This window comes from Chenopodium album, chromosome 18, assembly GCF_948465745.1.
Source record: "Chenopodium album chromosome 18, dcCheAlbu1.1, whole genome shotgun sequence".
NCBI lineage: Eukaryota > Viridiplantae > Streptophyta > Magnoliopsida > Caryophyllales > Amaranthaceae > Chenopodium > Chenopodium album.
The window spans coordinates 43,947,090-44,019,178 of record NC_137851.1 but is presented as its reverse complement, the minus strand read 5'-3'; the positions used below and the strand labels follow the sequence as shown (position 1 = coordinate 44,019,178).

The 72,089-nt window shown below is 37.3% G+C and overlaps 1 protein-coding gene, 1 long non-coding RNA gene and 1 pseudogene across 3 annotated transcripts; all 3 read left to right on the top strand.

Moving 5' to 3' along the window:
• The first annotated feature begins 26,336 nt into the window (after window positions 1-26,336).
• LOC145592429 (uncharacterized) lies at window positions 26,337-35,660 on the top strand. Its single transcript, XM_081648880.1, has 5 exons — window positions 26,337-26,672; window positions 26,749-26,860; window positions 27,537-27,610; window positions 27,711-28,772; window positions 35,235-35,660. The coding sequence occupies exons 1-5, from the start codon at window positions 26,349-26,351 to the stop codon at window positions 35,349-35,351; spliced, it is 1,689 nt and encodes a 562-aa protein (XP_081505006.1). The 5' UTR covers window positions 26,337-26,348; the 3' UTR covers window positions 35,352-35,660.
• A 1,852-nt stretch (window positions 35,661-37,512) lies between these two features.
• On the top strand, window positions 37,513-55,132 carry LOC145590911 (flavanone 3-dioxygenase-like; annotated as a pseudogene). Its single transcript, XR_014102207.1, has 3 exons — window positions 37,513-37,880; window positions 41,221-41,649; window positions 54,812-55,132. The product of XR_014102207.1 is annotated as a flavanone 3-dioxygenase-like (transcript).
• LOC145591391 (uncharacterized) lies at window positions 46,779-47,565 on the top strand. Its single transcript, XR_014102303.1, has 3 exons — window positions 46,779-47,134; window positions 47,256-47,444; window positions 47,532-47,565. It is a non-coding gene; the product is annotated as an uncharacterized LOC145591391 (long non-coding RNA).
• Window positions 55,133-72,089: the final 16,957 nt, after the last annotated feature.

Below are 72,089 nucleotides of genomic sequence, written 5' to 3'. Positions count from 1 at the left end.
CAGCAGAGCAGAGCAGATTGAAGCAGAGCAGAGCAGATTTCAGCAGAATAGAGCAGAGTAGAGAAGATTTCAGCAGAGCAGAGCAGATTGAAGCAGAGCAGAGCAGAGCCGAGCAGAGCAGATTTCATTATTATTATTATTATTATTATTATTATTATTATTATTATTATTATTATTATTATTATTATTATTATTATTATATCTCAAAAACAAAAGTCATACGACCTACAATAAATTAGTAGGAAGCCGAGATACAATCTGGGCCCTCACTCCTCTAGCTATAGCAAAGCCTACCCTAGTAAATATATGAGCTTCATCACGTGCTCGAATGTCTTGCGTCGTCAAGAACCTCTGAACTCGCTTAACCAATGCAACAACCTCCTTCTCTAATTCCCCAAGCGAAGAAAAGGAGAAGGGAATGAAGCCATATCCAATCGCGTGACAACGAGCCTCATACTTAACCCACTTCCGATGAGCTGCATTAGCCACAACCCGTCCAGGAAAAAGTCAGATAGCCCTGACTGTGTCAGTCACAAATAATAATAATAATAATAATAAAAGTAGTAATAATAATAATAATAATAATAATAATAATAATAATAATAATAATAATAATAATAATAATAATAATAATAATAATAATAATAATAATAATAATAATTACTACTACTATTACTACTACTACTACTACTACTACTACTACTACTACTACTACTACTACTACTACTACTACTACTACTACTACTACTATTACTATTATTATTAATTATTATTATTAATTTTATAATTATTTAATATTAATTATTTATCATTATTATTATTATTAAATATTTATTATTATTATTATTATTATTATTATTATAATTCAATATTAATTATTATTATAACTATTATATATTAATTATTTATTATTATTATTAAATATTAATTTTAATAATAATATTATTATTATTAAATATTAATTATTTATTATTATTATTGTTATTAAATATTAATTTTTAATATTATTATTATTAAATATTAATTATTTATTATTATTATTAAATATTAATTATTATTATTATTAAATATTAATTATTTATTATTTTATTATTGTTAATTATTAGATATTTATTATTATTATTATTAAATTTTAATTATTATTATTATTATAATAATTCAATATTAATATTATTTTTAAGCAGAGCAGGGTAGAGCAGAGTAGAGCAGATTGAAGCGGAGCAGATCAGAGCAGAGCAGCTTACAGCAAAGCAAAGCAGAGTAGAGCAGCTCTAAAGAACGGGGCCTTACTATGGCTCGACGTCGTGGTTCCTGCTCACGTTCTCGTGGAGCTCACCGAGAGGACGAGCCCGTCAACGCAGGCGAAGGTACGTCTACCAGTCTTGGTGAGTTCCCTAAGTAGGACAGGCTTACTCTGTACTTCGAGCCCACTTTTCATATTTCGGAGTGTGTACGGCGTGGCATCTTCAACGATCTAGTTCGTTGCCATGGCTCAGGCAACAGTGACATTAAGCACCTGTACGATACCTAATTTCGCAACAACGTGGAGCTGTTCACGCTTTAGGAGTCATGCGGCTTGACTCCTCTGTTCCAGATTACGCAGGCGCTTTTCTCCTTGCGGTCGAGTCGTTTCTTAGTTCGGGATTTGGTGGAATTCTTTTAGGACACCACCAACACGTTCCACTTTCCTTGGGGTAAGATGACTATCACTCCCCTCGACTTCTCTGTTATCACCTGATTGGAGTTCCAGTCGACTGTTATTCCTCTTGGTAGGGACCTTAATCTTTTCTCACCAGAGGTGTACGAGCTACTGGGTCCTATCGTTATCCGAGCACGTGCTGTGTCTAAGTCGGTATAGATAAGCGGCCGATCCATCGCCGATCTCTGCTATTGGAGGCCTTCCGAGATGATGCGACCACCCTGAAGCAGCGGGTGCACATCTTTGTCCTGATTCTTTTGTCAGGGAGTTTCTCTGCTGACAAGGGTAGCCGAGCGTTGCTCTACTACCTTCGTGCTTTTAACGACCTTAGGCGGGTCAGGACTTTTGATTGGGCTAGCTTGGCCTATACTGACTTCCTGATTGGATTGCGACTCGCTTGTAATCATCGGAGCTATGATGAGGAGGTCACCCTTTCCAATTTCTGGAGAATTGTAGAGGTATACTCATATTTTGCTCAAATAGAGTTGGATGTTCCGTGCTAGCTTTTGCTTATTTCTCCCTATTATTACAGGTTTGGTTCTACGAGTACTTTTCGACCTTTTCTCCGGCCAGGTCTTTTCCTCAAAGGCTCCCCTTTGCTGCTAGTTAGGGAGGTTGTTATCCTGGCATGGTTGCTATCGGACTCGTGCAAGAGTCGCTTCTGGCGGTACAAATCATTATCATTATTTTTGTTTACTCTTCTTTATAGGACTCTGTCTTATGGATACCTCTTTTTACAGGATCCTAAGCCTCTTTTTCGTCCATGGGTCGAATTGGACGTTCATGTGCGGGCTGTTCAGTATACAGCTCAACAGCGCTATTTCCAAGGGATGTACGACGTTGTGGTGTATTTGGGCAAGAGAATTGTGATTCAGCACTCCTCCGTGTTTTTATCGTTCTGACTCGTCCTCCATCGCATATGATGGACCAGGCGACTCTTAGGACTCATATTGATTCGTCATCAGCTCGCATGGAATGACAGAGGTTTAGCCATCCGAACTGGTACTATGCTGAGAGACTCTTGCCACGGTTGGCTCCACTACCTTGTATATTGGAGGAGGTGGAGGTGTCTTTTTGCATCTTTTGATTTGTCTCTTGGTAGCCCCCAACAATTTTTAATTGTTAGAGCTTATTTTTGCAGGCTGCAGCGGAAGCTGCGAAGTTTGTACCTCGGACCATGTCCATCACCTATCAAGGGTCTTATGGGCTGGTTGAGGAGATAATACCCCCGGCTCCTGAGGAGTGGCGTCTAGTGGAGAGATCGATCCCTCGACGTCAGACCTGGGTGGGTTTATCTCCTGTTTCCGTCTGTATGTATATTTGATTCTTTCTAACCCTTTTATCTTGTAGTTTACTCGCGAGGTGATGACGAGGATGGCTAGAGCTATGGACGCCTCTTGTTATCAGCTAGTGAGATTGAGCCATCAGGCATCGTGCCGTCGGGAAGGTGATGTGACGGAGGTATGTCTCTTGTCTTGTATTGTGTTTGTATTTTCTCGTTTCTTTTATTTGACTTGGCTTACTATTTCATTTCAGCTTGTTCCTCCGACTCATACTAGCTCGAGGCCAGAGAGTAGGAGGGAGAGATTCGGATTGAGGCGCCGTCATACCTCGGTTGAGACCCATGACGGGCGAGAGGGGTCAGATCACACCGTTGTTTTAGACGAATCGGGCTCTTCTTCCGAGGGTATGGCGACGAGACCACCTGGTCAGGGTACGCCAATACTTGCTCCTTTCACGGCCAGTGGGAAGTACGAGGTGGGCATTTTGTCGCAGCAGCCGCAGCAATAGGAGCCTCATCAGGGTGAGCCAGGATGGGCTGGCCCTACTCTTTCGATTTCCACAACTAGAGAGGCTAACGCTGGATAGGAAGTGACTCCGCGGACTTTGTAGTTTTATGATACCTTTGGTATTCATCCTTCGGCGCCATAGTTGTACATGTGCTTATTTATTTATTGTAGGAATTTGCTTTTTATGTATATTATTGACTCTTATACGATGTATATATGTAGGGAATATTTCAAGCATTAACCCAAACTTGAATTCCACTGTTATCATACACTTAAGTATGGTGGCGTCCAAAGGGAAAGAAAAGAGAGCAAAAGAGTCGCCAACAAGTTTTAGGAACTTGTAAACTGTTCACAGGGTGAAGATTACACCCCTTAACGATCCTGGAGATTGTTTACTCCAAAAGGTCTAGAACCAAATAGGGTTCGGGGATGAAGGTACAAATCCAACCTAAAAGAGATTGAACCTGCCCTAAAAAGGCCTCTACTTCATTCTTCTCGTATTCATATGCGCTTTCTGACTAGCATACAACCATTAGATTAACCCTAAACCTCTTTATCTATGTTGGTTGAATATAATGCACAAGCAAAACTATGATTGGTGATCACTTGAATTATAATCATATTAGCCCTAAACAAGATTATTAATTATCTTATTAAACGTGATTACAAGTACAAATTCCCTTTAAACATGCATAAAAGGCGTGATCAAGCAATAACAATAACCATATATATCAAGCAACATAATAATCATCATAATAATTATAAAAATAATCATGTTAATAATAAAGCTTAAATATAATAGCAAGATCCTAGGCATGATATTAACAAGATTAATAACAAACCCTAGCATGTCACTAAGCAATATAGATCAAGGCTTTAGCCCTAGCATGATACTAACATGATATTGATATGATAATAGAAAAGAGCAAAAGACACCCTAAACATGATACTAGAAAGCAATAATAACATCCTAACATGATGCAAGGAATTAAACAAATTTAAACATGCTTTCTATAAGAATAGAACAATAAGATTACATACTTTGATGCCTTGTGACTCTTTCTAATAACAAAATACACGCGTTAGTAACTTCAAGGAAAATATAAAATCAAACAATTAAATCAAATAATTGAAATAGAGATTTGGGACCAAACCCTCAGAAATTATAACATTTCACGTCTAGGGCGAAGGCAAATTCGAACTTGGCTAGGTTTTTCTAGATCTCGTGTATGCGGAATTGTGTTTGTGAAAAACTAGAGAGATGAGAGCTTAGAGAGAATTGATGATAGATTGATTGTTGATGATAATTGATTGTAGATGAATAAAAACGGAGGTTCAGGACCCTATTTATAAGAAAACAGTCCAGAAATAGGTAGAATTTGATAAGGAATAAAACTCCACTCTGTCGCCGCAAAACCAAACTTTTCGCTTGGCGACAAGCTCTGTCGCGTGGCGACAACATCTGTCGCGTGGCGACAAGGCTTGTCGCGTAGCGACAGGCCTGTCGTTTGACAACAGCCTGGATTCCTACGCGCTTTCAAACACGGAGTCCATTTATCAATCAAAATTGACTTGTAAAGTCTGTATGAAAACTGAAATCGTATTTTTCATAAAATTATATTTTATTCCAAGTAAAACTTATCAAAATATAATTATTAATTCTAATTTTATTAGGATTTAAGAGAACCTTCTAGAGAATTCTAGAAGACTATAATTAATTCTAATAACTTTAGGAATAATAATTAACATTGGGCCCTCCCCTAGATCATTGGGCCGTATGTAAAGATCAAACCGGGCCCAGTTTATTATTTTGGCCATAACTTCCTCATTATTCATCAGAATTGGGTTTATAATATATCGTTGGAAAGCTCTTTGCAAGCCCCATCAAACTACACTATTATTGGACCCTTGTCGTGGACTAAACTAAACCGGATTGGCTGTTTTCATAAAATAGAGTTGTTTTCGAAAACAGAAAGAAAGAATTTTTAATAAAAACCAACCGCAACACTTGACTTTTCACACTTTCACTTCGTTCGATAATCATTCGACGCAAAAGGTATTCATCACTGGGTTTGGTTTTGGGGAGACACAAATGGGTGTCTACAGAAGCCCCCACTTTGACTGAGTTTGGAGAAACGCAAGTTTCGAAAACGAAAGTTAAAGTAGCGATAGGGACGGAGAATGATTTAGAACGTTCTGCGATCCCAAATAATTCTTGTAACGCCGATACCTGCAAAATAGCGTTAGTTAAACAGATAAGAGAGTTAAGAAACGCGTATCTTGCACAGTCGAGCACACGTCTCTGAAGGTAACCGATTTGTTGTGTTTTGTTTGCTGTTGTGACAACCTTCCACAATCTATGGAATGCCATCTCGCTGTTTTGAAGTTCACTCGTCTCTGAACAATAGAGCTTTTTTTTTATATGTTCACGCGCCTCTGAACAAAGAGCTTTTTTTTTTATATGTTCACGCGCCTCTGAACAAAGAGCTTTTTTTTTTATATGTTCACGCGCCTCTGAACAAAGAGCTTTTTAGTATGTCCACGCGTCTCTAAACAAAAGAGCTTTGATAGAAATGTCCACGCGTCTCTGAACAAAAGAGCTTGAAAGAAATGTCCATGCATCTCTGAACAAAAGAGCTTTGATAGAAATGTCTACGCATCTCTGAACAAAAGAGCTTTGATAGAAATGTCCACGCGTCTCTGAACAAAAGAGCTTGAAAGAAATGTCCACGCGTCTCTGAGCAAAAGAGCTTTGATAGAAATGTCCACGCGTCTCTGAACAAAAAAGCTTTGATAGAAATGTTCACGCATCTCTAAAAAAAAGAGCTTGAAAGAAATGTCCATGCGTCTTTGAGTAAAAGAGCTTTGAATAGGATGCCCACGGTGCCTCTGTTGTTTATGAACCAGTATGTCGGTGTCTTGCGATGAGCCAATGTTTAGGCGCTTTGAGCTAAGTGAGACGATCTTTCGTCAGGTCGATCACTTATGCGATTATAATCAAGCCGACTACTTAATCATGTCAAATTGCTTATAGGGGCTAACTAGCGTACCAAGGAACCCGAAATTGCTGATAGAGGTTGAAATAATTGCTCTAAGTGGTTGAGCATTCTGTCGCCGCTGCAATGCCTCTGGCGCCGTTATTTGGCTCTATTGCCAGACGCTGGGATCTAACACCAGGCGCTGAAATCTGTTGCCGGACGCTAGATGTTGTCGTATGGCGCTGGAGTAGGGTCTTCCCTATTCTACTCTTGCTGCCGCTGGGATGCACCTGTATTTATCTTTGACTGTAGGACTTTGCTAATTTCTTTAATTATTTTAGGGTTGACCTAAGGTTTAATGTCGCTTGACTCATTGACTTGACACGACCCAAGGTATAAACTTGACTCGCTGTGATTGACTCAAGGTTAACTCGACTCGAAGTGAAATGACACGTGTGACTCATGACGCGTGTGTGCATTGTATTGTGAAAAGCAAAAATTTTCCGTCATTTTTGTGGAGGGTACCGACTTTCTCCCGAAAAAGAAAGACACGAAAAAGAATCGAAGTGAAGTTTTTGTAGGTGCATGTTGAATGAGCTTAATCCGTTAATGTTGTCTCTCACAGTACAAGGATTGTAACATCTTAGACTATCCTAGTTGACTTGATAATGAATGTATTTAGGTAGCTTAGGTATGGAGGCTAAGTACTTCATACATTGTGATGTAATGATGATTGATCTTGATTTTGACATGACAAGGCATGCTTCAGCGTTGTGTTAAGATTTCATGACAAAGGGTTTCTAAGGGAAAGACTATTTGGTCATGTATCTGTGTAGTATGTGAAAGTAACACTAAAGTTAGGTTGCAAGGGCTAAGTGTGTGGAAAAATATATTGAAAAGAGTCAAATGGTGGTGACTCTTAGGCTGGGTAAGCTAATAATGTAAGGATCAAGCCCCCAAGTCTAGCTCTAAATGGAAAAGGATGAGCATTGGAGATCCTTTGATATAATCATGGTGTGAGTGTGTGAATGTGAATATGAATGCATGTTTTTTACGGCCGCACCTCGATGTGAGGTTGCCTACGTATCCGTTAGGAATCAGGCCAAACGTAGCTCTAGCCGAACCTCGCACAAGTGTGTATACCTCAAAAAGGTCTTTTAAGGGTTGTAACGTGGTTAGGCTAAAGGCTTGAAGAAGAAAGGGATAAAGGCTCAACACCCTAGGTAAGCCCCCAAGGTGTGCAACCTTGCTTTTGAATCTTTGTATTTTTATGCTTGAGTGTTTTAACTCTTTACATTTTGCTCTCTCTTTTTGCTTTATCATTTTTTTTAAATTCAAATCTCTTTTTTATAAGCATGGGCAATCCCGATCATGCGGTCTATCACTCACTTGGCATTCATGTTTCTCAGGCACGGTACCGAGCACTCAATAAGAGATGCAATCTGAGACGTGTTCATATCAAAGACATGTTCATGTCAATGACATTGGAACACTTGCCCTTTTGTACACTTTTATCATTTTTGCTTTTTGAATTTTTGAGTTTTATGTAAAATCACTCAAGCTTTCGTTTTTTGAAAATTGCATAAGTTGCACACCCTCCCATCCCAAGGTTAGGTAGATATGGGTTGAAAAATGACAGGTCTATCGTTAGACGAGGCTCAAAGTGGTTTATCAAAAAAGGATTGCATATTTGAAGGGTGAAAGATGATATGATGTGGCTACAAGGGGTGCCTCAAATCATTGGTATATCTTGTGCTTAGTTTGACATGGATTTTTTTATGCGTTGCAATGATCATATGCAAGAAAATAAATGCTCATTTTATTAAAAGGAAAAAATCCTACAAAATAAATCTAAGGAAAGTGAAAGGTGCCTATGCTAGACTTATTGGGGAAGGGTTTGAAAAAAGAAGAAGAAAGCATGAAATCTTGGTAAAAAGCTTGCCTTGTGCATTTGTTTCATCATTACCCTTTTTTGTTTGTCAATCACATGACTCAAACTCGACTCAACATGTATGGATGGGAAAAGAGTGTAATGAGGTGAATGATGTATGAAGGAAGCATGTGAGATGAAAGTGGTGCATGAATGTAGAAAGTGTGAAAGAATAAAAGTGTAAGATATATAATGTATGGAGAAGTGATGTGAAAGAATGTGAAAAGCTATAGAAATTTCTGGAATAGGACGGACCTCCAACTCAAATGACGGAAAGGACGACTCATGCATGAACCTAAGACATGGTCATGGTGACATATACAAAGTGTGTGCAAAGACTAGTGAGTGTATGTGACATGTTAAGACTCTTGTGTATGACCATGGGATTAAGTGCCTAGATTCAATTAAGGATCTAAATATGGCTAAAGCCATTAACAAATTGATTAAGCTGTTTAGCAGACTGTTTAATTAGACTCGTCGTGATGACTCGAGTAAGAATCTGGACTGTCGCTGGAACAACAGAACTGTCGCCACAGTTTGAAGCTTGTCGCCAAACGACAAATTTGTCGCCAGGCCAAAGCCCAAACTTCTGTGCCATTGCTGGAACATTAATCTGGGACTGTTTCTAGTAAGTTTACTCTAAAGGGACATGCCTATAGTTGTACTAAGTCAGATTAATTACTTTATTAGTCTTTAATTAGTCAAATTAATTAATTAATTAGTTAGAAAAAGTCTTTTTTAGTCATTAATTAGTTTATTTAGACTTAAACACAAGTCAAACAAACGTTTAGCACATATAGGGTATGCACAAGCAAAGAATGCACAAATAGTTCAAATAGTCACAATATGATGCAATGAGTTTGCAACCTAACCATGGCTCTAGTTCTCTAAAGTTCGAGGATATGGGTTAGTCAAAGAGGGTCCATGCTTATGAGTCCGGATGCGTTGCGCGGAATCCTTACCTTTGGAAGGGTTGGCGCGAGTGGATGGGACCCCGCGAGTTAAACTCGCTTCCGTGGTTTGGTGGATTCACAAACTCGGATGTACCCGTCGTTGCCAAGAGCGCTCGATTGGGTAGATGGAGCGTGAACCCCCAGAGGGTTATGTCCATATGTAGAACACATATGGGTTTCAGCAAAGTGAGAAAAACTCAATCAGGAAGTAGAATCGAGCCAACAGTGCTAGAAATGGTCAAAACAAGAAGGCAGAGTTCTGGCTCGGTATTGGAAGAACTTGGCACCAGACTACAGGGACTGTCGCCGAAAAAGTACCCCTGTCGCCAGGCGACAGAAGCACTTTACAGGAAACAAGCCCTGTTTTCTAGACGCTATTTCCTACATGCCTCAGCAGGTATCTACGTTCTTAGAATTTTCCAGATTTCGCAGCATTATTTCAATTCTAGTTATGAAAGATATTTCTCAAATTTCCTACGTGTAAAAAATCATATGTTTTTGACTCATTTAAGATGGTCTATCCAATGAGGACCTTTTTTATGCATATGACAATAATGCTAATCAAAATTACACACATGAAATACTTAGAACCTTTCGAGTCTCATCCGCTCATTCTAAATCATTGTTGAAATAAATTTCAGGAATTAAAATAGAAATCCTCCCCAATAGAGTCGCCACAAAACTGTAGGGAATATTTCAAGCATTAACCCAAACTTGAACCCCACTGTAATCATACACTTAAGTATGGTGGTGTCCACAGGGAAAGAAAAAAGAGAAAAAGAGTCGCCAACAAGTGAAGATTACACCCCTTAACGATCCAGGAGATCGTCAACTCCAAAAGGTCTTGAACCAAATAGGGTCCGGGGATGAAGGTACAAATCCAACCTAAAAGAGATTGAACCTGCCCTAAAAAGGCCTCTACTTCATTCTTCTCGTATTCATGTGCGCTCTCTGACTAGCATATAACCATTAGATTAACCCTAAACCTTATTATCTATGTTTGTTGAATATAATGCACAAGCAAAACTATTATTGGTGATCACTTGAATTATAATCATATTAGCCCTAAACAAGATTATTAATTATCTTATTAAGCGTGATTACAAGTACAAATTCCCTTTAAACATGCATAAAAGGCGTGATCAAGCAATAACAATAACCATATATATCAAGCAACATAATAATCATCCTAATAATTATAAAAATAATCATGTTAATAATAAAGCATAAATATAATAGCAAGATCCTAGGCATGATACTAACAAGATTAATAACAAACCCTAGCATTTCACTAAGCAATAAAGATCAAGGCTTTAGCCCTAGCATGATACTAACATGATATTGATATGATAATAGAAAAGAGCAAAAGACACCCTAAACATTATACTAGAAAGCAATAATAACATCCTAACATGATGCTAGGAATTAAACAAATTTAAACATGCTTTCTATAAGAATAGAGCAATAAGATTACATACTTTGATGCCTCGTGTCTCTTTCTAATAACAAAATACACGCGTTAGTAACTTCAAGGAAAATATAAAATCAAACAATTAAATCAAATAATTGAAATAGAGATTTGGGACCAAACCCTCAGAAATTATAACCTTTCACGTCTAGGGCGAAGGCAACTTCGAAATTGGCTAGGTTTTTCTAGATCTCGTGTATGCGGAATTGTGTTTGTGAAAAACTAGAGAGATGAGAGCTTAGAGAGAATTGATGATAGATTGAATGTTGATGATAATTGATTGTAGATGAATAAAAACGGAGGTTCAGGACCCTATTTATAAGAAAACAGTCCGGAAATAAGTAGAATTTGATAAGGAATAAAACTCCACTCTGTCGCCGCAAAACCAAACTTGTCGCGTGGCGACAGGCCTGCCGTTTGGCGACAGCCTGGATTCCTACACGCTTTCAAACACGGAGACCACTTATCAATCAAAATTGACTTGTAAAGTCCGTATGAAAACTGAAATCGTATTTTTCATAAAATAATATTTTAGGATTTTTTGACTTTATCACCAAAAAAAATCAAAAAAATGTTTTTTACCACCAAAACTTCTAAAACTTTTATTTTACCACCAAATAAAAAATTAAAAATTGTTTTTTACCACCTGTCGTCAAAAACCTAACGGAATTTTTTAAATTCTTCGATTTTCGTGTCAAACACATGCTCTTTAGGGGTTTTGGGGGCACTTTAGTCCTTTGGGTCCAATTTGAGGTTAGAATTGACAAAAAATGATCGGAAATTCCTCATTTTGCGTGTTTAAAAAAACCTCGATTTGCGTGAACACGCAAAACGAGGCATTTCCGATCATTTTTTGTCAATTTTGACCTCAAATTGGATCTATAGGGCCAAAGTGCCCCCCTAAACCCATGAAAAACATATTTTGCGCACGAAATTCGAAGGAAATTTTTTTAAGCCGTTAGATTTAACGGTTTTCTTGCCGTTTGGTGGTAAAAAACAATTTTTAGAAATTTTTTTGGTGGTAAAATAAAAGTTTTAGAAGTTTTGGTGGTAAAAAACAATTTTTTGATTTTTTTTGGTGGTAAAAGTCAAAATTTCCAATATTTTATTCCAAGTAAAACTTATCAAAATATGATTATTAATTCTAATTTTATTAGGATTTAAGAGAACCTTCTAGAGAATTCTAGAAGATTATAATTAATTCTAATAACTTTAGGAATAATAATTAACATTGGGCCTTCCCCTAGATCATTGGGCCGCATGTAAAGATCAAACCGGACCCGGTTTTGTATTTTGGCCATAACTTCCTCATTATTCATCGGAATTGGGTTTATAATATATCGTTGGAAAGCTCTTTGCAAGCCCCATCCAACTACACTATTATTGGACCCTTGTAGTGGACCAAACTAAACCGGATTGGCTGTTTTCATAAAATAGAGTTGTTTTCGAAAACAGAAAGAAAGAATTTTTAGTAAAAACCAACCGCGACACTTGACTTTTCACACTTTCACTTCGTTCGATAATCATTCGATGCCAGAGGTATTCATCACTGCATTTGGTTTTGGGGAGACACAAATGGGTGTCTACAATATACATACTAGTATTACTATGTGCATTTTATTTTTCATTTTATGTGCATATAAGTGTGTGAATAAATTGTGACAAATTTTTACGCAAAAATTTCCGTCATTATTTTTATTATCTTGGAGGGTATCCGACTTTCTCCCCCTAAAAGAAAAAATAAAAAAATAAAATTAAGTTTGACTAAAATAAGCTTAACTTAAAATAATCAATATGAGAAAAGTGTTTGAAAAAAATGCCAAAAATAAGATTGAATAAGGCTAAAGGGGTTAAGAAACCGTAAATCCAAAGTACAAACCTGAGTCAAAGTCGAAAAAATGTGGTCAACATAGCGCGTTTCTTTGTTGCTGAGGACATGGGCAGTCGCGACACGACAATTCTATTGCGACACGGCAATCTTGTCGTGCCGCAATAATCCTGAATTTTCCGAATTCAACTGGAATTCGATTTGCGTCAATTTCTGTTTATAAATAGCCCAAAAATCTGCCGATTCTAGCATAATCAAACCAATAGAAATATTAGCTTTTTTAATTCCCAATCAAGTAGTTATGGCTAGGAATTTTTGTGATACCGTGAGTGGTGTCATTCTCTGACCGCTAAAGAGAGAAAAGAACTTGACTTTTAATATTTGGGAGGTTTATATGGTATTAAGGGGGTAGATCTTGACATAGATTTTCTTCATACCGCCTCAGAATATTGGGATCTCGATACCCATTGCTTTAGACTAGACAATGATGAGATTTTCCCTATGCCGGAAGAATTTTGTGCCATTCTTAGCTTCCCTTCTCTAGATCTTCTAGTAATTCTTAGGTTAAATGAATATTACTATAAAGATTTTGAGCGGTTTCTTAACCTCAAGGGTAATGATTTGAAAGTCATAGTTGATGGCACTGAAGTTGATCTTAAGAAGTTTGCATCTTTTTATTTTAATAGGCGGAAGTCGGAGTCTTTTCATGTTTAAAAGAGAAGAGCCTTCCTTTTTTGTATGTTTAGCCAATATTTGCTCACCAATTGTAGTATGCATAAGGGTCAAGCTATTTTAGCTTGCGTCATGGAACAAGTGGATGCCGGGACGAATCCCATGTCACTAATCGTTTGAGAAATAATGCTTAGCTTAGATGAGCTAAAAAGAGATCCAAAAGCACCTCTTCGAGGCTCTCTAATTTTATTACAGGTAGAAAATCAATATTTTTAATTACAGAAATAAAAAATATATAACTTTGTATAGTAATAATAATTTATTACATTGAATTTTTGCAGATTTGGCTAATGGAAAGGCTCAAGCTAATTAGCCCTCCTGAAAATAATGAAAAATACACTCCTAATTGTCTTGTAAGAAGGAAGAAGTGCTTCTCTATAAAAATGGGGCGTCGGGAGTGGAGTAGAATCTTTGAAACTCGCGATTTTTCCATTAAGTGGACCGTTCCTTGGTGGAGAACTGAGAAGATGGTTGGTGTTAATGCTCAACCCTTTTGCCGTATTCTAAGCTTATCAAAGTTGACCTTTTATTGCCCTTCTAGGGTAAAAAGACAGTATGGTCTTGCTCAAACCATTCCCTTAGGAGATCTTCGTCGCCCTTATGAATTTCCGATTTCACAGGATATGGAAAGATTTGATGACTATTGGTGCGCTAGGCCTTTATGGGATGTTGTGTCCCACAAAGTTCCTCCTCCTTTGTCTAGAGATGTGAAGCAGAGGTTACTTGGTAGATCTCAAAAGGACAAGAACAAAATCCGAAACTCGAACAAGGACAAAACAAATATTAAAGACCGCCAAGGAGATAAGAAACTTCCTCCTAAGGATCTTCTAGGTTCAAGAGTTGAATTCAAGACTTCTATGATGCTTAAAAATAAAAGTGTTGCGAAAGGCAAAGAAAAAAGAAAAGCCGACTCTATAGAAAAAAAAAAGTCTGGGTTGAGAAAAAGATTGGTGTAATAGCCAAGGGAGAAACTATATCTACCAAAGTTGTGTGTAGGTCATCTAAGGGATCCTTATTGGTGAAAGAAATGGATGAAGAAGAGGAAACGGACAAGAATTGGAAGAGAGCTAGAAAAGAGAAGATCGATTAGAGCATTGTTTTACTTCCAATTTATTAGATGATTTAATTTCAAGTCAATTTTTTTTTAAGCTTTCTTTAATTCCATCAATAATGTAATTTTTTACTTTATATATTAGTTCAATTTTTAGCTTTTAAAAATTAAATCAACTTTTTTATATTAAATTCTTTTATTTTATTCAAACAATGGAAAACAACTTGAAATAATTTCGAAAAAATAATTCAAGCACGGAAGTCGAAATTTCCCGAAATTTACCAAAACTTGCCCAGATTGACAAAAAAATTTCAACGCCTGAAATCCAGATCCATCACAGTGCGACGCTCCTATCAAGGCGCAATAATCCTGTCGCGGCGCGTTGACTTGAATTTTCATGCAACGCTGATTCTGATTCGGTGTGCTAATGTAAAAATGCAATATTTGTAAAATTTGAAGTGGTCGCGCCCCGTAAAGGGTTGCCTACGTATCCTTTCCTTAGGAATCATGTCAAACATAGCTCTTTTTTAATATAATTCTCAAGTTATTATGGGTAGAATTTCTTAAGTTGGTCAAGATTCGTCATATTTGAGAACTCGTTACCGTCCATATCAGTTAGTTTTGTGGCACCTCCTGATAGAATGGTTTTGACGATGTATGGTCCGGACCAATTAGGCCTAAATTTGCCTCTTGAGTCTAGAACATTTTTCCTTAATGCTTTTAACACCAAGTCTCCTACTTTGATGTTTCTTGTCTTGAGCTTTTTGTTAAAGTGTCTAACAATGTTGGTTTAATAGCATTGAGTATGATGTAGAGCTTCTAGTCGTTTTTCATCGAGTAGAATTAGCTCCTCATATCTCGCTCTGGTCCACTCAACCTCATCGAGTTTACTTTCTAACGCAATGCGTAAGGAAGGTATTTCTAATTCTACAAATTGTATGTCATCCATTCCATAGGCTAAGGAGAATGGCTTATATCATGTGGATGAGCGAATTGATGTGCGATAACCCCAAAGAGCGAAATGGAGTTTGTCAGGCCAATCCTTGTAGTTTTCCGTCATCTTTTCAATGATTGTTTTTAATTTTTATTGGCTGCTTCTACTACGCCGTTTGCTTGAGGCCTGTGTGGAGAAGAGTGATGATGTTGAGTGCCATATTTTTGCAACAATTCTTCACATTCTGCTTGAAAGTGAGTTCCATTGTCACTTATCATTTCATGTGGAACTCCATATCGATATATGATGTTTCTTTCGATAAAGAGTGCTACATGCTTTGTGGTGAGTTTCGCATATAATGCTGCTTTAACCCATTTTGTGAAGGAATCAATTGCAACAAGGATGTATTCATGGCCTCTTGTTCCAGGAGGGCTGATTTTCCCAATGGTATCTATTCCCCATATTGAGAATGGTCATGGAGATGTATAGGCGTAAACTAGAGATGGTGGAATATGTTGCAAGTTAGCTTATATTTGGCATTTAGGGCATCTCTTTACATATTGATGGAAATCCCTATTCATGGTAGTCAAATAATACCCTTGGCGCATCCACATGATATAAGCCATTCTCTTTTATACCAGCATTTTGCCGTTCATATGAGTTCCACATGCTCCTTCGTGGATTATTTTCATCACCCTTTGAGCTTCCTTTTTTGCCTATGTATAAGAAGGCTCTCCCTTTGGGTACTCTTTTATGTAGCTCATCGTTTATGAGCACAAATTGGGAAACCAAAAGTCTTAGAGCGCGTTTTGCTCTTTTGTCAACATGAAGTGGATATTCCCCTTTTGTGACATAATTAAGGATGTTAGTGTACCAAGGTTCCTCCTCCTATTTTTCTTCTTCTTGAACTATTTCATTATCTTCTACGACTTGGATGTAAGCTGGCTTATGCCTTTTTTCTATTTTTAAAGGCATTTGCTCAATTTCCTTAGGAATCCTAACCATCGAGTCTAGTCTTGCCAAGGCATCAGCAAATTGATTTTCTTCTCTTAGTAGATATATATATTCTACCTTCTCGAGTTGGTCAGTAAGGGTTTCTAAGTATGTTTGGTAAGGGGCCAAACTTTCACTCCTTACTTTCCATGTTTTGGAGATCTGGTTGATGATGAGGGAAAAGTTTCCGAATATTCGTAGCTTCTTTACTGCCAATGTCAAAGTAGTTTCAAGGCCTACCACACATGCTTCGTATTCCGCAGCATTGTTGGTAACGTCAAAATCTAGCTTTATGAGATTGGGATGTGCTCTTCTTTTGGTGATACTAACAGTACTCCTACACCACATCCTTTCTAGTTTGAGGATCCATCAAATTATAATATCCAAGTATCGTCTTTTGTGACCATTAAGTCTTCGTCCGGAAAATCGTTTTCATGCATTGGTGTTGAATCTTCTTAGGAAATCTGCTAAGAAGTCCGAAACCACTTATCCTTTTATTGCTTTTTGAGGCATAAATATTACATCAAATTGGGCTAAGTGTACTATCCATCTAGATTTGCCCATTGAATGTAGATTTCTCAAAGAGGCACTTAAGAGGAGCCATTCGAGATACTACATACACTGTATGGACAAGCATGTAGTGTCTTAATTTAGTTGTGGCCGGCACTAATGTGAGGCACAATTTTTCAAGCGGTGTGTAGAGAACTTCATACTCGAGCATCTTTTTGCTTAAGTAGTAGATGGCGCTTTCTTTATTTTCTACTTCTTGTGCTAGCATAGCTCCCATTGGTACTTTGGTAACCGTTAGGTATAACCGAAGAGGGATTCCTAGTAGTGAAGGTGCTAATATAGGAGGATTAGCGAGATAGGCTTTGATCTTATCAAAGGGTTTTTGACAATCTTCGTCCCATATTATGGGTACATTCTTTTTGAGCTTTTTGAATATTAGTTCACACATCGTAGTGAGTTTGGATGAACCTACTTATGTATTGCAACCGGCCAATAAATCCTCGAATCTGTTTCTCGGTTTTGGGCAGCGGCATTGACATGATTGCTTTTATCTTGGTTGGATCTATCTCTATTCCTCTAGAGCTAATGACGTAGCCTAAGAGTTTCCCTGAGGTGACTCCAAATACACACTTATTAGCTGGGTTTAGCCTCATGTTATATTTTCTTAATCTCTCAAAGAATTTTCTTAAGGCTATTTGGTGTCCTGGACAGTCTTTCGATTTTACAATCATATCGTCCACATACACTTCAACCTCTTTATGCATCTTGTCATGGAGTAAAGCAGTTACTGCTCTTTAGTAAGTAGCACCTACGTTTTTCAACCCGAATGGCATCACTTTGTAACAATAAGTGCCCCAAGTTGTTATAAAGTTAGTCTTTTCTATGTCTTCTTCAGCCATGAGAATCTGGATATATCCTGCGTATCCATCCATAAACGAGAGAAACGCGTGATTTATTGTATTATCTAATAGAATGTCGATGTGTGGTAAAGGGAAGTCGTCCTTTGGACTTGCCTTGTTCAGATCTCTATAATCAACACACATTCTTACCGTACCATCCTTCTTAGGAACTGGTACCACATTTGCGACCCATTCGGGGTATTTGGATACCTTGATAAAACCTGTAGTTATTTATTTTTGCACTTCTTCTTTTATTTTAAGAGCTACGTCAAGTTTCATTCGACGTAACTTTTGTTTTGCAAGTTTCATTCCTGGAATTAAGGGTATAGTGTGTTACGCAATTTCTCTATTAATTCCTGGCATATCTTCGTATGACCAAGCGAAAACATCAATGAATTCTTTCAGTAGATTTATTAAATCGGTTATTTCCTCTTGATTAAAGGTTAACCCAATTTTAACTTCTCTTTTAATAGTTGGATCCTTCGAAATATTAACTGTTTAGGTGTCTTCAATTATTGGCGTTTTATTTTCAAGTGTTTCCACTGCTTTAATTATTTCTTTATCGTTTTCATTGTTTGCAAAGCAATGCTCATCATCTTGGGTGAAAGAATGACACGAGAAGTAAGCGGAAGAAAACATGTTATTAAATTCTGAAACCATTACATCGAAAAGAGATACGTCCGTTGGGACTTGACTACTGACTATCCTAGGAGTAGGTTCTAAACTAGAAAGGATAGAAGGAGACACAACTATAGAAGATTTAGAAGACTCGGCTACAGAAGACTTGAATTCAGACTCTAACTCATCAAACATTGGTCCTTGTCCTGTGGTGATGGAGATTCTTCGTCCTCTTGGCGTAGTCACCTTCACAGTCTTTTGCTAGCCCTGAACTAATCCTTCTACCGGAGTAATGAGCTTTATAGGATCAAAGTCTTCACTTTGTAATACCGTTTGGATAAGCGCAGAATTGTCGTCAACACGCTTAGGCTCATCTTTTCTCGTACCCAAAGAGGAGACCCATAACATTAAATTCGAAGCATGGAGGTGCTTGCTCCTTGTAGATGGGAGTTGGGATCTCATCTAAGAAATTACAATCCAAGAATATCTCGAACCCTGGTTGTCTTATCCCATCTTTGACAAACGGTTCGGGGAATTCGTGGCATGGATAATCTTCACCCTCTATTATGAACTGTCCATTTAGAGTGGGGGATAGTGATCTATTGGAATAGCTTTTTTCTGGGTACGAGCATTTCTCCGTGCGTTGAACTTTTCCCAAACTCGCTTATAGTCTTCCAGAGTCGATTCAAAACCAAGTCCAAAAGTATCTAATTTAGGGAGGCCAGGCAATCCCATTTGCTTCGCTATTCTTTTCTTCTTTCCTAGAGTCATTCAGGGAAAGTGTCCTTGTTTCTAATAATAGCGTTTACTATCATGTTTGGATGAAGGTCGTAGCGAAGATGGGTCTTTTCATCTTCCTCGATAAAAGAGACCTCTTCGACATTAAAGCCCCATAAGTCTTCATCGTTTTCATCGTGCTCCACATTTATGATTGGCTTATCAATTGCTTTGATTCTCATAGGGGAAGCGTCGATGGTGATAGGAACCCCTCCAACTATAGCCTTGATTTGTTGGTGGAGGGATGAAGGGACGGCCTTAAGGTCGTGAAGCCAAGGGCGTCCCAATAATAGGTTGAAAGAAGCTTTAATATTAGCATGCTCAATGACTCCCGCCATGACATTCAAATTGACGGTCCCAAGAGCTTGACGACGAGTGTTATCGTATGCTCTTATGCCTTGTGTTGATGGGGGAAAATCCCCATCTCTTATCCCTAACATCCTCGCGGTTTGGAATGGGCAAACATTAATTGCTGACCCATTGTCTACGAGGGTCACTAGGACGTTCATCCTTTTGCAAACAACTGCGAGGTTCAAGGCTTTGTTGTGCTTATCACCTTCAGGAGGTAAATCCTTATCAGAAAAGGTGATCAAGTTTATGGGACTGGGAAGATCACTGGTAAGGAAATTAGCCAAACCTTCAGGTGAGGTTTCTGAATCTATCCCTACTTTAGCCAAGGCATCCATTACTACGAGCTTATGCTCGTGGGATGTGGCTAGGAGTTTCCATATGTTCATCTTTACATTAGTCTTTTTCAATTGTTTGACAACATCGTTGTCTTCTATAATTGGAATAGGGACTTGCTGATTGGTAGGAATGGGTTGATTCATGATGGAAGGTTGCATTCACTCTGATCTTGTGATGACGTCGATAAAGGAATCTTCTTCATCCCAAATATCATCGACCGGATAACTCGTGGAGAGTGGAGTTTGTTCTACGTCTTTGAGGTAGAAATCCTCATCGTCGCTTTCGCAAACTCCATTGATGCTAACATCCATCTATGGCCGAATTTGAACCAACACTGTCAATCAATCCTTGGACTATATCCTTGAATTTGAAACAGTGTTTTATGGTATGTCCTCCAGATTGATGGTATGGACAATAGAACCTATCTGTCCTTTTCAGCGATTCAAATGGTCTTCGCTCGAGAGGTTTGATCTTCCCATTCTCGAAAAGCATTTTGAACATGTTTGCATAAGAAGTCCCAATAGGTGTATATGCCTTATTTTTCTTCTTGGATGGTTCGACTACTTTTAGAGAAAAAGGTTTTTCTTTCAGTAGTCTTAGTGGGCGTCATATTTTTAGCAATGTGTCTTTCCTCCATCTTCTTTGCTTCCTGGATAGAATAATGAAGTTGGGTCATTGCTGCCCTCATTGTGTTTAAGAGAACCCATACATCTTCTTTGGAGGCAGGTTCTTCAGTTAGAGGAAAATCACTCATGGCATCAAAAAAGGTTTCCTCCTCTTCTTCGCTGGCATGAGTTTCTTCAATCGTTTTGATGAGGAGTGAACGTGGAGCGTTATTGATATTTGGCTTCTTACTAGCAAGAGGCAATGGAAGTTTATTGCTATCAATTAGGTCTTGAATGGCTTCTTTCAACTTCCAGCAATTCTCAGTGAGATGGCCCCTGCCTTTGTGGTACTTGCAATGTGAGTTGGGGTTCCAACTAGCCGTCCTCCTTTTGACTGGTGGATCTCCGAACAGTCCAATAGGAGTTATCAGTTATGAGTCCTTTAACGTGAAGTCGATCGAACGTCGTATCATAACTCATGCTAATAGGTGTGAAATTCTATCTACATGGCTTCTTTTGTCCTTGATTGTTCATAGCAAGGACCTCATTCAAGTTAAAGGTGCTAATGTTATTTGAATGGGTGGTTTTGGAAGAAGAAGGATTGTCGTTCTTCTTGCCTTTCTAGCCACTGTTGTTGTTGTTAGCAACTTTTTGTTTTGCAAGGTCGTCTTCAATGTCAATACCTATGGCATAGACGGCCTTGAAAGTATTCAAATTGCTTTGGTACTTTAAATGTTTTGAATACTTTACTTGGAGGATCTTGATGAACATCCTCACAAATTCCTTTTCAGTAGGAACTTCTACCATCTTAGTAGAAGTTTACCTCCATTTATTGAAGAAGGAAGTAAATCCTTTGTTTTCTTTTTGCTTCAACATCTCAAGCTCCCTATGGTCAGTTTCAACTTAGATGTTGCACTTCTATCTATCAATGAAAGCGTTTGTGATAGATTCCCAAGAGGAGGTCTTCTCCTTTTCTAGGGGGAAAAACCATTGTTGATAAACGGTTTCAAGTGATAATAGTGAAGGGAAGACTTTCCTATCAATTTCCTTAATACTCATTATAGTCTCAAAAGCTCTTAAATGAAAATAAGGGTTGTCGGTAGGCTTAAACTTAGGGATGTCATTGGCATTGAACTTCTGCGGAAGAAGTTCCTTGTCCACTAAGACCCCTTGGGAGCTAATTCCCTGAAACTTGTAGTCGTTGGAGATTTTGCTGAGGCTTTCCTCCAAACGCTAAAGTTGTTGTTGCTTGACAGGATCGTTGAGTTGAAGAGCAATAGTCTTCAACATCTCAGTTAAGTTATTCATGTTTTGCCTTAGCTCATCAACTTCCTGTTAGGTAGCCATTAGTACAAACTTTTTCCGGTGTTTGATGGGTTTGTCGAAGAGTAGTAGTTTAATGAAGGTGTCATCCTTGATTAATAGTCCTTCTCTTCTTGACCAAGCGCTGTAATATTAAACCATTGATTTTTAATGGCTCGACTCAAATTAACTTTGACTTTTATTGGTTTTAAAAGCAAAAAATGGGGTGCATTTTTGGGAATCAAGTTTATAGTTCAAACAACATGGTTATGTTGGGAGGATTAATATCCGACTTACCCCCCTAAAAAAATGATGAAAAACACACACACACAAGACTCTCTATACATGGTCATTGTGAAACATATACACGAAGTGTGTGCTTTTAAATACTGAGTGAAAGTGGCATGCTTGACACTTGTGTAAGACCATGGGACTATGTGACTCGACTCAATTAAGGACTAAATACAACTTCGATTATTAATAAATTGATTAATCGAACTTGGCGCAAAGACTCAAGCAGAAAACTAGACCATCGCGCAAACAATGGCACTATCGCGTCGCGCTAGAGCCATCGCGGTGCGATATTGCTATCGCTTCGCGGTGGACACTTGCGTGTCGCACCATAGGCTAGACTTCCGCATCGTTACTGAAACGTCAGTCTAAACCTATTTCCAGTGTTCTACTTTAAAAGGGACAAGCCTATGGTCGTGCTAAGTCATGTTTAGTCAATTTTATTAAGCTTTAATTACTCATTAGTTAATTAATTAATTAAGCAAAGTCTTATATAGTCATTAATCAGTTTATTTAGACTCAAACATAAGTCAAAAAAACAATTACTATAAACACATACAAGCTGTACACAAGCAAGAGATGCACAAGTAGTCACAATATGATGCAATGAGTTTACAACCCAACCATGGCTCTAGCTTTATAAAGTTCAAGGATAAGGGTAGTCAAAAGAGGGTCCATGGTTATGAGTCCGGATGCATCGCGCGGAAGCCTTACCTTTAGAAGGGTTGGCGCATATGGATGGGACCCCGTAAGTTAAAATTACTTCCATGGTTTGGTGAATTCACAAACTCGGATGTACCCTTCATTGCAATGAGTGTTCGATTGGGTAGATGGAGTGTGAATTCCCAAAGAGTTATAGCCATATGTAGAACACATATGGGTTCCAAAAAAAAAAGGGAAAAAACTCAATCAATAAGTAAAATCGGCCAAACAGTACTAGAACCGGTCAAAGCCAGAAGGCAGACGTCTGGCTCGGTATTAGAAGAACGTGGCGCGAGAAAACAGGGACCATCGCGAGGAGATGGCCCTGTCACGCCGCGATATTGCTATAACGTCCCGACAGAGCATCACACTACGATGGGCTCTGTTCTCTCAGAGACAGTTCCTACATGCCTCAAAAGTTTTCTATTTCTTAAAATTTTCCGATTTTCACGGCGTTTTTTAGATTTTAGTTGTGAAAAATATTTCCCAAATTTCCTATGTATAAAAAGCCTATGTTTTTGACACATTACGGATGGTCTTTTCAATGCTGACCTTTTTATGCTTATGCCAATAATGTCAATCAAAATCACGCACATGAATACTTAGAACGTTTCAAGTCTCATCCACTCATTCTAAATTATTGCCAAAATAAATTTTAGGAATTCAAATAGAAATCCTCCCCAGTGGAGTCGCCAAAAAACTGTAGGGAATATTTCAAGCATCCACACTTGAGCCCCACTGTGATCATACACTTAGGTATGGTGGCATTCAAAGGGAAGGAAGCTAGAGCAAAAGAGTCGCAATCAAGTTTTACGAACTTGTAAACCGTTCACGGGGTGAAGGTTACACCCATTCATGATCCATGAGATCGCTAACTCCATAGTGGTCCAGAACCATGACTGGATATTCGGGGATGAAGGTACAAATCCAACCTAAAAGAGATTGAACCTGCCCTAAATAGGCCTCTACTTTTGTTCTTCTCATATTCATGTGTGCTTTCTAACTAACATACAATAATATATATTAACCCTAAACCTGTTTAATCTATGTTGGTTGATATTAATGAACAAACAAATCTATTATTGGCGATCACTTGAATTAAAATCATATTAGCCTAAAAAAATTATTAGTTATCTTATTAAGCATGATTTCAAGTACGAATTCCTTTTAAACCTGTAAGAGAGAGCATGATCAAGCAATAACAATAATATCTAGCAACATAACAATATTAAAACAACAAATCATCATCATCATAACAATCTCAATCTCATCAAAGCGTAATATTAGAAAGATCCTAGGCATGATACTAACAAGATTAATTACAAATCCTAGCATGTCACTAAACAATAAAGATTAAAGCTTTAGCCCTAACATGATACTAGAGACATACATGATATTAGAAATATTAGTTAATACCATAAACATGATACTAGGAATTAAAATAGTCTAAGCATGCTTCCTAAAGATATATAACAATAAAACTACTTAATTTGTTGCCTCGTATCTCTTTCTATCAAAACAATACACACGTTAGTAACTTCAATGAAATATTAAATCAAACAATTAATTTAAATAATTGAAATAGGGATTTGGAACCAAACCCTCAGAACCATCAACCTTTCACGTCTAGGGCGAAGACAACTTCGAGCAAAAAACTACGTTGTATGAATTGTATGTATGGCCATTGGTTGTTATTTTCAGCAGATAAATAGAAGAAATTGAAAAACAGTTTTTGAATTTTATTTTTATATATAAATAATTTAAAAGTCAAATTTAATGAACGAATAAGATTAATCCAAAATATTTAAAGGGCTTAGATTAAAAATAATTACAATGGCTACAAATTTTATGTAGCCATTGAATACTCTTCCTATTATTATTATCACTATTATTATTATCGCATTATTATTATAATCATTAAATATTATCATTAATTATTATTATTATTATTATAATTATTATTACTATTATATATTATTTATTATTATTTTTATTAAAAATAAATAATTATTATCTTTAAATATTAATTTTTATTATAAAAAATCAATTATTATTATTAACTATTATTATCATTATTATTACTATTATTATTATTAAATATTATTTATTTATTTATTATTATTATTAAATATTTATTATTATTATTATAATTCAATATTAATTATTATTATTATTATAATTCAATATTAATTATTATTATAATTATTAAATATTAATTATTATTAAATGTTAATTATTTATTATTATTATTATATTATTAAATATTAAATATTAATTATTTTTTATTAAAAATTAATTATTATAATAATTCAACATAAAGTATTATTATTAAGTACAGCAGAGCAGAGCAGAGCAGATTGAAGTAGATTTCAGAATAGCAAAGCAGAGCATAGCAGCTCTAAAGAACAGAGCCTTAGTATCTCAATGGGATACTAGTACTGTTTCAAAACTTGTTTGTATGAGTCCGTTTCCCCAAAGTATAATTACTTTGACGGAACTTGATCTTTAATATATTTTGCCTAACCTTTACTAAAAATAAAATAAAAAATAATAAAAAAAAGGTTTGTACTTCGTAATAGAGGTGAGCAACACCGAGTACCCGGTCAAAAATCAAGGACCCGTTCCCGGAACCGGTTGAAACCGGGTCCATGATTTTGGAACTGATCCCGGAATTGGTTAATCCGGGTCCAAAATTTTCAGACCTGGACCCGGAACTAGTGGTAACCGGTTCCAAAACCGGGTACCCGGTGTATATAATTTTTACAAAGTTTCGTTTTTTTTTTTTTTTTTTTTTTTTTTTGCCAAAGATCAATTTTTCTACTTCATTTAGCGAAGAATAAGACTTTAATTACTGGAAGATGCTAATGAGTATTTGAAGGAGCTTCTGCAAAAGATCAATTATGTTCATAAAGAATTAGAGTCAACCCCTTCTTCATTGTGGCAGACATAAATTTCCATCTTTTGATGTTTGATGGTTGATGAAATTGAATAAAGATTCTATATATAAAATAAAAGAGAAGGAGATGAAGACAAGAGAAGCCGCATGGTGAAGGTTAAATAAAGCAGAACCATTCTTGGTTGATTGAAATGGTGAAGATGAAAGGGAAAAAAAAAAAAAAAAAAAAAAAAACCCTTTTCTCTCTTACTCTAGAAAGGTGCGGCTGAATTGCTAATTGTAATGTTTGAAACTTTTCTTGGAATTAATCTGGACTTTTTTTATTTGAGAAATGAAGGAAGAAAATTAGATGGGCCTATAAGTCTTATGTAGTTATTGGGCTGACTTGTATATAGTATGTGAGTTATAAATCAGGAGGGTTACCCATTCTAAACCGGGTACCCACTGGATACCGGGTCCAAAATTCCAGGACCCGAAATTGGAACTGGGTCCAAAAATTTGAAACCGGAACCGGACCCGGTGAGACCAATTCCAAATCTGGACCCGTCGGGTCCAAACCAGTTCCGGTTCCAAAACCGGGTAACCGGAATTATTGGTCACCCCTACTTCATACAGCAATAGAGTATACGCAAGTTAGCCCTATAAATAGCAATCTAACCGTTGGATATTCACATCACTTTAAAATTCTGTAAATCCGCCTTTTTTATGTTTCATTTCATCTTCCACTCTCTTTCTCTTCCTTTCTGGGTTTCTTTGTTCATCTTCAAATTCTCTCTCTTAAAAATTAATCCTAAAGTAATACTAGTAGTAATTATGGTTTCAACAAGAAATCAGAAGAAGCAATCTCACCCTTCTTCAGATCACCAAAAATGGGAAATTATCTTCAATGCCCTTCAACAAATGCTTCGAAAACAATCTTCCCAAATCGATATTCTCCTCGAACAACGCCAAAGTCTACAAGAACGCATTCAACTTCAGTATCAGCATTGGAATTCTGATGTTCGCATGTTAGAAGATATTATTGCTCAGGTTTCTTTCACCCTTCAATTTCCCCCAATTTTGTTGATTAGGGTTTTTAAATTCATTAATTTTTGTGATTTTGCAGAAGGAGAGACAATTGTCGTTGTCTAAATTTGAGAAAAGGGTTGAAATCTCTAAGGCCGATTTCCTGCTGGGTTCTAAGAAAAGGGAAGCATTGGTTAATAATCGTAAATTAGGTATCTTTCTTTTCGATAATTCTCATTAGGGTTTTTATTTACTCCGTCTGTATTTATTTATTTTTGTAAAAAAATGTTAACAGTTAAACGGTATGATTGTTAGTTGTAACGGTATAATTTTTTATTTTTCAAAGGGGCTGAATTTTAATTTTTGGGTATGATTTTTCCCTTCATCTTACTTTTTAAAGAATTTGGAATTCAGAAATTGTGGAATTTTATTCTGGAATTTCAATTTCTTTGTTGGGGTTATTTTAAAGTTGGGAAGCAGTCAAATTCCATCTCTGCAATAATGCAATTTGTAATACTTAATTTCTGTGTTTTTTTTTTTTTTTTTTTTTGAAAATTTTTAGGGGTTAAAAAAAGAAAAAAAAAATAAACGTTGGGAAACACTCACTTTATACATTTAAATGAGAATTTTTACTTAATTTTGTTCCCACGAATCCTGTACTCATCATTTGTTGAGCTTTGTCATTGTAATTGAATATTTGAATGATTGTCCATCCTTATATAGTTCTATGTCTATGTTGCTTCAAAGTTGTCAAATTTGATCGAATCATTTGCAAATGAAATTCAATTCATAATTTTTTTTTAATGACTTGCATCTTCTTTTTTCACATTGTACTGGAAAATATGAAGTATTGTTTGTTGTTTAATGTTTAATGTTGATATAATGCAGAACATGCTCGGAGTGAGTTGGATGATTTTAAAGCCTGGTTTGACATCCTGTCTCATAGATGCCCTGATAAAGAGGTAAGTTATATTGCAATCTGCTATCTGTGAATCTGTGATTGCTGCTGGTAAATTGACTGATATCACCTTGTATCTAACAATACCTTATCTTGCCTTGTAGGATATCACTCCCGATAGAATCTATGAAAGTCTGAAAACAAATGGTGGTGGACAATCTGGACATATCAACTCTAATGGGGCATCGAAGCATCAATCTAAGCTTGAAAAGGAAGTGGCGACTCTAAAACAAGAATATGAGAAGCTTTCTGTGAAACACATGTCTGATATATCTGCCCTCAAGGATGAAAACAAATTTGTTTGGAATCAATACAAGACGATGGAGGGTAAATACTCTGATCAACTGAAGACTAAGAATGATGAAGTTGCTCAAGCAAATGAGAAGATCACAAACCTCCTCAATAATATGGAACAACTGCAGTCGGCAAATGTAGAGAAGGATGAGACTGTTGCAACTCTAAGGGCCAAGGACACTAAGTTAGAGGCTGAAGTGAACAAAAAAGATGGAGATATTTCCAGACTCTCAAAAGAATTAGAGTTGTTAACATCTAAAAACACTGATGGTGTACCTTTGCTAAATCAGTGCTCTACTGAGTTTTCATCTTCTGGATTGAAAGTTAGAAGAAGCAGCAGAAAAAAAGAGATAGCTTTTCTAGAAGAAGAAGCAACTGCTGTTCAGCTACGGGCTACCATTTCAAGTTTGAGAGCCAAAGTTATTGAGTTGGAAGCAGAGGGAAACCCAAAAAGTGAAGAAAATTTCATACTGTCAAAGGAATCAAAGTTGCTAAGTTCGAAAACCCCTACTAAAATGCCTGTGTTAAAACGCTGCATGAATGAACCATCCTCTTCCAGAGGTAGGGGCAGGAAAGGTGGAACTGCTGCTGTGGAGGAAGAATCATCTTCTATGCAACTTGAAGCTACAATTGCAACACTAAAAGACAAAATCAGTGAGTTGGAGGCTCGGTCAAACCAAAAAAATGAAGAAATATCTGCACTTTCTAAGGAATTAAAGTTAATTAAATCTAAAAGCGCTGCTGATACACCACCTGTTTTAAACCATAGTCGGCCATCATCTTCCAGGCCGAGAGGCAGAGCAAACAGCAAGAATTGTGAGAGTGCATCTTTGAAGGAACAAGCATCATCTTCGCAGCTGGTCACCAAGCGAGTAAGTAGACCTAGACTGTCATTTATCCCCTCTGCCTCCCCTCCCCTCCAAAAATATGTGCAAAAGTACTTTTCATCTTGCATAAGCTCATTAACTTTTTCATTTTACTTGCACAATTTTTTCTTTTCTTTTTTTTTTTAAAAAAAAAAAAAAAATTGTGTTCAATCGGTTGTCTGTTGTTTGTACTGTCTCACAAAATCTCATGAGTTTGTGCATTTAATATTTAAACATTCCTTTGTAGCAATTGTTTAATAATTTGTGGGAAATGTCTCCTGTATATGGCTTCTATCCTGAACTGTTTTCAGACACCTACGCTATTGTTTTTGGCTTGGAACAGTAGGTTAGATGGGAAATTTATTGTTGAAAATCAAAATACTTACCACGAATCTAGGTTAGACAGGAAGTTTATTGGTTATTTATTCTTCCAAAACTTGTTGGAGGGGCATACTTTGTTTATTCTCTTCTTCGTAGGTTCCAAGTAATGAGCTAGAGGGTACTTGTTTTGTCATTACTTAAGTGGGAATTACATTATGAAATTCACCATACCTACCATGAATCTACTCTGCACGGAGATAGGAACATATGTAAAAGGGACAGGAAATCAAAAATTTCACAAATTTAAGATATGAGATCAATGATATGACAAGGAATGACAATAAAATTTAAATATATGAAAATTTCTGATAAAATATATGTAAGATTCACCTCCACCACATCAAAAGTGCTAACAAATTTACAAATGTGCAAAAATAAAGAAAAAAGTAGTAAACTTTGCTCACTAAAAAAAAAAAAAAAAAAAAAAAAGTAGTAAACTTTGAAAGTTGTATGTAGATAATAATTCAATTTACCAGATTGGTATAAAGAAGCTCTGACCACATTAATCTATCCGGGTCATTTGAGCATATATATTTGTTGAAATGGAGAAATTGTGAATTGATTACTTGATATAGTGATATCTTTTCGAATTTTTTTCTTTAGCTATACAATTATGTTTTCCATTTATCTTCAGATTTATAAATAAGATAAAAAAGGGGATAGTGAAAATAATTAGCATTATAGGCTAGTAGCAATGCCATCAATTTAGGAAGGCTAAGAAGGAAGAAGCAACAATTACTAGCTAGTAGCAACTCCATTAATTTAGGAGGGCTTGGCAGTGTTGATTTGCTTATGATGAAATTAGAGCATTGGAAGGAATAAAGGATAAAAGGAGAGAGAGAAATAGGTATTTTTCTTAATTAAGGGGATAGGTTAATTAACTAGGTGAAGGAGGAAAAAACTATGGTGATGCTAGAAATAACTTCCTTGGCTGTAGTGAAAATGAGATTTAGTTGTTTGAGGCTTTGATCTCACAAGGAAATTGAAGCATTGGCTATTAAAACAGTTAAAAGGAGAGAAAGAGAGAAAATGGGATTTGTTTTAATTTAGGTGAAAAAGGTGATGCTAGAAATAAGTGCCTTGCTTGTAGTGAAAATGAGATTTAGTTGTTTGAGGCTTTGATCTCCAAGGAAATTGAAGGATTGGCTAGTAAATAGTTGAAAGGAGAGAAAGAGAGAAGAAATGGGATTTGTTTTAATATAGGCAAAAGGGGAACTCAATTAATTAGGGAAAGGAAGAAGTAACAATGATACTAGTGATAATGGCACGGCTTGATTGCCTAGGCGTCATTGATTTATGTGGTGAAAATGTGTTTTGGTTGTTTGAGACTTTGAGGGGAATCAGAGCATGAGCTAGTAGAACGATTAAGAGTGAGAGAGAAAATTAGGCTAATGAGGAGGTAGCAATAGTGATACAGGCAATGAGTACCTTGATTGATTGTCTTGGCATTTATGGTGAAAATGAAGTTTAATTGGTTTAGGCTTTATAAGATCACAAGGGATTTAGAGAATTTGGGTAGTAGAAAAGTAAAAAAGAAGAGAGAAATTGGAATGTGTCTAAATATAGGGGAAAAAAGGGGATTGTTACTTTGTCTACGATGAAAATGTGTTCTAGTTGTTTGAGGCTCTGGGCTTTAGAGGGAATTAGAGAATTGGCTAGTAGAACGGTGAAAAGGGGAAGGGAGCGTGAAAGAAGTAGCAATAGTGATACTGGCAATAAGTATCTTGCTTGATTGTCTTGGCATTGTTGATTTGTCTATGGTGAAAATTTGTTCTAGTGTTTGAGGCTTTGAGCTTTGAAGGGAATTAGAGAATTGGCTAGTAGAACGATGAAAAGGGGAAGGGAGCGTGAAAGGAAGTAGCAATAGCAATACCGGCAATAAGTACCTTGCTTGATTGTCTTGGCATTGTTGATTTGTCTATGGGTGAAAATGAAGTTTATTTGATTGAGGCTTTAAGCTCTCAAGGGATTGGAGAATTTGGGTGGTAGAAAAGTTAAAAAAAAAAAAAACGAAGAGAGAAATTGGAATCTGTCTAAAGGGGAAAAAAGGGGAATTAATTAGGCAAAGGATGAAGAAGCAATACTATTAATAGCAATAATGGCCTTCTTGATTATTGTTACTTTGTCTAAAGTTTTAGGCTTTGAACTGTAAAGGAAATTAGAGAATTGGGTAGTATAACACGGTGAAAAGGGGAAGGAGTGTGATAGGAGTTGGGATCTGTCTTAAAATTGGAGAAATAGGGAATTTTTAGTGATATTGTTCCCTGCTACCAGCCTTGTCGCTGTTGATTTGTCTATGGAAAAACTGAGTTATAGTTGTTTGAGGCTTTGAGCTCACAAGGGACTTAGTGAATTAGGTAGTAGAAAAGTTTATAAGAGCAGAGAGATGTGTTTGAATATAGTTAAACAAATTACAATTATCAGATTCATAGTAAGTAAAGAGACTAAAGACGCGTGCCCAATTTAAATATACGCTCAAATGAGCAATTTGTTCTTTTTTTCTTTTTTTTTTTTCCTCCACACTTTAGTTGACGACAGCAACACTGAATGATTAACGGTTGTCAATGCTCATCACAATCTAAAAACAGCTCTCATGGCTTATTAATCAGAAGTTTTGTGTAGTGGTACAAAATGCACGTCCATAGGGTGTCTTTAAACTTTCTAGCTGTCCTTAATTTTCTTGATGTATCTTAATCTCCCTGTAGTTCCTCATACCAACATATAAGTGGACTTTCAGGTACATAAGACATCTGTTGCCAAAAGATTAAAACTGAAAATTAGAATTACTGAAGTTAACTTGTAATTTTAGGAATTATTTTTAGCCTTTGTTATCTTCAGGCTTATCAATATTATATAAGCCCAGACTGGTTTTTGTATGTATAGAACAAGAGAAAGTATCCACTATATATATATATATATATATATTTTTTTTTTTCTTAATCCTGAAATGCTGCCCAAGAGTTGTATCTGTACTTTTATAGCCATGAATTAGTCAAGTGGTATCGTAGAATTGAAAATTATTCTTGTCAGAGGGTAGTTCAAGTAGAATATTTAGCCTATAACCCCTTCTTTGTTTTGCTTTCTACTTACCATTTTCTGTTCCATTGGGCATCGAACTCATTAAAATATACAGAGTACTTGTATTTCATTGCTAGAAATGAACTGGTGTTGCCTAATTCACTATTTCCTCTGTTAACAATCTAGAATGTGCAAATAGGTACATGCTACATGATACAGTGTATCTAATTACATCTCTGCACCCATTCCATGTATCAGAAGAGGTACATGCTACATGGTACAATGTTACATTCTTGTACCCATTCCATGTATTGGAATGCAGGATTTGACCATTTTACCATCTAGTCAGTCTGTAATTATGCTGCATCAAACCGGTGTACAAAGCCGGTTTTGAACCGGTGGCATTTGCATTTTTCTACTAGTGTTGTCTTGTGGAATTTGGCTGATACATTTTTCATAAAGTGTAATGGCTTTTCCATGTAGAAATTAATGTAGGTCTCATTTTTATTTTCGTACTATTTTGCTAGTGGGCTGGACTGCTGGAATTTAAATAGATGCAATTTAGGGTGACTAATTGCAAAGTTGCAGACAACAATTGTGAACTAAAGCTCAGTCTTTTTTAATCTTGGCTTTTCATATATACCCTCCGTTTTCTTTGAAGTACTCAATTACAGAACTCTTGTTTTAAGCAAAAGATTGATCAAGTAAGAGGCTGTAAAGAAGTGTAACTATTGTACGATAAGGGGATAAAGATGGTTAACTTTATTTGTCAAATAAAGACTAAAGCAGAAGTAGGTACATCGTACATCAAATAAAAATATATTAAAATGGAATGTGGTACATCAATATAAAACAAAGGTAGTACTATACAAGAGCTTTTGGAATTTGGAGACATTCATGAACATCATTTAAGCTTTAATTATTCCCTTGGTATTTGAATACATCAGTTTAACCGCACAAATTATAGGAGGGTGATTTGAATGAAGTAAAATGTTGTAAGTGAGATTTGTCTGGGAATCAAAAGTTATAAGAAAGAGAAACAATAGGTAAATAGTATATTCAAAATTAAGGGATGTAAAAAAAAAGAGAGGGGGGGGGGGGGGTGCAGAGAGATATTTGTAAAAGAAAAACAATAGTAGATTTACAAAAGAGGAAATGATGCACTTAAATAAAAGGCCAATTATAGGAATTGATGCACTTAAAAAGACGACCGATTATTGGAAATACACTTTTGGAGTATATCTTTGGCATTTGATTCATAACTATACGTAGCATATTTTTGAAAGAAGAATAATAAGTGCCATGGTTTAGCATTATTGCCTATGCTACTGAGTGGTTTGGGATTATTGCCTATGCTACAGAGTCAATCCTGGATCTGTAAGAAATTAGTCAGCCAAGGCCTATATGAGCATTGCATATATCTAACATGTTCAACATAGATTTTTGCAGTGAAGTCCAAACGAACTATGGTAAAGGGCACGTGAATTGGTATACACAGTTGACAGAGTTCAGAGAGAGGTGGCCAATCTTGGGTGTTATACAGTTGGGCAGTGTCATCTAGGTTCTAGCATTTGTCATCTTACTGCATGATCCCTCTTTGATTCCGAGCAGTGTGCTCTAGGTAATCTATCTGTGAAATCTTGTGGGTTAGGGTTCTATGTCAAATGAGGCCTTGATTGGATGCAACTTCTTGTAAAACCTGAAATTTCAGATCATTTTTGTTATGTGCTTTGTGTGAAAGCCAATAGTGAAGCACATGAGCCCAAATTAGGAAATTACTTCACATAACGGGGACTGCAGCTGTCTTTATTCTGATAGAAAAACGTAGGTTTCCAGGAACAAGGTATTGTGACAATTTAAAAATCATCGGCATGAAGCCTGTTATACATCTATGAAATAAAAGTAAAACCTAAGAAGATAGAATATGCCCATTAGCCCATCTATCAAATCTCACCATAAGACATGTCTCACTATGTTGATGCAAATTCTACCACTGAAGTTTGAGGTTTTACGTTGCTGTTTTGATATCTTATTGTTTTTTATATTGCTCCAGAATGGAAGACTTTCCGTAGTATCTGTATATGCAAATTATTTTTTAATTTATGTTGAGCTAGTTTCAATATAATGCCCAGCAGTCTCGCATACTAATAGGCTAATAGCTGTAGATGATTTTGATTGGATATGATTGGGGGGGAGGGGAATGGAAGGGAATGGGAGAACTATTTTTCTTCCCTTTCTAATTATAGATCAATCCTTCAAATGCTAGAAAGATTTACACTATGTATGTATGATTATAGTGAAGGACAAGGGAGGAGAAGAGGGAGGGGTGAGGGGAGGGAGAGACTGACGTTTCATTTTCCTCCCAACTCTCTCCAACATTGGTAGGATTTGGTTTATTGAAATGTCTTATCAAAATAAGAGAAATTATTTCCTTCCCTTTTCCTCCAAATTTTCCTATCCAAACATAGTGTTAAAAAAAAGATGCAAGCTCACTCTAACTCCTGGTTTTTCCCTCCCAAACATACTGAAGTTCATATATCATGATCTCAGTAAAATTTGGGATCATTGGAGTCAGATATTCTAACTTGGTTTCACTTCAATGATCCTAGTAGAAATTTGGATTCAGGTGCTGGAGAGTTTGCTCATTATACACGTATATAAGAACTTTTTCTCTATAACTTGGACACTTAGTGAAAACTTATACCATTTTGGTAAAATCAACTTTGGGTTTTCTATGGAATTATATCGTCTAGAGGGTAGTAGACCCGAGGGAGGTGAATAATGCTCATCCCTTACATGTATGTTTCCTTCTCCGGTATGTAACAGGTAAACTAGTTTTGAATCAATTATGGTACTCTCTGAGGGGAGGATGAGCAGGAGGGAGTTTATACGTTCATGCCTTGCACTCATGTATGTTTGGTTCTGCAGTTATAGCAGGCTGTCTGATGGTTATATAGTATTGCTAAAAACAATTTTGTTTCCTGAACTAAACTAGTTTTGAAATTAAGTTCCATGATGTGTGCTCTCTCTATGCATAACCCTTTTTTTTTTTTTTTTTTCAATAACCAGAGTGGTTCACGGTCTAAGCGAAAGCGAGATATCATAATTATTGAGGAAACACCAAGGTTATTCACATCCCAGTTTAAGATCCCGAAATTGAGGAGCCAATCTCCTCATGGAAGATGACATTCCTTGCTGCCTCATTTGTTTCTCCGGAAGGGAAAAATTTTACAGATTTCTATCAGGTTCATATTTTTGGTAGTGGATTTTTATTTAGCCGTAATTATGAGTTCTTTTCCACTACGAGTAATGTAATGTTTATACTTCCCATCTGCCCCAAGAAAAATATAGATTAGGGCTGTAGATTTGTACAGATCCCTTCTGTTGTACCAATTTAGGCAACTAGAACAGCATATGTAAGCTGTAAGCTGATTCTTTTGTGTAGACAAGAATTACTCTGTAAATGCAATTATCATATTGAGGAATCATGTTTTTTTTTTTTTTTTTTTTTTTTTTTTTGAACACTTATGAATATATGTCCCTTTAGTTTTCTTTCTTTTAAAAGCCTGTTGGGTGGACCGAAAAAAAAAAATAAAAAAGGAAAAAATAAAAACTTCACAAGCTAACATCTAATTGGCAAGCCACAGCATAGGCCATTGAAATGCCTTTGCTGCTAGCCTAAACACTATAACATGGCGGGATGACCATCTGTGGCGCCAAACCTGTGGCCTCTGAGATGAACTTATAGTTGAGTTTGTGGTACTTAATGCTTATTTTACACCTGTTGGTTGTTACTTGTGTTCTTTTTGGCCTTTTGTTTTTATAATAATAACAAATAATATTATACACCAGTTTTTCTAGAATAATTGTATTACTTTGACTAGTCTACAATCTCTACATATCAATGTACATCTTTAACAATCAACCACGAGACATTTTTAGAAAAGTTATAAGATGTTGATATCATCAAAAATACAGGAGAGCTTGTTATATACATCCGGGTGTTTCATACACCAATAAGTATTTTGTTCTCATTTTGATGAATGTTTTTTATTTTATCATCGAATAAAGAGCAAATACTAATCTTGGATTAGTTGGGTGTACGGTACGGAATACTCAAATTCTAAAAAATTAAAAATACAATAACTACACAAGAACCATATATTTGAAAAGGTTAAGAAGTTGATATTATGAAATATAAAGTACCTAAACAACATTTTACATAACAATTACATTACTATATTTAGGATTTGTCTAACATTATTTGGCAACTTCACAACCAAATTAAAAGAAAACTCTATCAATCAAATATGTAAATTAGCAAACGGTGAACATTAAAGGCAAATTTTTAGATTTCATTTATCAATTTCAACTAATTTAAATAAAAGATTATCATTTTATTCGTTAGAACAGTTTTATTATAAAAGAATATTTTAGGGCTCATTGTGTATTTGTGTATGCTCATGGGCACATGTAAGAAAATCCGTATAAGTTTTAAACTTATATCGTATTACAATTTGAAATATGACATTCATTTCAAACCCAAGAAATAAATAAAATAGTACCTTGGTGGGGAAGCCTTTGAGGTCACAAGTTCGAACCATATCGACTACATTTGCTTAGGAGTAGAGAGATTTCCTTATCTTCATCTCTCTCCCCTTCTAGTCTCAAACGTTGACCTATGGAGATGAACTAATTTTACCTATTAGAAGTTAATCACCATGTTAAACAAAATTTGTTTATCAAGAAAAATCAAGGGGCATAGCCGTAAATAGATCAACAAAAATCTCCAATCAGAATAACATTTTCGTAATTATATAAAAAATTGTAGAGTTCGTATATGTTTAATTAAAAAAAAATGTTGATTAATGTACAATTTTGTTTTTAATAAAATAAAATTTGTTTACCAGGCGATAATAAACTTGTATTTGTACCCAAACATTAACCAACTACAATAGTCAATAGATAACATACCATTCGCGTGGAGTGGTCAATTGAAATTGAGGAAGTAGCACTACTAAACTATTATTGTAAGTAAGGAAAGTCAACTGACAATCTTGACAAGTTTACCGTCGAATTTGAAAAAATAAGGTCCGTCTAGAAGTCTACTGTAATTAGTCACTAGTACGTATTGGAATTAGTCAGCTTCTAAAAAGTAAAGTACGAAATATTTTCCACATAATAAATAATAATACATCAAATTTTCAATTATCTTGGGCTAATAACACGACTTCCTCATCTATTTAAGAGCTCAATTATATTGTTACTATTGTCCATACTCAACTACCTAAGTCACGTATCATAGTGAGACTGTGAGAGTACGTAGCGTAAGATCGAGTGAGAGATCATGAGTTCAAAACCTACGCTAACATCCCTGTTAAGGATGGTAAATTTCAAAATGATTTCATCATGGACAAAGATAAACGTCCTAAGGTTGCATATAACCAATTTAGCAACATAATCCCGGTGATCTCTCTCGATGGAATCGAGGATGACACACCGGGAGGACAAAGGGAGGTTATACGCAACCAAATTGCTAAAGCTTGTGAGGAATGGGGGTTGTTTCAAGTGGTGGATCACAGTGTTGATCTTAAACTTGTGCATGATATGGCTAGCTTGTCTAGGGCATTCTTTGCTTTGCCTGATGAAGAGAAACTTAGGTTTGATATGAGTGGAGGCAAAAAAGGTGGTTTTATTGTATCTAGTCATATACAGGTACCTCTTATCTTAAAAGAATGAGATTTTTTTTCTATTAGGGGTATTAAAATTTACTTGAACTTATTTGAACGTAAATTAGCTTTAAATTGAGCATGTTTTGAAAAACATATTTGCACTTATTTCAAAAAAATATGTTTAGATCAGATAAGTTGAGAAAAAATAAGTTCTAATAAAAATAGATAAGAGCCACTTAATTTCAATGTACAACTAAAACAAGTTCAATTGAACGTTCATGTGAGTTAATTTAGATAAATTCAGATATATTTATATTATATGAATAACTTTGTTAAGTTATATTAATCCTTATTTGAACTTTGTGTCAAAAAAATCCTTGTTTGAACTTACTTTAATTTGTTGAAATAAAGTAGGTTAGTGTCAGTGCGTTGACCAAAATATAAAATTATCAAAAGTTGTATTATACACAACTTAACACAATAATATTATTTTGGAATTAAATAATCCTAATTTTGCTGTATTTTGTTTCAATAATCTCAACTTTGAATTATTATGGAATAATCCGAACATTGGGGCTATTGATTTTCTTCAAATTAGTGATATACATATTATAGATCAAAGTGTATTTTCATTAAATGATAGTACTAGTAATATTATTATATATTGTTGACTAAAACGTATTCCATTCATTGATTAATTTTTTATTTTTTTATTTTTCTAAAGAATTTATTGGATAGAACTTATTTATATTAGTATGGAATATCTATCTATACTTATATATTAAAAAGCGTTTCTAAAACAGAATATGTTTCACGTGTCACCTTTTTCAAATTCGACATGTCAGTAATATGCGCCACATGTCATTATAAACATGACATGTCACTTTCACATGTATTAGGTTTACATCTAAAAAATGCTTATAACAAGACTTGAACTCAAGACCAATAAGTCTTAAGTTAACCATCTTAGCCATTTATTAAATGTATTTTTTCATCTAACAAAATTATAGTTAACTTACATAAGTTAATTTGTGTCTTATTATACTATTTGTTTCCATTATGTAATGATTGAGTTTGACAATAAAAAATGTTTATTGCAAGACTTAAACTCGAAACCAACAAGTCTTACTATCTAAATAGTCGAATTTGATTAGCAAATTAAACAAGTACAAACTAGCAACCCGGGGCATCGCTCGGGCCACACACTAGTTATCTTATATATAATTGCAGAGTCAATTCACCACAACCCTTCAAATCCCCAAAACTCAAATCTCAAATCTTATATATTAAAAAGCGTTCCTAAAACGAAATATGTGTCACGTGACACCCTTCACATGTATTAGATATATGCCATATCACCTTTCACAAGTATTATATGCCACATCATCCATCGTACTATAAACATGTTTTAATGCAATAAAAATGTTTATTACAAGGTATGAACACAAGACCAATAAGAAATAATCTAATGTTCTAACCATCTTTGCTATATTTTAATTATGTTTCATATTCAATTAAAATATACTAAATACTTTATATTAAACACCAATTTGAGAGCACTAATTTAGTTACATAGCTATTATTGTTCACTTTTAATTTAATTATATAGTTTATATATTATAGGTAAAATAATATTGTTAATATTCAAATAAAATCCGGTGCATCGCCCAGAGTACACACTAGTTATATATTATTTTAATGTAATAACATGGCTTTATAGGATTAAGAATATGACTAGAGTAGAGTGGATGTTCTCATGGTAGTCATACTTAAAATGACTACCAAAGGATGACTACACCTAATTTCTATTTGCCAATTTGACTTATTTTTTTGTTGGTCAAACTTATTAAAAATGACTTTTAAAGCATATTCATTATTCGGAAATTAATTATGAAAATTTAATAAATATTATTTAAAATTAAATGTTCAAAAAGAAAAAATTCAAAAGAAAAATATCATTTTTAATAAGTTTGACCAGCAAAAAATAAATCAAAAATCGGTTAATGAAAATTAAGTATATAGGTAGTCATTTTAAGACTATTGTAGCATTTTCAAGAGTGGTCAGATTATTTCACATTTCACCCCGTTATATAATAGTTTCTTATTAATGGGAGGTCAAGTCTGTTCCAAACAACACCCAAAATAGATATTATGCGATTTCCAATTTTCTACAGTACATGTTTGAATAAGTACTTTCAAGTTAGAGTGAGAAGATGGACGAATGGTCCCCCCCCCCCCCCCCCCCCACCCACACACACACATGTGATGGAGGTTCGATTTCTTACAGTCCCCCATTACTGTGATAGAGTTGGGAGCCCTCATCGTAGTTTATCATTAACAAAAACGTACTTTGACTAGAAAAATTACTTCAGTCAAATACTCAAATATGAAGAAGGTTGTATATTATGCAGTATTTATTTGATATTTATCCCGACCTTTTATAATATATGAAATAACCTTCTAAATAATGCTTAGACAATTATATCCATTAAAATGTTTATATACTTATTTGCCCTTATTAATGTTCATTGTCTTGTTTTTAAACTCTTATGAATAGTGTATATACATTTATACCCCTATAAATATTTGGTTTTCATATTTGTCATCACCAATGTTGTCAACAACTAAATTTGTGATATATGGTCAATTCGAAATATCTACTCAAACATAGCAAGCCATAGCGTGCATCACACGCTGAGGCGCCCTAATAAAACTAAACGTACTAGGGAGTATTTCATTTGATAGTAATTGCTTTTATGTATTACTATATGACTTATACAGTGTTTTATTTAATCTATCATGTATGGGCATTTTAATTTATCATTTTACCTGAACTGAACATATCACATGCAATCGTGCCCTTATGGTATTGAGTACTTTAATATATATGTATTATATTTTTTTAACAAATTTGTTTTCAATTTATCTATTTTAAAAAATAATAATGAATAGTTCTTCTTATCAGGATGTATAAAGTAATCCGTAAAATTTAGCAAATATTATTGAGTAAATCTTATATTGAGAATATACTTCATACGACGTATTATATAGTATTTCGTATTTAATTACCATTTTTAAATTAGCATATTACATACCCATTTCTTAAAATAAGTTTTAATTATGTCTATTAAATTCTACTAATTTCAGATAAATAAAAATCAAGTTAATAAAATAAATCTTTAATCAATTTGATTCAATATATATATGTATATATATATATATGTATATATATATATATATATTTGGTGTTCTACCCGCTTCACCTTTTAAACTAATTCAGATTTGAAGATCAGTTCTAGTTGGTTAAATTCAGTCCCCTTTCCAATTATTGTTGGGGGATCACTTTGATTCAATATTAACTTTTATGATTTTACTTTTACTAGAATGAAATAGTAGCAAATTGGCGGGAAATGGTAGCTTTCGTTCCATACACAATAAAAGAGAGGGACTACTCAAGGTGGCCCGATAAGCCCAAATAATGGCGGGCCATAACGGAACTCTATACTGAGAAGATGATGGGCCTTGCAATCCAACTTTTAGAGGTTTTGTCCGAGGCAATGGGTCTTGAAAGGCAGGCCATGACAAAGGCCTGTAAAGAGATGGCCCAGAGGATGGCAGTGAACTTCTACCCAAAATGCCCTGAGCCCAGTCTTGCAATTGGGCTTAAAAGACATACTGATCCAGGTACACTTACTTTGTTGCTACAAGATCAGGTTGGTGGGCTTCAAGCTACTAATGATGGTGGCCAGAATTGGATCACAGTCCAGCCCACTGAGGGTGCTTTTGTTGTCAACCTTGGTGACCATGCACATGTAAGTTTGCTGATTCTTAAACTATTTTTGCTTAATCAAATGCAAATAAGGAGTGTTCTAATTTTAATTATATAAAGTCATCAATAATCTATCAATAACTTAGGCCTTCTTCACTTCACTTTAAAAAAATACTATTGAGTAAAAGTAATTTCAGTTTAATAAAAATAAGTGCAGTTCGGTAAAATCAATTTCAGTTCAGTAAAAGTAATTCAGTTCAGTAAAAATAAGTTCAGTTCAGTAAAATTCAGTTTTCTTAAAGAAGAATTATAATAAAAAGCAGTAAAAATAATTTCAGTTCAGCAAAAATAATTTCAGTTCAGCAAAAATAATTTCAGTTCAGTAAAATTAATTTAAATTCAGTAAAAATAATGTAAATTCAGCAGATATAATTTTGTTTCAGTAAAAATAATTTCAGTTTAGCAAAAATAAGGTGAAGTGAACGGAGCCTTAATACTAAAACAGACACCGCAAGTGACACGTGTCACATCGTATTGTTGTTTTTTCCCTCCAAAACCCCACTTCCCTTTTTAACCAATTTTTTTTTGTAAATATTTAATACAATTATAATAATATCATTTCAAATCTTTTATATTATCTTTATGACAAAAATATTACTTTTTATCTAATTTTCATTATTCTTCCATACACATTTACCTAAAATATTATTTCAACTCCTTTTTAATTATCTGATAAATGAAGTAATATTAGATTTTGCTAAAAAATATAATAGTCTGTAATAAAATTGATTCATAATATTGATATTAAAGAAATTACTTTAAAGCATTACTTTTATTTGTTAGTTTATAATTATTTTTTACAAAACAAATTACACTTACCATGCATGGCATGGGGCCTAAGCTAGTTATACCTAAAAATGGAGCTTGAATAATATATATACACTAAATCTTACTATAATTTATCTTTATTTCTTCATTCGACCATAAGTAATACAAGATTTTAGGAAAATGAATAATAGATGGGGAATGTCAAAATTGTCCATGTGATACAAACAAAGGAAAGAGAAAAATATTGTATAGCCATGTATATTATCAAATGTTTAAAAGGGTAGAATTGGTATTTGGTGTAAACACATGCATGCCAAAAAAGTGAATGAAAGCATACCAATATGAAAATGGTGGAATTAATATATATATATATATGCAACTTTCGAGAGAGAGAGAGAGAAAAAAAAAAGCAGCAAAAACACAATTAAAAAAAAAATTTAAAACCAGGAAATATGAAATTATTATCCCTAATCTAGACTTATTTCTCTAATAACATACGAGTAAATAAAATAAGATGAACAAAGCTTGATATAATGTTGCTTTGTCTGATGGCAAAGTTGTCATTTATCCTCATAAAGTCTCAAAATTAAAACCTAACCCATGATTGATGAGATTCTGGGTACTCCCTCCATTTTAAACAAGTGCCCCCAATTTGAACTTTTGCATTTTTTTATTATTATTATTATTAACTTTTTTTTTTTACAGATAATGTTTGCATTGTATAATCACATGACTTTGACCAATGTTTGTAATTTTTCTTAAATGAACCTGGTCCACAATAACATTATTGTGGACCAAAACTTGTCACGTGACTTTACTCAGCTGCTGAGTTTACTCTCCTCTCCTCTCCTTTCCTATTTTCTTACATATTAATTGCTCCAAATTACCAAATTAATTCTTTCCTTTATTTTGCCAATTACTTTGACACTTTCTCTCTCTTCCCTTCTTCCATTTTCTCTCTCCTCAGCTCGAGCTCATCAATGGCGAGAACCAGAGGAGGTGGTACATTTCAACGAAAACGCGGCCTCCGTTCTTCTGCTACAAAAGTCGACGAACCACAACCTTCAGGCAATCTTCGTTTATTTCTTTTTTACTGCAATATTTAGTTGATTAATTGTTGTTTTCTTTAACTGAAATTATTTGGATGAATTTTGTATGAATTTTTGTTTGAATTTTGATTCGCAGTGAAGATCTAGGGTTTTGCGAAGCTTGATTGTAATTTCGTTCAATTTTGATTGTTTTTTGTTTTGTGATTCAATTTTATTGATAATGTGTTGTTGTCGATGATTATTTGTGTAAATTTGAACTGGTTATTTGTTGTTTTTCTTTAATTTCAACTATTTGTATGAATTTTTGTTTTAATTTTGTTTTGTGGTGAAGATCTAGGGTTTTGCTATTTTCAATTTTTATTTTCTTTCAATTTTGATTGTTTCCTGTTTTTCATTCAATTTTATTGTTAATGTGTTGTTCTCGATTAAGATTTGTGTAAATTTGAGTTGATTAATTATTGTTTTTGTTTAATTGAACTAATGTTAATGTGTTGTTCTCGATCTAGTGTTTTGTGAGGTTTGAATGTAATTTTGATAGCAATATGTTTCATGTATGATTTGTTAATTGTGCTTTATATAATAATTATAAAAATTGTTAAAGGTTACTATAATATACATTTTGATTTCTTTTGTATACAAATGTTGTCCAAGGATTGAAGAAGAAAACTAGAGCTAAAAAGAAAAAGAATGCTCCTGAACAAGATGTTTCCAGAGAGCTTCATGAGCATCAGGCAACTGGTTCACCTTCGTCTCGGCAAAAGAGAACTCGAGAAGATGAACCTGAACCTAGTGTTCGCGCTACTGTTCTTGTTCGTGTTAAGAGGCAAAGGACAAGAACAAATACAGTTGAAGCTGGTGGTGATGTACCTATGTAAGTAACTTTGTTTACTTTGTAGTGTTCTGAAAAAATTAGATTCAACGTGCATGTTTGTGTGACTTTGCGTTATTATTTCTATTTTGCAGATTGCGACCATTTAAAACTAAATGTAGGCCTTTGCAATTGGTTGACTTGATGTCTAACTTTACTGATGCTCAAAAACTTTCTGTGAATGAAATCGGCTTTGGAGGGTTGTTATCATTGAAATTGAAAAGGAATCCTACTAATATGTATAGGTGGCTAATTGATTGTTTTGACTATGGTAGCTGCATGTTTTCAATAGACAATAGTAAGGAGTTTGTGGTCACTGAATATGATGTTTATGACGTATTTTGCCTTCCTTTGAACCCTAATAATGTTGAGGAGATACCTCGATCTGCTAATAAAAGTAATCCTGACTTTGTTTTCAAACATAATTGGAGGTTGAATTTTGGGTTGGCAGATGAAAATGACCAAATTCCACTTAATTTGTTAGAGGATAGGATACCTACTTTAGATCAAGGTGGTGATGAGTTTAAGCAACTCTTTGTTATGCATGTAGTATCCTCTTTTTTGGCTCCTACTTCTAACCGAACTGCTGATCTTAGGATTGCTAAGGCAATTGATGATGTTGGACAAATTAAAAACTTGAATTGGTGTAAATATGTTCTTGAAAAACTGTGTGAAGGTGTTAAAAGTTACCAAAAAGGAGAAATTCAAAACTGTTGTGGTTGTATTTTGATGTTGGAGATTATTTACTTTCATAGGTTGAGATTTAGGAATGTTGAATTAAGTACTTCTTTACCCTTAATTCAACATTGGAATGATGAGTTGATTAGGGTCAGAATTAAGAAGGAAAAGTTGTCGAAAAGTTTTGGTTCAGGGATTTTGCTCTGTGATGTGTATCCTGTTAGTCGTAAGCTGAATTTACAGGATGCTCCCGTGGGTACTACAACAGGAAGTGTGGGAAATGTTGAACATTTTAGGGAGGGTAATGATGTACCTGGTACATCTGGTACAATACAGTTTAATCTCCCACCAGGTTCTATGTCAGATCAGGAGATTCATTCATCTGCTATTGATGTAAGGAATTTTTGACTTTTATTCCTTTTTTTTTTTTTTGAATTATTGGATTTGATTTCAATATTTATACATTATTTTTTTAATCTCTTTGCAGCCTGTTCATGAACAATTTTTGTTCATGAAAAGAGATATGAATGTGATATATTGTTTTTACAATGACAAGATAAAGGAGATTCTTCTTTCACGCCGCAATGAGATCCACAATGCTGTTGGTGTTAATGATTCTCAGGATGATCATTTTTTTTTGGATCCTCAAGTTCAATCTGTGATTGATGAGATCTCTGAACTTGCTATTTGGGTGACAAAAATGCCCGAGGTGTTGGATCAAGTTTCTGCATTTGAGCAAAACAAGACAAATGAAGGGAGGGAGGAAATTAGGGAGGAAAATAGGGGAACTTTACCTGTGATTGGCTTTGAAAATATTATTACAAATGGAGGGTCCAGGTGTTCGATTTCTTTTAATTGGAAATCTGATGAAAGGCTTATTGTTATTTCACACTTTTTGAAGTCAAATAACAAGGAAATGAAGCTATTGGATCCATTAGTCTTAGAGATTGTTGACTATTGCATTATCAATGATTCTTGTTTGCCTCCTAAGTAAGTAAGATTTTACTTGATTACATTGTTTTTCTTTTATTTTTTTATTTATTTATGAAACACTTTTTTAATTCTTATTTTATATTCTTTGACACAGTGAACTATTGGTATGCTTTCATGAAAATCATTTGATTCAAAGGCAAGAGTTTTACACATTAGGAGAGCCTTCTGAAATCATGAGCAGTAGTATTTTGGATTGCTGGGCGTTGCTTCTCAATGAAAATCAGAAATTTGTTAAGGATGGACCTCGAAAATTGTACTTTGGTTCTTCAATTAGTGTGAGTTTTTTTATTATTTCAATGTTTATACATGTGTTTACTTTTCACTTATTTTTTTATTTGTTTAAATGTTATGAAGGTTACAATAGTAGAAGCTTCCTGCAGTGATGACAATTCACAACTAGTGGACAATGTATATCAAGAATTGGAGGAGTGGATGAAAATAGCTTGCAATGATTTTGATTTGTCAGAAGTGGAGCTGGTAATACTTTCTTTTTTTGATGCTATGATAATATAGTTCCTTTTGTTCATGTGAGGCATGAGGTAAAATCTAAACATCTCTGGCACAGTTCAATGTACTGTAATTGTAATGGACAATAGAAAATTGTTACAAGGTGCTAGGGTGCAAGTGATCCTCATGATTATCGAGGAACATATTCGAGTAATACTTGCATACACTTCGAGTAATTTTATGTTGTAGTTACCTTTGCTTTGTATCTTTTCTCTGTGTCTTCCGATTCTTGCTTAATTGACAGATTGTTAAATAATGTAGAGGCTACTTAAAGCCAACAACTGTTTCTGGCAAAATTTATTCCCTGGTCTCTGCCTAGGATGAACTATTAATAATTGAGCTTATGTCAGAAAATAAAGTGATAGGTCATTTTGCCTTTAATTTGCTGGGAAGCATTAGCCAAAGCAATAGTGTAGAGGCTACTTTGTTTTTTTTTTTTATTGCTAATTATGATATCTTTGTTGCAGATATTTTTACCTTGTCTAAGTGGCAATCATTATTGCTTATTTGTGGTGAATTTGACTCAAGGAAAAATTCAGTTTATTGATAATCTGAATTATGATGAGAATGGTCGTAACTTCTTCAAAAAGTTATCTAGTCTCTTGGTATTACTTTCTCACTCTTCCATATTTTCACTATATTCTTGTCTATGGTTTTTACAGTGAGTTTTAGTAATTAGGATTTGGACAAATGTGACTGTGATATGATTATATGATTTTTTGGTAGTGTGATATGATCAGTACCTTCTTTGATCAAAGACTTACTCAATCTGGAGCTATGGTTGACTATGCTTTGGAGTTTCCTACTTTGAATTGGAGATCTAGCAAAGATAATTCAGATTCTGGTGTTTATACTATGATGAGTATGCTTTTATTCAATGGAGCTGATGAGTTTAAATGTGAAATTTTAAAAACAGTTATGATTCTATTCCTTTTAACTTATTTCTTTTATTTCTTTTAATGAATATCACAATATCTTATATTGATTATATATTTTTTTTAGGCTTCAAATAGGAAGATTCTCCGGGTTCAAATTGTTGCATCTTTGCTGTTATCTGATATGAATGAAGCTAGATCAAATGTAATTGGTAAGGTGGCTGAATTCAAACCTGATAGGCAGCATCTTTCAAAAGAGGTTGAAGAAAGAAGGAAGAAAGAGATTGAGCAGAGGAAGAATAAGAAGAAGCAGACTGTAGACAAGAAGAAGAAAGGAAAGGCTTAAGATATCATAATTTTCTGAAACTAAGCAAGGAAAGGCTTAACATTGTGAAACTGATTTTTAAACTTAGTTGTTATCATAATTTTCTAAACTAAGCAAAGTAATTTGAAGAATGTATAGCTAATTAGTATTCATTCAACTTTTGTGTAGGTTATTGAATGAAGAATGGAAAAATATTCATTTTGTGTAAACAAGCTTTTGCCAATATATTATGAAAATGGTATATTGTTTGTTTAATTCAATTATTAAAGATCTCTGTTATCTTATGTCACTATATGTTAAAATAAAGTCACTATATTATTTATAAGGTCATTGTTTGGTTCAAAAAGGTCACATTTACCATAGATCACTATATGTTAAAATAAAGTCACTATATCATTTATAAGGTCTTTAGTTGGTTTAATATGTCACTTCATTACCACAGGTCACTATATGTTAAAATAAAACCACTATATTATTTACAAGGTCTTTGTTTGGTAATAAAAGGCTACTTCCTTTTCAATATTTTATAGTGTCAAAGGTATAAGGACTATGTTTTAAATTAATGGTAATTATCATAGGTCACTATATGTTAAAATAAAGTCACTATTTTATTAATAAGGTTACTATTCTAAATATAAAGGTAACTAAGTCAAAATTATGGACTATGTTAACTAATGGTAATAAACTAACAATATATATAAGGGTATTATATAAAGATTACTATATTAAAATAAAGATCACTATATTGTAAAAAAAGATTACTATTCCAAGAAGTATATACCTCAAAATTAAAGGTTACTATGTTAATCATAAAAGATACTATATCATAATAATGAGTATTTAAGATTTAAGCATTTCAATTTCTTGATTTGTTATCTGTTGATCACAGGAAACATTGAAACAGCTTTAACAACTAAAAGGAGCCTTCTGTGTAGGACCGCAAACTACCAATTAACAACAAGTTTAGAGAAAAAAGGTTTGTGTATAAGGTATTACAGTACTCATGTGCTTTATTCCTTGTTTCTTTGAAAAGCAATAAGTACAATTAAGATCAAATCAAAAGACATAATACTATAACAAAGGACACTATGTCAATCATAAAAGACACTATATCATAAAAAAAGACACTATATCTTAAAAAAAAGAAACTATATAAGTATTTAAAAGATATAAAGTTTCCAAGAATGAAATTACAAATAAAAGGTAACCATGTAACAATTCAGGTTACTATGATAAAAAATATTAATATTTGGTGTCTTAAAACTATCAAAGCATATACTTATTATTAAAATTTGGTGTTTTGGCACCAAATTCTCTATGTTTCCTCCTCTTCCCCTTTTTCATGTAGTCATAGCTTCCTGGAATCCTTTTATTTGATTGGCCTCCTTTAGTTTTTGCACGAGCTGGGTCTAGTACTTGAACCACATTAGACGAAGTTGCTTCTGAATTTTCTTCTACACCTGTAGTGTTCTCAGAATGGTCGTCAGTTGACTTCATAGCAGAAATAATCTCATCAATTGCACTTGAATCTTTTGCATAGCTTTCTTCTAACACTTTCCTTGCTTTTTCAAACTTGTGGCTCTGAAGGATTAAACTATAATACTTCCTCACCATGTGTAGCCGCCAGGGTGTGAAGTTGTTTAATGTCCCCTTCTTCCTTTGCTCTGCCTCAATACTCTCCCAAAATTTATCCTTAGCCACTTTAGTCCACCTGATAGATATGTATTGCTCTGGGATTTTTTCAACAGAATGCATGTGTAAGATTCTAAGGCTATGGAAGCATAACCAACCTGACTCTTCAAAATTCTTGCATGGAAATTGAATTGTTTGGTTAACAGGATCATAAGTTACTGCTTGAGTTGTGCCATTTCTGCCTTCAAGGTACACTTGGTAAACCATTTTGTCTCCATTAATGAATAGCAGTTTAGTTTGTGATCCAATGGCTAGGTTGAATTCTTCTTCAAAGTCCCTGAATAATGTATGTGTATAAACCTCAGCAGCATGTTTTAGTAAGGCAGACATTGGATAGCTTGAAGTAGGAATTGATTTTATGCTATTGAACTCATAAAAATCCTCATTCCTTCTCCAAGTCTTCACTGTCTTCTGAAATATGTTGTAGAATTCTGTCAAACTTGTTTTCTTGTTTGCTTTGAATCCCACTGCATGATTTGTGCTCTCACTTCTCTGTGATGACAAGATTCCCGCGGAAAAAAAGTCCTTACTTAGAGCTGTTGACCACTTGTGCTTCAGTGAGTATAACCTTTTGAACCAACTATTGTTTTTCAGTTTGTACTTTGTCATCATTGAATCCCAACATACTTCAAACTGAGCTTCATTAATACAATCACTCAAGCATTTCATGAAAGCAGCTTTGAATGTATCATCACTCTTCAAAACTCCAAATCTTGTTACAGCATTTTGAATAAAGTTCCATAGACATAATCTATGTCTAGTATTTGGAAATACCTGCACATTTTTATACGGTTACTATAGTTTCAAAATTGGTTATTGCATTTAAAATATAGGTAACTATATAATTTTAGTACAAACATATTTAGATGTAGTGGTATTCAAAAAGTTCCTTCAAAATTAGAAATTACCTTTGGTATTGCTGCTGCCATGGCTGCATCTTGGTCTGTAAACAGTGATACAGGACATTTACCACCCATTGCCTTTTTGAAGGTCTCAAATAACCACACAAATGAATCTGTGGTCTCGTCTCCCATAAAAGAACAAGCAAACATAGTGTTCTTCTAGTGGTTGTTTATTCCTACAAAAGGTGCACAGATGAGGTTGTAACGATTAGTCCTATATGTGGTGTCAAATACAGTGACATCCCCATATATTTTATAATCTTCAAGCATCATGGAATCTCTCCAAAACAAGTTACAAACCCTTCCATCTGAATCCAACCTTACTCTGAAAAAGAAGTTAGGGTCCTCAGAATAAGCTTCCTGTAGTTTGTCACAAACTACTTGAGAATCTCCTCCTTCAATGGCCTTTATTTTCAGTTTATAACAATAATTCACGTGGTCTTTCACTGTATGACCAATAGCATCTTCTCCACCAGCTTCATTTGACATGTAATTAAAGGATTCCAAAGGTCTTAGTCCAGATTCTTGCATGGCCTCAATTACTTGCCCTTTAATTCAGTCATTGCACGCTCTGAACGGTGGAAATGGTTCCATTGTGGTCTAGTGAGTGGATGATTGTGCACCAACACATGCTGAACTATCTCAAATTTCCCTTCCTCATTCAATTTTGCTATTATCAAAGCATTACAGTTTGTCCTTGTTATTGGAACTCTCCTACTTTGTCTTTTTTTTTTTAACTGAAGAACTTTCCTCTGTCAAGAGTTCTTCTGCAATTTTTTCCTTTTTTTTACCAGAATTTCTTAATCCTGCTGCAGAGCATACAAACAACTTTTTGGTGATGATATCTTTAGTTCCAATTTTGCTTGTTTGTTTTGCTTTTCTAACACTAAAACCAACTGCAGCAGCATGTTGACAATACAATTCATGTATTTCCGCAAGTGTTGCTCGAGTTTCTCCTACTAACCAACCACTAATCTCATCATTATTACTTGCACCTATTTTTTTTAAAAATGAGATCACTATACTATCATTAAAGGCAACTATGTTACTTAAAAGTGGCTTTGCATGTCAGAAAAGCTTTAACAAGCATCATATAAGTACAATGTATTTATTTTTAAAAATAGATTACTATACTATTACTAAAGGCAACTATATTACTTAAAAGTTGCTTAATTATGCATAATCGCTTAATTTCAATCAACATCAATTACACTTAATCGCTTAACTTTCACAATTACGCATAACTGCTTAATTCACAATTACGCATAATTCAATAAACATACATTACGCATAATTACTTAATTTTCAATCAACATAAATTAAATATGCATAATCGCTTAATTCACAATTGCATAATATAATCGCCTAATTCAAATTATCAAATTAAAACCTAAATGTCTAATTTAATCTTCAAATCAAACAATTGCATTATCGTTTAATTCACATTATCAAATTCTAATATGAATTGCATATAAATATATCGTATAATACCTTGAGGTTTCATTAGAGATTGATTTTCGTCATGAACTTCATTATAATCCTCAGCTTCAATAATAGCTTGTTCTTCATCTTCAACAGCTTCATTCAGATCGAAATTTATGACATTAATATCGAAGTTTTCTATAGTGTCCTGTATACTTCGATTTAGATCCATTTCAATTGATTGTATAGAAGAATTCTCCATGAAATTTGAAAAAATTGATTGATTAAGTAGAAAATAAAACCTAGAATTGTGTAGAATTAGAAGGAGAGAGATGAAAATTCGAGCTCTATTTTAGTTGTTAATGGCGTCAAACTGCAACTGGAAGGAAATTAGTAGGTTGTGGCAGAAGAAATGGCTTGTGAAATAAGTTAGTGGACTGGGCTGTGAAATAAGTTAGTAGGAGATGGGCTGCAGTGGTATGTGGCACGTGAGTCTCTAAGGTTCACAATAAATTTATTGTGGACCAGGTCCACCCAAGAATTTTTGCAATGTTTGTGGTTTATTTGAAAAAAATAGTAATTATGTAGGATAAATCGATAAGTGAGTCCAGTCATACAAACAAAAAAAAAAATTGTCAAAAATTAGATAATAATAGTCAGATATTGGATTATAAATATCATATATTAGGTTATAAGTGTAAGAAATTAGATTATAATGGTCAGATATTAGATTATAAATATCATATATTAGGTTATAAGTGTCAGATATTAGATTATAATAATCAGATTTTGGATTATAAATATCAGAAATTATATATATATATATATATATATATATATATATATATATATATATATATATATATAAGGTTATATATCAGATAATAAACAATATTAAAAGAGTTGACATTGAGAATGACCAATCGCTGCCACTGTAAGTCGATTAGGTCTACACCTTAAGAGCCCGAGAGTAGTGAACAACTCGTCAGTTATGTTTCTTAGAATAGGTCACCACAGACCCTGCAACAACATTGATCACAACTAGGTATACAGGCCGTCGTCAAATATTTTAGCTCCACCGGAGGAACATTGAGGTGGTGGTTTAGGGGGAAGAGGAAGGGTGATGGAAGTGGGTAGGTCGGAAATGGCAGCATCATCGCCGGCGTGGAGGAGGGGGTGGCTGAATCTGGGTTGTGCGTGGCCGCAGGAGTTACGGTTTGTGATTAGGGAGGTGCGTTATAAACTGGACTTACGTGAAACGGACTCACACAAAACCTTCTCATTACTACCCCCGTTATTAAATACTTGCTCCACTTTTCTTTTTCGGCCGTTTTTAAATATTTGCTCAATTTCCTTATTTGGAAAGCTTTTACAATATTTAATTCATTTCTCTCACCTGGTGGACCCAACATAAATCACATTTTATTAATTTTATATTCTCTCTCCTTCAATTCTCTCCACTACTTTTGTTTTTCACAATTTTTTTATTCTTCCACCTACCCCACTACCTCTATATTTTATTACTTTATCTAATTTCTCCTAAAACTCCGCGCATGGAGAAATGGAGCAAGTATTTAAAAATGGAGGGAGTAAGTAGATATTTGTTAGAATCATTTCAATTTACCCCCTCCGTATTTTTTTAAGTGTTACAGTTTGACTGACACGTAGTTTTAGGCAATTTAATTGACTTAAATAAAATAAGAGGTAAGTGGGGTAGTTGAAGTATTAAAAAATTGTAAAATAAATATAGTGGGGTTAATAGTTTATTGAAAAGTAATGAATGTGAGAGGAGAGATATAATAAAAAAAAGTAGTATTGGGTTTGGATGGAGACCATGAGAGGAGAGGAATATAATATTTTAATGTAGTTTTTTGTCAAAAAAGAAGTATAACACTTATTAAAACACGGCTGGATTTGGTAGCAACTAAAACTAATTGGTGATAGCAGGAGTGACTCATTTTCTCTTCCATTTCTTAAATTTAGGACACACAAGTGAATTTATCATGGTTTCAACATTATTAATCTAAATTTTATATTGACATGTGCCCAATCAAACAACCTTGTCTTGTCAAAAAACAAAAAAAAAAAATAAAATAAAAAAATAAACAAATTAGACGGATTATTCGACCACCAACTACGAAAATAATTTGTATGCTCCCATAAAATCAAAATAATGCACTTATAACTATCGATTAGTAGTCCATTTTACTCTCTAGTCTCTACCGCCTTGTTACTTTGGACAAGAAAATAAGTTTCTTTTTGACTAGTATCAATTTTGAGATTCATTGAGACTAGTAACAATTTTGAGATTCATTGAATAAATGAAATGAATACGCCATAATTGCACAATATCTTCACAAACTCCCTGTTAGTATTAGACAAAGCAAAAGAATTTAAAGTCAAAACACACACGCACGAAATACCAATAAATTACTTGAAAGACAACCATTAGGAAAAAAAAAAATACAAACTACAACCTTTTTTTTTTTTTTGACTCTTTATATATCACACAATATATTAGATATACTTCATACATACTACCTCTTTTTTTGTTTATATGCAAAATTTGGCCTAAATAGCATGACTTTAAACAAGGTATATTGATATGAATTTTGATTAATAGTTATAGCAACACAAACTTATTTATTGGATGCACAAAATATCATAAATAAAATTCGGCATCTAAAATTTTGCTACATACAAAGAATTTTTAATACTTTGTATATATTTTCTTTTTGACAATTTTGACCACAAATTTATCGCGTAATTAAATATATAATTTAGCCTTAAATTTGTCGTGACATCATCATAAAGTGGCTCCCATTTGTCTTAAGATAGGACTTCATAGGTTTTTGCCTTAATATCAACATAGAGATTGATGTTGGATTTTGTGTAGTTATATATGTTTTGAGAAGAGTCAAATTTCATTGACTTTGATGAAATCTTAACAGATAAAGATTACTCCTATTAAATATTTAGTGAAAAGTCTTGAAATAAAACGGGGCAAATTGCTAGCACAATTTTACCTTTAAAATATTTTTTTCGTGCTTCTTTTTTGTTTTGAAGTATCTTAGCAACGGAAGATTCAAGAAGGCAGATCATCAAGCAGTTGTGAATTATGACCATAATCGATTGTCGATCGCGACATTCATCAATCCAGATCAAGAAGCAATTGTGTATCCTTTGAAGATCGAAGAGGGAGATAAGCCAATTTTAGAAGAGGCCATTCCATTTACTGAGATGTACAAGAGACATTTTGTTAAACACCTCGAGCGAGGCAAGGCCAAGAAATTAGCTAAGGAAAAAATACTTCCGAAAGAGGAATTAGAGAAGATGCTTCAAAATCCAGGGAAAAATGTCAAATCCATGCAAGAGTTACTTGCATAGTTGCATTCAAGAGAATGCCATGAAATAAGTGATATACGTAGTAGAAATTAATAAATTAAGTTTTGCTAAAGAATAGTGAGTTTTTTCATGCAATAAAGATGATGTTTTGTACCTATAAAAAGTGATTGAATGCATACCAAATTAAATAAATTATCGGAATTAATATGCAACTCTCAGAATGAAAGTAAGATGAATAAAGTTTGACATAGTTTTGCTCTATTTATTGGCAAAGTTATTAATTGTCCTCTTAAAGTCACCAAATCAAACCTTAAACAATGAACAATAAGATTTGTATTACTTTATCTGTTTCAAATTAGTGTTCCAATTTGACTTTTTGCACTATATATCCACAAGATCCACTTTAACTAATATTTGTGATTTGTTAGAAAAATATATATATAAGGAATAATTATGTGGGTATTAATTGGAATTGTCTTAATGTATATTTTTCCGATATCAACGTTTTATATATACTACAGTATAATTTAATTTTTTTTAGAACTAAAGATATTGAGAGAGTATCTGATCACTAGCTCCAATTGGTACTTGACTATCTAATCTATCTATCTATAAATATTACTAAAGTAGAAACCGCTGACATCATATTATCCACGTGGCAGCTTTATAAGAAAAATTTTCCCGCCTAAATAAAATCCGACGTTATTATATTTTCTTTGGTTTCAAATTTAATTTCTCCTCCTCTCAATTTATCTATACTCTTGGTTTCAAATCTGACGTCATTATCTTCTATCACCAACTATTGGTATCTAATACATTTTCCCCTTATGCTTAATCGAACAAAATACTTTGATGTATATATTTTTTCTATTTTCCTTTATATATTTCAAGTTTAAAATCATTTTTTATTTGCTTATTTAAAATCGTATAATAAAACTCTACGAGTAACTTTTTTGTATATGCTTAAATTTTCATATTCAGTTTGTTCTTCTTCAAAATTAATTTTATAAAATTAGCATTTACAACTAATGGCTATGTCTCAATAATTTTTCTAATACGTAGGAATACATAAAATATATACTCTATATTTCAAAGAAATCCGTGCATCGCACGGGACTAATCTAGTAGTCCATTTTGATTTGGGTAAAAATACCCTAGGCCAGGTGGCCCAATCAGAGTCCGCCACGTATCACTGGAAGGGGCGCCAACTTGGACCTCCCTGGGAACGACACGTGGCAGATGGATAAAAGGACCTGGGATTGGCGGCTTTCAGGCCCAAATCCCGAGGTCTGCAAAAGCTGCGTGAATATTCCCTAGGGCACGAAACCCTAGGGAGTGCACGCTTTTCGAGAAGCCTATAAATAGGAGATGATCTCCTCATTTATGGCTACGTCTTTACGTACAACAAAACCTTTTACACTCCTTACGAGGAATATTCAGTGATTACTAATCATTGTCAGAACTGTCACTCTCAAGAGAACAGTACACCCGAGCTCGGAATCCGAGCAGATAACCTTTTCATTCCGCACCTTATTCTTCGGACTTAGATTAACTTAAGCTTCGGAGGCGGACCACCGACCCTATGGTGCTCCGTTGTTTTGCAGGTACATGCATCTAAGCGAGCATCCAGTCTTAGTGTTGTAACTCTCCCAAGGGACTCAAAAAACCCCGAAACATTTGGCGCCGTCTGTGGGGAGAGTACCTCTAAGATGGCCTCTTTGGAAACTGTACCAATTTCTGTAACCAATCGGCCTCCGGAAAACAATCGGCCACCGGAGACCAGACAGCCACCAGAGACCAATCGGTCCCTGGAAGAAGTATTGGTCCAATCCGACCATGACTCAGGTGACGACGGTGACGTTGAAACCTATAATGCCAGAGATGGGTCCCTCATCTCCAGGCGCATCCGCAGCAAGGAAAAGCGGGAGCGTCCTCATTCTCAGAATGTTCCGAGCAAACCAGCCGGACATCCAAAGAAACCGGCTGATCCTACCCAGGCGGAAGGGTCAGACCCGGTAACTAGAGACGAGCTCATGAAGCTTGTGAGCACTCTCCGTGGGGAGATAAAACAACTCACCAACAAGAAGTCGGCTTTTCCTGCCAAGGAGCAGTCGGCCAAGAAGTCAGCCCAGACGGGCAAGCACAAATCGGTCAGGGACCGTCAGCCGACTCCTCATCCTAAGGAAACGGCTCGGCCTCAGTTTGACCTTTCAAGACTTCGTTTCCCAGAAACGGTTGCAAGAAAAGCCATTCGGCATGTTCAGCCGGATGGTAACAAGAAATCATTCTCTGATGCTCGACATTACATCGAGGAGAAGAGGAATAAGCTTTCAGATTCGGCCTCAACGTCGACTTATCGCGACAGCTTCCAGAATACCTCCTTGAGGTATTCACAATCTGTGCATGAGACTCCAATAAGCAGCCCCCGGGTTCAAGTTGGACCTCATGTAATTCAGCCGGCTCCGTACATGGCTCAGCCATTGTACCAAACGCCTGCTCAACCTTACATCCAGCCTGCCTTCCTTGGAGGACAGGCGGCATGCGGCTATCAGCCCATGGATTGGCAGCTTAGGCTGCAGCACCTTGGAGATCAACCCTCTGCCTTCTCTAAGGAAATAACCGTCGCCGAACAGCCGGCTAAGGTTAAAAATGTGTTGGTTGGAACCTATGATGGGACCACCAACCCCGAAAACCACCTGCTAGCATACACCCACCTCATGTATTTACAAGGGTTAGATGATGCCGCATGGTGCCGCTGCTTTCCAGCCACCCTGAAGGGCATAGCCCAGCAGTGGTTCGACAATTTGCCGGCTGGTTGCATCAATAGCTTCAAGACGCTTGCGTTCTTGTTTGCTTCCAACTTCTCTATGAACATCCCTGCCAAGAAGACAAGCCTTGATCTTGGCAATGTGTAGCAGGGAGATAGAGAAGGCTTGCGTTCCTATGTCAGGCGGTTCAATCTGGTGCGAATCCAGATCCATGGGCTGTCTGATGAGGTCGCCTTCACAGACTTTCTCAAGGGTCTGAAGGACGGTTCTACTTTCAAGTATGAACTTTATCCGAAAACAAATTTTCACCCTGCAGGGAGCGCTGCGAGAGGCGGAAGCCTATATACGGGCGACCGAGCTCTGATCCTCCAACAGGCAGTCGGACTCTAAGAGGTCCGACCGACAGAAGGAGAGTCGGCCTGCTCAGCCGGCTCCTAAGCCAGAAGAGAGCAAAAAGAAAAAGCAAGTCTGGGCCGTTGATAACTCTGATCAGCCGGCCCAGAAAAAGAAGAAAGAGTGGAAACCGTACGTCCCAAGGTACGAGTTCCACAAGGACTGCTGCTCCATCTTGATGGAAATAAAGGATCGGCTGACCCTTGAGAAGCCGACTCCAATGAGAGGTTCCGTTGAAAATCGGAACAAAAATAAACATTGCCATTTCCATGAAGACATCGGCCATGACACCAACGACTGTTTCAGCCTCAAACGAGAGCTTGACCATCTGGCCGACAAAGGACAGCTGAAGTCCTATGTGAAGTCCAAAGTGACTTCAAAGGCGAATCAGGGGCAGCCCAAAAAGAAGGCTCCCCAGCCGACTGTTAGTACCGACACCGATGAAGAGCCGGTATATACCATAGCAGGTGGATTCGCCGGGGGTGGCCCGACTATTCGGGGCACCAAGGATCATCTGAAAAAGATGATTCATTCTGTTGAAGAGGGAGAGGCGGCAGGCACATCCGCCTTCCCTGAAGTCATCATCACCGAAAAGGACAGAGGCAAAGTCCGTCGGCCGCATGATGACCCTGTGGTCATTGAATGCAAAGTGGCCAACCAACTGGTTGGTCGAATCTTGATCGACACAGGAAGCTCCTCTGATCTCATCAGCCTCAAATGCTTGTCCAATCTCAAGTACAAGCCAGACAGCATGATAGAGGTCTCCCACAACCTTGTAGGGTTTGGGGGAGGACTTGTGCACCCAGTCGGACGGATAGATCTACCCATTCGTCTGGGGCAAAAGGGAAACGGTCGGCATATGACCATCCGTTTCCTCGTGGTTGAAGAGCTTACGGCCTACAACCTCATCTTTGGTCGACCCACTCTGAACGAGTGCAAGGCCGTTATCATTCCTGCTCTCATGCTTGTTAAGTATGAGAAGGATGATGGCACAGTCGGTTCCCTTAACGGGACCAAAAGACAGCTCGGGAGTGCTACCTCTCGGATGTCAAGCCCGCGGTTGCAGCAACCTTCCGGGGCAAACAAACAGTCGACCTTGATGACAACAGGGAAGACCAGGCGGCCCCACCAGCCGAGAAAAAGAGAAAAGTTGATCAACTGGTGGTGGTCAAAAAAGAGAAGCAATAGCAATCACTGACCGGGGAACGGTCAGACGATCTCCGTCCCCAGCCGACTGGTGAACACATTGATATCCCTCTGGACGACACTCGGCCAGAGCGGACTGTTAAGGTGGGAACGGTTGCATTTGCTAAGCTAGGTGACAGCTTACACCAGCTTCTGAAAGAATTCAAAGACATCTTTGCCTTTGAAGTGGAAGAGATGCCTGGCATCAGCCCGGATCTCGCTGTCCACAAACTCGCCGTGGATCCCAAAAAGAAGCCCATTCGGCAAAAGAAGAGAAATCACGGCGAAGAAAGAAGTCAGGCGGCAGCAGCTGAAGTTAAAAAGCTGCTGGACGCTAAGTTCATTTGGCCGTGTAACTTCCCTGACTGGGTAGCTAACGTTGTGTTAGTAAAAAAGCCGAATGGAACTTGGCGGATGTGTGTTCACTACACCGACCTGAACAAGGCATGTCCGAAGGATAGTTATCCATTGCCAAAGATCGACAGTCTGGTCGATTCAACAGCCGGACATGCCCTGATGAGTTTTATGGACGCCTACTCAGGCTTCCACCAGATCCCCCTGTGGAAAAAAGATCAAGAAAAGACAGCATTCGTCACTGATCAGGGGTTGTTATGTTATACTGTGATGCCGTTTGGTTTGAAGAATGCGCCTGCTACTTTCCAACGAATGATTAATACGGTCTTCATTAATCAGATTTGGAGGAATGTAGAAGCATACATTGATGACATGATAGTCAAATCCAAACAACAAGCGGATGATCTTGCTGATCTCCGAGAAACATTCGCCACACTCAGGCGGCACAAGGTCATGCTAAATCGAAAAAAGTGTATCTTTGGTGTTGAGTCTGGGAAGTTTCTCGGATTCCTGATTGATCAAAGGGGAATAGAGGCCAACCCTGAGAAAATACAGGCGGTCATCGACATGCAGTCGCCCCGTACTATGAAAGAGGTTCAAAAGCTTACAGGTTGTCTGGCGGCCTTGGGGAGATTCCTCAGTCGGTCAGCCGATAAGTGTCTCTACTTCTTCTAGGAAATTAGGAAGAAGACTAATTTTGAATGGGGAGATGACGCAGAGGCGGCCTTTCAAAAGTTAAAAACTCATTTGCACTCTTTGCCGAGGCTTGTTAGCCCTTTGCCCAAAGAGACGCTCTTCATGTATCTGGCCGTCTCCGATCATGCCCTCAGCGCTGTTCTCTTAGCTGAAAGAGACGACACTCAGCTCCCGGTCTATTTCATCAGCCATATTCTCAGGAACGCTGAGCTTCGGTACCCCATGGTTGAAAAATTTGGCCTCGCTCTTTACATGGCCATCAAGAAATTGAAACCCTACTTCTTGGCACATGCGGTAGTGGTCTATACTGACCAGCCGATCAAGCGGCCTCTGACAACCTTGGAGTCTTCTAGACGAATGCTCAAATGGGCGATTGAAATGCAAGGATAGGAAATCACTTACGAACCCAGGAAAGCAATAAAGGGGCAAGCATTCGCCGACTTTATTGTGGAAATGACAAGCCCGGTTGTTCCGGATGATACTAGTCAGGTTTGGAAAGTGTATGTGGACGGGAGCTCCACTGCGAACGGCTGTGGTGCAGGGATTATCTGTCAGTCTCCTGAAGGGGACAAATATGAATATGCACTACGGTTCAAGTTCCAGGTCTCTAATAATAAGGCCGAATATGAAGCCCTGCTTGCTGGCATTCGGTACTGTAAGGCAGCAGGGGCAAAGAAAATTGACGCCTGCTCGGACTCACAATTGGTCGTACTCCAAGTCAACGGGACGTACGAGGCCACTCATCCGGCCATGATAAAATATTTGCAGGCGGTCAAAGCTGAAGTTGGGACACTTGAAGAATTAACTCTAAGTCAAGTGCCCAGGTCTTCCAACAATCAGGCGGATGCCTTGTCCAAATTGGCATCATCCGCCTCCTGTGAGACGCCTCGGTCAGTCTTCTGGGAGGTCATGGAAAAAAGAAGTATATCTAGGGAAGACCCCATTGGAGTTCTTGACCGAAGCTCAACCTGGATGGACAGCATCCGGGCCTATCTTACAGACGGCACGCTCCCTGACTCACCACAGGAGGCGGCTGTTTTGAAAAAGCGAGCGGCTAACTTCGAGTTGCGACAAGGGGAACTCTTCAGGGCTGGTTTTCTGAAACTCCTGTTGAAGTGTGTTACCCCCGAAAAGGGTAAGGAAGTCCTCGAAGAGTTGCATTCGGGATTCTGCGCCTCCTATATAGGCGGCAGATCCCTCGCTGCCAAGGCCAGGCGGCTTTACTTCTGGCCAACCCTGGAGTCGGATGCAATGGAATTGGTGAAAAAATGTGACAAGTGTCAAAAATTTGGCAAGCTCATTCATCGTCCGGCTACAGACCTGACGGCCATCCACAGCCCAATACCCTTTGTCAAATGGGGCATGGACATTTTGGGGCCATATACAGCTGCACCAGGCGGCAGGCGCTACATATTGGTGGCTGTGGATTACTTTACCAAGTGGGTAGAGGCGGAGGCGGTCAAAAACATTAAGACAAAAGATGTCATTTCCTTCATCTGGAGGAACATAATCACTCGTTTCGGGGTGCCCATGTCTATGGTTTTTGACAATGGTCCTCAATTTGAAACACCTCAACTCAAGACTTGGCTGGGAGACCAGGGGGTCTCTAGCTTCTTTGCATCAGTTGGCCGGCCTCAAGCAAACGACCAGGTCGAGGCCTTCAACAAGTTAATCTCAGACGGGATTAAAAATAAAATTGAACGGGCTGGTGGCTTTTGGGCGGATGAATTACCACACGTCCTCTGGTCCATCAGAACGACTGCTAAAGGGGCAATTGGAGAAACCCCATTCCTTATGGTGTATAGTGCAGAAGCTGTCCTGCCCATTGAACACTATGAGCCGACTCTTCGAATCATGTTGTATGATGATGAGGCGAACTGGGAGGCCATGCGCCTAGCATTGGACTCACTACCAGAGCGCAGGGGCAATGCTGCCTTGCGCCATGAGATATACCGTCTGAGAATAACTCGGGCTTACAACAAAAGAGTACACAAGCGTCCTCTCAAAGTAGGGGACTTTGTGCTACGGAAAATGGAAGCATTCGGTAGGGCGAATGAGCAGGGAAAGCTAACCCCAAATTGGGAAGGCCCCTACCGAATCTATGAGGAAGTAAGAGACGGCACCTACCGCCTGGAAGAACCAGACGGCAGGCAGCTGCCCAGAACTTGGAATGTAGACAACTTGAAAAAGTACTACTTCTAAGTACGAATGTAAATACTTCAAATTTTGTTATCTCAAGTTTTGTTAATGAGAATATGCCTCCATTTTCCAACTTGTCTTTTTTAAAGTTTTTTAGCACCGCCTGTACCAGATACAGACGGCCAATATGCTTGGAAAGCGTCTGTCCCAACAGTAGACGCCCCAAACCCTGTGAAGGAGCCGATTGTTCTAAAACAGTCGTTCCTACGAAATTTCATTAAGTTTATACCAACATTTACTTAATCAATTAAGAGGCCAAAGGCCAGATAAAAACAAAAAGAGACCGAATGGTCACAGTCTGCTCCAACATGAGTATGACCGTCTGCTCCAACATGAGTCAGATAACCGGCGACGTCTATTCGGGCGAATTCGTCGAGGAGAAGCATCTCCCATTTGGGTGGCACATTGCTTTATGAATATAACAAGCGGCCCTACCGAATGCTAAGGCAGCATTCGCAGTCGTTTGTTCTAATCGAAAGTGAAATCTAAAAGGCCAAAATTTTCTATCTGTTCTAGCACAGTTCATAAGTAGAGGCTAACCGAGGCATAAAGCCGGATGCGCCTGTTTTAGCTCAGGGGAAAAACAGGCGGAATATTTTTACATACACGAGTTAAGTTAACTACTTAGCACTTATTTGAGGTTATCAGCCGGATGACGCCTGATCCTTACCTATGGGGCAAGACAGGCGGACAATTAATTTAAAGAAAATTGGCTAAGTTACAAACTTAGCATTTTTATCTCAAGTAGGCCAATGGCCGGATGCGCCTGTTTTTGCCTGTGAGTCAGAACAGGCGAGGATTTTTCCTTGGCATTTCAGCTAAGTTGGAAATTTGAGTTTAGTTCGCCAATGGCCGAATGAACACTTATATTTGCCAATTCTGGATGGACGTCTGCCGAGTGGTTTGGGGCAATCACCATAGTGATTGATTGACTCAGAAACCATGTATACTCTTCTAAGTATCAATAATTTCTAAGTCAATCAATCCCATAAACCAAAACCACTCGACATCCGTCCAGGGGCAAGAACATTCGCATGGTATACAGGTTATAATACTTAGCCAAAAAACATGCAAAAATTTAAAAAAATTCAAAGGACAATAATATGCATAACTTCAGCCAAATGGCTGAAGGATTCAAATTAAAAAGACCAATCGCCCCCAGGCGACTGGTTTAAATTGTTATCTGGCAAAGCCAGAAGAATTGTCAAATCACCCGACCCCTCGGTCGGTAAAAATACAGAAATACTCGGCACACAGGCCGGAAAAGCAAGTACTTGGCCATTCGGCCGCAGAAACAAAAAATAAAAAGCTTAAGTTATCAGGGGAGAGCATCTTCATTGGCAGCCGGCTTGTTGTCCTTCGGCTGCTCTTCATCTTTTTTCTCTCGCTCCTCCTCCTGATCCTCCTCCTCCCCAGAGGACGACTCCCCAGAAGAGTCGGACCCAGAGCCTTCGTTAGCCTCGGCCTCTGCATCAGCCTTGGTAGCTTCTTCCATCTCCTCAAGGAGGCGATCGTCGAGAGCTTTGCTGAGCTCATCAAACTTGGATTTCCAAATTTGATAGTCCGAGCCTGGCTGCACAGCCGCCCAAGTGTCCCGCATGATGGCTTCATTGTCATTGATCATTTGTTTGACCAGATCAGCTCTATCCTGCTCAGCACGGGACTCAAACTTGGCCTTCAGCTGGTGCTCCTGGTTTGTGAGGCGCAACTCCAGGCGGCTCACCCTCTTCTTGGCTCTCTCGGCCTCATCATTGGCATCCTGAAGGGGCTCGAGCTCCGCCTTAAGAGATTTGATCTCCTTCTTAAGGTTGGAGACCTGTAGGCGGGCCGAGTCCAGGTCCTTCTTCACCCGCAGATTGGCCTCCGACTGTGAATACATCATATCAAGCGTCAGGAATTCATTCTGAGCAATATCAAATTGAGCCCTATCCAAGGCGGACTCGGCCTGAGCCTTAGCGGCCTTTACCTCTTTGGACTTGTCCTTAAGGGGTTTCCCGAGCCCTTGGACGTGCAGCATGGCCTGCAAAAAGAAGCCGGATGGTTAAAAACCAGGCGGATAAAGACTTGAACAAAAAAAAGACGAATGTAAAGTTGTTCAAGGTTAAGTCTATACCTCACAAAGGTTCCCTAGAATGCCATTTAAGTCTAGGGTGCCGACTCCTCTAACGGATGCTTTATCATCCGGATCTATCGCCCTCAGCATGGACTTGGCTATTTGAACTACAATCGGCCTCTATACAGGAACTGCAAAAAAAAAAAAAAAAAAAAAAGGTTAGAAAAAGGTTCAAGTATGGATAACTTGGAGAAAAAGAAAGGGGGGACGAATGGTCTTTACCGTCGACCTCTTCTTCCTCCTTTTCCCCCAAAAACCTCTTCTCACCGGTAGAGGCGTCTGAGGCTCTATTGGGCTTGTGAGCAATGTGCTTCCGGCCGCCCTTGTCGGATGCGCTCACATCACCCGCCCTAGTTTTTTTGGAGCTTAGGGTCGGATGGTTTTGATGGGGACTTGGAGGAGGTACCCTGCATCAATAAAGACAAAACACAAAGTTAGAAAACATTCGGACGAACTCAGCATTAATTAGAAAAATGCTAAGTACAAAAGCCTCACCCCTGGGGTACCGACTGGTCGCTGCTCTTCCACCCTTGTAGTGGTGGCCTTCGCCCTGTTAAGGACGTTTGATCTGTATCTAGCAGCAGATACAGCCGGCTTCCTGGAGGCCGAGAGCTTCTCCATTGCTTTGTCTGCGAAAAAGAACAAGTGTTAGAATCATTTAACAAGTGAAGACAAGCAAAATAAAAGTGCATATAAAACAGACGGCCGACTACCTCTCGGCATGTCAGTACTTAGCCCACAAGCGGCCAAGAACGTCCCTTCCTCAAACCATTTGTACAAAGGGAGATAGCATTGAGGGGTGACTTCCTTGTCCCCCTCATCATTCGTCCTCACGGACACGGTGAACAAACCCGCGTCCATGATCTCCTCCTTTGCTCGTCTAGGAAGAGCTGGCAACGCACTCCTGCCTACTAGGAGAGGTGGATCCTTATTCCACCTGTTATACTTTTGGTTCAGGCGGCTGTCGGCGGTTTTGACTATGTAGAACTTAGTTCTCCAGTCTTTCCACTTGTTCTCTTTGCCAACAGCCATCATGTACCCCTTGCAAGTAGTCAAGGTGTACCAGCCCTCGCCACCCCTAGCAGGCGCCCTGCTAAGATAATGCATGTGGGAGAATGCTTCAAAACTCGCCTCCACCTGCAGCATCTCACAGGCGGCAACGTACCCCAGAATGTTGATCCAGGAGTTGGGTACAAGTTGCCAGATACCAAGTTGGTATCCATCCAAAATCCTCTCCACGACCGGATGGAGAGGGAAGCGCAAGCCAGCCTGGAAGGCCGCGTCATAGAAACCGAATGCTCGGTCTTCGTAGCTGGCCATACTCGGCCAAGTAATGGTGTCGTCCTTATTGGGGACGCACAGAGTAAAGCCATGGCCCAAAACAACCTTGCGCCTAAAACTTGCAAGGCTGGTTGCCATGGTGTTCCGCCTGCTTTGCGGAACATGATGATAGTAGGGGGCTTTCTCCAAGCGCCTGGAAGCACTCGGCTCGGCCCAAGATTCCCCCCTCTCAACTGCCAAGGACTCCCTGGCAGTATCTATTCTAGCCCTTGCCTCCCAGAAGAAACGGAGGCATTATCTGAAGAAGATGACGAGGCCGACTCGTCATCAGAGCTCTCATCAGAGCTAGGGGACTGCCGACTGGTGCCAGCAGGGTCCTCCCCTAGACTCTCTTCCGGCGCCTGTCTAGAAGGCCCGGGTGCATAGGTTTCATCCGCCTCCTCTAGTATCCTATCACTAGGAGTACCACTTGAAGTGGGCAAATGGTAGTAGGTGGGGGTAGGAGGAAGATAAGAAGGGCTATCAGGGTGTTCCGACACCTCACTTCGAGGCACCCTCATTGAGTCGTCTGAATAAAGAGTTGAACCATCCGACGGGAAGAAAGATCCATCGGAGTTAGGTTTTCTTGCTTTTCTTTTGGTTCTGGCCATAGTATCCTGCGCAGACACGAAACCAGTCGGATTCGGAGAAGTTCGCAAAGCACAGTCGCTGGCCAAGCAGTCGGCACTGCAAGTTCTAGATTCAGCCGTCCCCGTTGACCAGCTGATCACTATCCTATGCTGTGTCGCATGCGATTGGGATACCATTTTTTCGAAAACAAAGAAAAAATGAAAAGTAAAAGAAGAAACAGGCGTTACCTTTAGAAGAAGGGTGAGAGACGCTTGGTTGGCTGAAGAACGGTCGGACAGCGGGCCGAGTGTCGGATGCTTGAAAGAAGAGAAACACTTAGGGAATTTTGAGATTCTTAAGGTAAAAAAGTCCAAGATTCTCCAAAGGTTCGCAAAGGTGTAAAAAAATCAGGGGGTGAAAACCTTCTATTTATAGAAGGGTTAAAAACCCTAAACTTTCCCTCCACAGTAATTTTTTGAAATCCGACCAATCGGATGTTTACACCTGTCACAGGCAACACGTGGCAAGCGCGTGTCACCTGTGAGGGGCAAATGATTTGGGTAAAAATACCCTAGGCCAGTTGGCCCAATCAGAGTCCGCCACGTGGTACTGGAAGGGGCGCCACCTTGGACCTCCCAGGGAACGACACGTGGCAGATGGATAAAAGGACCAAATCCCGAGGTCTGCAAAAGCTGCGTGAATATTACCTAGGGCACAAAACCCTAGGGAGTGCACGCTTTTCGAGAAGCCTATAAATAGGAGATGACCTCCTCATTTATGGCTACGTCTTTACGTACAACAAAACCTTTTACACTCCTTACGAGGAATATTCAGTGATTACTAATCATTGTCAGAACTGTCACTCTCAAGAGAACAGTACACCCGAGCTCGGAATCCGAGCGGATAACCTTTTCATTCCGCACCTTATTCTTCGGACTTAGACTAACTTAAGCTTCGGAGGCGGACCACCGACCCTACGGTGCTCCGTTGTTTTGCAGGTACAGGCATCTAAGCGAGCATCCAGTCTTAGTGTTGTCACTCTCCCAAGGGACTCAAAAAACCCCGAAACACATTTTACTCTCTACCACCTTGCTTTGAAGTAGTCCTGATCAAGTCTAACCCGGCCTGGATTTTACCCGAGCTTGGACAGCAACTTTAGGCCCGGAATCCAGGTTTGGGCAAGAAAATGCAGGCCCAAATACTTTCTGGATGGATATGTGCAGCAAGTCTGGCATGGCCTGGCCCAAAATAGAACACGTGTCCAACTATAAAATAATCCAACAATATCAATCGGTTCTTAAAATCAGATCTTAGGATAGGCTAATACACACTAAAACAAAATCCAATATTATCAGCAAATTAAAGTCAGAAGTGTAATGTCCTTAAAACAGAAAGTCAGAAGTGTAGTATATTGTTACCCACAATAAACACGTATCTTTGTACTAAGGGACTGTTTTTTTCGGCTTAATTTCAGTTCAGTTCAGCTCTAATCAGTTCACTTTGATTCAATTCCTAATTTCCTTCTCTCATAAACAATTTATTTAAGCTATATTCAATTCAGTTCTATTCAGTTTAGCTCTAATTAGCTTAATTCTATTCAGTTTAGCTCTAATTAGTTCAGTTCTATTCAGTTCAGTTTATTTTAGTTCAATAAATCAGAACGCTAAGATAAATAGTACAAATTGTATACTTGTATGAGACTATGAGGTAGCTTATCATGAAGAATATGATGATCATCATCACCGTCATCATCAGCATTAACATGTGAATGTCAAGCTCAACAAATGCAATACAAAACAATGTGACAGAACTCACAGAAGACAAAGCGTTAGAATAACCATTTAATTGATAATTACTATGTGATGATGATGGTGATCAGGTGGTGGTGGTGGAAAATTGGGGGTATGATTTTAGGTTTGTCGGTGTCCGTCTCCTAAATATTAAAAAACTTTGATTCTATTCGGGCCTAAATTTGCTTGTAATTTTAAAAATATGGATCAGGCCCAATAGGCCCGATTGGGATGGGTTTAGACAGCAGCTTTCTATAAGTCCATTGTATACACAAATTCTTAGCTACACACTTATATAGCTAAGCTAGCTGCAACAACCCTATATATGAACATATATTACTTAAAAAACGAACATACGTTTTTTTTCTCCTTTCTTTATATTTGCCCCTCTTTCTTCTTCTTCCTTACCTGCATTAATTTTCTATCTCTGTTTTCTTCTCCACTCTTTATATTTACCTCTTTCTCTTTCTTCTTCCTTACCTCCATTAATTTTCTCTCTTTATTTTCTTCTTCATTCTAAATTTTCTCTCTCCTCTTTCTTTTTTCTTTCCTTATAAGTAAATGTTTTTTCTTATCTCACTTTCCTTCAATTTGTAAACTTCTTTATCCTCCTATTTTGAATATTTTCCAATTCCTCACCATTGTAGCATTCTCCATCATCTTCGTCGCGATCGTCACTATTTTGGGTGTTTTTGTCCCTTGGGAGAGTTACAACTCGAACACTGGTCCTGCTGGCTCTGTACCTGCAAAATCAACGAAGACACCGGTTGGGTGGTGCTCCGCCTCCAACGCTCAAGTTAGTAACTTGAAAGAGAGTAAAAAGTGCGGAAATTTAGGTGGGGATCTGCTTGGATTCCAAGCTCATGAGTTCTCTGATGAGAGAGAAAGTAGGATGTAACAAATGATAGTAAATTTCTGAATGTCCCCCAAACTGGGGGAATATCTCCCTATTTATAGGCTCATTGGGAAAAGTGCCCCTCCCTAGGTCATTCTGACCTAGGACTGATGGGCTGCGCCGCCAAATGGCGGATTTTGGGGAATTGGGCCCTTGAAGGCCGCGATTCTACGAAAGTATCTGGAGAGGCCACGTATCAACTGGAGATTGGTCAAGGGTGACCTGCCAGCCTCTGACACGTGGCACCTCCTCATTAGTCCACTTGTCTAGGGTAAAAATACCCTAAACATTTGCCCCTCACAGGTGGCACGTGGCAGGCCACGTGGCGCCTGTGACACGTGTCAGCCAGTGAGAGATGAACAGTAAAAACGACTAGTTTTTTACGGAGGTGACGGGGATTTCCACCGTTTCACCCCTTATAAATAGGGATTTAGCCCCCATCTCTCCCTTTCACTTTTATATTCCTTGACTTTTTAGAGAGAGAAAGAGAGTTTTCTAGAGAGAGGTGCTCTGATCCCGGTTGCGTTTAAGCAAGTCCAAGATTTCCATGTGCTCTTTTGAAGTCACCCGGTCACCGGTTACTTTGCCGTTTTCAGATTTTCAGAACTCAAAGTAAGGTAACTATCCGTTTCCTTCTTTAAGTTTTCTTCTTTTTCTTTTTCTTTAGCTTGTATACACTCGTTTCCGGCTGTATACATTGATTTTCAAAAATAAAATGGGCTCTCCTTTTGCACACACGGCACTGCCTAGGACGCTCAGCCGGTCACCAGGGACGGCTGAGTCTAGAACCGGGGGTGCCTTGTCTGGAGTTTCTAGAGTGCTTTGCTGATCTCCGACTTTTTCCCTCTCTGTGTCTGTGTAGGACACAATGGCAAGAGTCAAACAGACGGCTATCAAGCCTAGGAGGCGAGGCACTAGGGTAGTGCCCGCAGATGAAGTTGAGAGGGAGGAGGATTATGAGGCGGCTGAGCAAAGTAACTCAAATGAGGACGCCTCGTCTTCCTCCAGCAGTAATGAATCAAGGGGAGGCGGTGAGGAAACCGCCTCCTCTCCAGAACAGCCAAATAACTCAGCCGAGAAGGCTGCTGAAGAGTCAGAGGAATCCGGCTCTTATAAAGAGGACCTTGCTGAGGCTTATCGCCAAACAGCAAAGAAAGAAATAAATCCGGATCCTCTGAAAACCCGGATGAAGCCAGGAGATATCTCTCTTCTGGAAAGTGGCTTTGAAGCCTTCAAACAACAACACCCATTCGGGGAAGATTGGGATATTATCGTCCCTCCGCCTGATGCTGTACTAGCTTGGGGGGATGACATTGACAATGCGGACAATTACTTTGTCTGCTATGAGGCGGTGATAGAAGCCGGCCTCCGCTTTCCCCTTCACCGTGGCATCTGGAAGATTCTTAAGGGGTACGACTCCTGGGTCAATATCCTGAGCTACATTGCCGCCTGCGAGCTCCAGGACATTGAGCCCAGTTTCACTGCATTCGCCCATATGCACTACCTCAAGAGTGCCCCAGGAGGATACGGGGCGTGGTACACTATTTCCACGCTCCCGGAATACTTAATGACTTTGGACAAAGTGTCCAAGTGGGGAGGTTGGAAAGACAAGTGGTATTTAGTCTCCTCCCCTTCTCTGAAAATGAACAAGATTCTCCGGCGCTACAATGAGGAGCCGGCTTTGGTGGGCCAAAAGTGTGTACGCCCGGCTCTCTCTACCAAAGCCCGGGTGCAGATAATGGAGCCGGAGTTCTTCAAGACAACAACTGAGCCCTTGGGGGATGGGTCTCATATAGTTGTTCCGGATTTCTTTGCGGACGAGAGATTCTTGTCCGCCTGCGGGTTGAGTCCTATGTTTCCACAGGGTAGATACACTCACCCACCCGGCGGTTTTCCGCCTGCAATTTTAATACTTTCATGCCTTGAACTTTTTCTCGTTATAACAGTTTTCATGTTTTTGTGCAGCGGAAGCAAAGAAAATGGTTGACCTAGCCAAGATGCCGACTAATTCAGCAGCTTAGCTCCGCAAGGAGCAAATTATGGCCAAGAAGGCTTCTATTGAGGCCAAGGAGGCCAAGAAAGGCGGGGTAAGATAAACTTCAACTTCTCTTGAATTTTTTCAAGTCTTTTCAATACCGGATGACTAATGTTTTACTTGCGTTTTTGCAGGCTCCAACTGGCATCCTCCCCCGCTCAATGACAAAGGTCTTAAAAAGGCCAGGGGATGAGCAACTCCAAAAACCGGCTGCCAAAGCCGGGAAGAAGGCAAGCTCAACGGTCTCCGGCTCTGATGCCAAAGACCGCCCAACAACCGGGGGAAAAGGCCCCAAGGCTATGGCAACTCTGAGTGAAAGCTCAGAGAAGTCAAGTAAGAAAAAGCCGGATGCTTCTGAAGCATCGAAGGGTGGCGAGCCACCCATGGCTGTAGGTGGTGCTGCAGTCGGAGGAGAGGAGCCGGCGAGGGCCGACTCTAAAGGTAAGATAGAGATTCCTTGGCCGCTTGATTTTATGCGCGTCAAGACTATGACTGACCCTTCCGGGGGTTCCGTGAGTAGCCGGCAAAGAATGAATGCCAAATACGCTGCTAGTCTCTCACCGAGTCCTTCTTATGGTGCAGATGCTACTTCTGGGCCCCCGGACTTGGCGGGGTTTGGCAAAAGAATGATGAGGACTCTCACCCAGACGGAGAAGAACTCCGTGCCCAACCACCACGAGG

What these genes read in the sequence shown, in the direction of transcription:
- LOC145592429 (XM_081648880.1), top strand. Translation starts at nt 26,349, where the DNA reads ATGTTTCATTTCATCTTCCACTCTCTTTCTCTTCCTTTCTGGGTTTCT. An exon ending in TAGAAGATATTATTGCTCAG is followed by an intron (nt 26,673 to 26,748) that starts GTTTCTTTCACC and finishes GTGATTTTGCAG; the next exon opens with AAGGAGAGACAATTGTCGTT. An exon ending in CGCAGCTGGTCACCAAGCGA is followed by an intron (nt 28,773 to 35,234) that starts GTAAGTAGACCT and finishes TTCAATAACCAG; the next exon opens with AGTGGTTCACGGTCTAAGCG.